The 67,124-nt window shown below is 35.6% G+C and overlaps 10 protein-coding genes and 3 long non-coding RNA genes across 17 annotated transcripts; 4 read left to right on the forward strand and 9 right to left on the reverse strand.

Annotated features, from left to right (window-relative positions):
• Positions 1-10,473: 10,473 nt before the first annotated feature.
• On the forward strand, positions 10,474-12,679 carry LOC108805590 (probable cysteine protease RD21C). 2 transcript variants are annotated; one of them, XM_018577511.2, is made up of 5 exons: positions 10,474-11,040; positions 11,363-11,601; positions 11,720-11,860; positions 11,951-12,346; positions 12,448-12,679. In XM_018577511.2, the coding sequence occupies exons 1-5, from the start codon at positions 10,596-10,598 to the stop codon at positions 12,538-12,540; spliced, it is 1,314 nt and encodes a 437-aa protein (XP_018433013.1). In that variant the 5' UTR covers positions 10,474-10,595; the 3' UTR covers positions 12,541-12,679. The 2 variants fall into 2 exon arrangements, with proteins under 2 accessions (XP_018433013.1, XP_018433014.1); XM_018577512.2 differs by having other exon boundaries at positions 12,451-12,679.
• Positions 12,680-13,439: 760 nt separating this feature from the next.
• LOC108813177 (phosphatidylinositol 3,4,5-trisphosphate 3-phosphatase and protein-tyrosine-phosphatase PTEN2A) lies at positions 13,440-17,436 on the forward strand. Its single transcript, XM_018585655.2, has 13 exons — positions 13,440-13,652; positions 13,994-14,488; positions 14,581-14,682; positions 14,782-14,838; positions 14,975-15,040; positions 15,452-15,628; positions 15,704-15,790; positions 15,887-15,951; positions 16,025-16,101; positions 16,176-16,222; positions 16,315-16,445; positions 16,557-16,626; positions 16,732-17,436. Exons 2-13 carry the CDS (start codon positions 14,054-14,056, stop codon positions 17,239-17,241), a joined length of 1,824 nt encoding a protein of 607 aa, XP_018441157.2. The 5' UTR covers positions 13,440-13,652; positions 13,994-14,053; the 3' UTR covers positions 17,242-17,436.
• Positions 17,437-19,141: 1,705 nt separating this feature from the next.
• Positions 19,142-21,742, reverse strand: LOC108807705 (extensin-like). The gene is made up of 3 exons (XM_018579957.2): positions 20,451-21,742; positions 19,955-20,349; positions 19,142-19,690 (listed from the first exon to the last, which is right to left on the reverse strand). Exons 1-3 carry the CDS (start codon positions 21,646-21,648, stop codon positions 19,301-19,303), a joined length of 1,983 nt encoding a protein of 660 aa, XP_018435459.2. The 5' UTR covers positions 21,649-21,742; the 3' UTR covers positions 19,142-19,300.
• A 3,444-nt stretch (positions 21,743-25,186) lies between these two features.
• On the reverse strand, positions 25,187-26,399 carry LOC108807706 (probable F-box protein At5g47300). The gene has a single exon (XM_018579958.2). The coding sequence runs from the start codon at positions 26,291-26,293 to the stop codon at positions 25,187-25,189; it is 1,107 nt and encodes a 368-aa protein (XP_018435460.2). The 5' UTR covers positions 26,294-26,399.
• A 2,031-nt stretch (positions 26,400-28,430) lies between these two features.
• On the reverse strand, positions 28,431-31,308 carry LOC108837922 (uncharacterized). 3 transcript variants are annotated; one of them, XR_001947410.2, is made up of 5 exons: positions 30,874-31,308; positions 30,637-30,744; positions 30,471-30,554; positions 29,606-29,670; positions 28,431-28,602 (listed from the first exon to the last, which is right to left on the reverse strand). It is a non-coding gene; the product is annotated as an uncharacterized LOC108837922 (long non-coding RNA). The 3 variants fall into 3 exon arrangements; XR_001947409.2 differs by having other exon boundaries at positions 30,637-30,736; positions 30,874-31,081; XR_001947408.2 differs by having other exon boundaries at positions 30,637-31,075.
• Positions 28,731-30,628, forward strand: LOC108837923 (uncharacterized). Its single transcript, XR_008934891.1, has 6 exons — positions 28,731-29,456; positions 29,568-29,832; positions 29,919-30,004; positions 30,093-30,161; positions 30,241-30,325; positions 30,412-30,628. It is a non-coding gene; the product is annotated as an uncharacterized LOC108837923 (long non-coding RNA).
• A 1,156-nt stretch (positions 31,309-32,464) lies between the features above and the next one.
• Positions 32,465-34,598, reverse strand: LOC130496052 (uncharacterized). Its single transcript, XM_056987800.1, has 5 exons — positions 33,967-34,598; positions 33,764-33,890; positions 33,347-33,658; positions 33,032-33,244; positions 32,465-32,953 (listed from the first exon to the last, which is right to left on the reverse strand). The coding sequence occupies exons 1-5, from the start codon at positions 34,305-34,307 to the stop codon at positions 32,573-32,575; spliced, it is 1,374 nt and encodes a 457-aa protein (XP_056843780.1). The 5' UTR covers positions 34,308-34,598; the 3' UTR covers positions 32,465-32,572.
• A 1,095-nt stretch (positions 34,599-35,693) lies between these two features.
• Positions 35,694-39,871, reverse strand: LOC130496336 (uncharacterized). Its single transcript, XM_056988332.1, has 4 exons — positions 37,328-39,871; positions 36,690-37,233; positions 36,501-36,600; positions 35,694-36,414 (listed from the first exon to the last, which is right to left on the reverse strand). Exons 1-4 carry the CDS (start codon positions 39,474-39,476, stop codon positions 35,743-35,745), a joined length of 3,465 nt encoding a protein of 1,154 aa, XP_056844312.1. The 5' UTR covers positions 39,477-39,871; the 3' UTR covers positions 35,694-35,742.
• A 1,654-nt stretch (positions 39,872-41,525) lies between these two features.
• LOC108835228 (uncharacterized) lies at positions 41,526-42,522 on the reverse strand. The gene is made up of 2 exons (XR_001946933.2): positions 41,891-42,522; positions 41,526-41,797 (listed from the first exon to the last, which is right to left on the reverse strand). It is a non-coding gene; the product is annotated as an uncharacterized LOC108835228 (long non-coding RNA).
• Positions 42,523-42,816: 294 nt separating this feature from the next.
• LOC108810191 (transcription factor bHLH113-like) lies at positions 42,817-46,113 on the reverse strand. Its single transcript, XM_056987862.1, has 5 exons — positions 45,650-46,113; positions 45,402-45,506; positions 45,207-45,272; positions 43,274-43,375; positions 42,817-43,190 (listed from the first exon to the last, which is right to left on the reverse strand). The coding sequence occupies exons 1-5, from the start codon at positions 45,974-45,976 to the stop codon at positions 43,020-43,022; spliced, it is 771 nt and encodes a 256-aa protein (XP_056843842.1). The 5' UTR covers positions 45,977-46,113; the 3' UTR covers positions 42,817-43,019.
• A 1,102-nt stretch (positions 46,114-47,215) lies between these two features.
• LOC108809569 (LYR motif-containing protein At3g19508) lies at positions 47,216-47,814 on the reverse strand. Its single transcript, XM_018581707.2, has 2 exons — positions 47,586-47,814; positions 47,216-47,509 (listed from the first exon to the last, which is right to left on the reverse strand). The coding sequence occupies exons 1-2, from the start codon at positions 47,775-47,777 to the stop codon at positions 47,456-47,458; spliced, it is 246 nt and encodes an 81-aa protein (XP_018437209.2). The 5' UTR covers positions 47,778-47,814; the 3' UTR covers positions 47,216-47,455.
• Positions 47,815-48,034: 220 nt separating this feature from the next.
• LOC108805682 (homeobox protein HAT3.1) lies at positions 48,035-53,932 on the reverse strand. Of its 2 annotated transcripts, none has more exons than XM_056989090.1 (12): positions 53,781-53,932; positions 52,890-53,511; positions 52,647-52,812; positions 52,400-52,523; positions 52,190-52,302; positions 51,565-52,107; positions 51,186-51,470; positions 51,003-51,092; positions 50,372-50,905; positions 49,993-50,277; positions 49,810-49,899; positions 48,035-49,714 (listed from the first exon to the last, which is right to left on the reverse strand). In XM_056989090.1, exons 2-12 carry the CDS (start codon positions 53,456-53,458, stop codon positions 49,505-49,507), a joined length of 3,009 nt encoding a protein of 1,002 aa, XP_056845070.1. In that variant the 5' UTR covers positions 53,459-53,511; positions 53,781-53,932; the 3' UTR covers positions 48,035-49,504. The 2 variants fall into 2 exon arrangements, with proteins under 2 accessions (XP_056845070.1, XP_056845071.1); XM_056989091.1 differs by having other exon boundaries at positions 52,890-53,507; positions 53,781-53,921.
• Positions 53,933-64,057: 10,125 nt separating this feature from the next.
• On the forward strand, positions 64,058-65,189 carry LOC130496282 (peamaclein-like). The gene is made up of 2 exons (XM_056988240.1): positions 64,058-64,244; positions 64,816-65,189. The coding sequence occupies exons 1-2, from the start codon at positions 64,157-64,159 to the stop codon at positions 65,019-65,021; spliced, it is 294 nt and encodes a 97-aa protein (XP_056844220.1). The 5' UTR covers positions 64,058-64,156; the 3' UTR covers positions 65,022-65,189.
• The last annotated feature ends 1,935 nt before the right edge of the window (positions 65,190-67,124 follow it).

Raw genomic sequence — 67,124 nt, forward strand, 5'->3', positions numbered from 1 at the left:
CCTTATTTGCAAATATCAACAAATCTTGATAAATTTAAATATATTTTTTTAGCTAAAAATATAAATGTTTGGTAAACTCCTTTATTTAATGGATAAATTCTATTTTAACCGGAGTGAAACATTTCACCAAATCTTTTTATCTTTCCATCAAGCAACAACATATCAACTCCAACAGCTTGCCTTTTTCTTAACATTTCAGGCTTGCCAAAATTGTTGTATCCTAGTCTTAACAACATCTCTATACCGACTTGTCTTTAACTCTGAACAATGAAACTGGGACTTCGACATGATCTGAAATGGAAAAAGTAAAGGGATTTCCACCCGAGCTCTCACACCTTCTATACATAGGCAATGAAGCTGAGAAAGCATGAATTAAATAAGTATTCAATATGAGAGAGTGGGATGAGTGGGATTTCTGGATTCATGAACGGTTACGTCGATTGTGTTAAAGAAGGAGAATCGTAGAGGTCCTATTCTCCATCGTCAACATCAAATTCGAAGAAACCCTATGAAGCAATGTTTTGAAATTTGATTCGGATACTGAACCAGACGATTTACCGGGTCGTTGGGTCAAATGATCAACCGCTGATTAATATGAATTAAATTTATTATATAATAATATATTAGGAATGAAAATAAATATATAAAAACTAAAGTTAATATTTTAAAATGTTTTTTAAACATCAAAATAATAGTTTTATAAAATACTACAATTCCATCAAATATTTTTTCTTTGGTTCTTAAATTTTGGATTTTTTACAAAACCTAAATCCAATTAATATGAATTAAATTTTGCTGTCGAAAAAAAAAACGATTTACATTGGGTCACCAAATCTACCGGTTCAACCGCGGATCCGGATCGGATTCAAAATACTGTTGTAAACTCATGGACATTTATGAAAGAAAGTTTAAAAATTCAATGTCTTTCACAATTAACACCAATTAAAACCTATTAAATATAAGTTGAGAAAATATTTTAATGGTTAAAAAGAAAATGCCACATGGCATTTTTTCCCCCCAAGGAGATAAAAAAACCTGCTTTATATATAAAGATTGTGAAATCCTGTCTAAATCTCCTCTGAGGTGCTCTAAAACGCATAACTTTTTCTAAAGTCACCACTATATACTGACTATGCAATATATGGCTGGTTCTATATGGTGTGAAAATCTGAACGAGTTGACAAAAAAAAAAGTGAAAATCTGAACGACGTCGTCCTTCAGTGGAGAGGAAGTGAGGTACACGCGTCTCCCCGACCCACACGGCCCTACTGTCTCCGGTCAACCCTGCACTGTCGTTGTGGCAAGTGCTTCTCTATCCTCTCATCACACGTGCTTCCCAGCTCATTCACTCTCTGTCTATATGTTTTTGTGTTATAACAAGGGTGAATTGGCGAAATAGCTAAGTTTGGAATGTTAATTAAGTGGATGACTATGATTTTGACAGTATTAAGTAACTATCATTTGTGCACCATTTTGTCCGGTTTTAGCCCTTTCTCTTACCGGTGGAAGGAAAAAAGCAAATCACAGGGAAAAAAGTGAGGCCAAGTCTAAAGGAAGAAAGAAAGCCACATCACATTAGTTAAATATGACTAATAATAAGGCCACATCACACACATACAAACCACATCACCCAAATTAAATGAGACCACATCACACACATACAGACCACTAAGGGAAGAAAGGAAGCCACATCGCCTTGGTTAAATATGGCTAATAATAAGACTATATTACACACGTACAAAACACATACAATTTACTGGAAATATTAACCCACATCCGAGATAATAATACTAAACCCTAACGTAGAAATGTCAACCCACATCTAAGATATAAACAGTTTCTCCCGTTTCCAAATAATAACATTCACCAAATTTATAATACTATACTACATGGTGGATATAGTATAGTACTTTTATGGTGGATATAGTATACTACATGGTTTGAAATTTCTACGAAACCATAAACATTTGCCCTTAAATACTAAACCATAAACATTGAACCCTAAATTCAAATATAAACCCTAAACCCAAATAAAGAAAGTATTTCATATCACCGAAATAGTATATAGCTATAACCCAACACACATCACTAAATGCTAAACCCAAACCCAACTTTTGAATACTAAACCCTAAACAACTATCACTAAACATAAACCCCAACCCCCTCCTTCCAAATACTATACCCAAACCTCTATTAGTAAATTTAAATCCTAGGCATGAACCTAAAAACCCAAATACAATCTATAATTAGGCACATTTATTTGGTTAGTAGGTTGCATATTTTCTATTCCATACAATTTAAGTAGTATAGTAAACGAATGTTCCAAATAATCAAATTTGTCCAACAATCGAAAGCATGAATTTCATATTACAATCAATTACACAAAATGACAAAGAAGAGAACTATCAAATTTAAAAATATGACAGATTATTAGGTTTTAAGGAATAATATAGAAATCTATCTCAAATAGTATGGTAACCTTAAATAAATAGCTACACTAAAAGAATATATACTATACTATTTCTTTCCTCGAATATAGTATAGACGACGAGTTCATCTTCTACAATTCTTCTTTTTTTCAAACATGCTGATAAAACTTCACTTTGTTCACCGTCGTTGTTTTTCACCACCATACAGAGATCATCTTCATCTCCTCTCTTTTTCTTCTGACACAAGGACGCTTTTACCGGTTCTCCGTCGTTATTCTTCACCATTGAATCACTAAAACAAACAAAACATAGTATGAAAACAAAACCAAAAACAAAAACAGAGTACTAAAATAAAAACAGAGGATTAAGGCAAAAACTTAATTGTAAGAATCAATGATTTAAGAGAAAGAGGTAAATAAATGAAAGAGTTGTATTGTTTGCTCACCGTAACCTTTCGCCGTGTAACCTTTCGCCGTAAACATAATGGAGTTCGTCGGAAGTTAGCATTGAACAAAATTGATTAATCTTCTCAATAATTACTAATAAAAAGTGTGACTAACAAAGGAACACACGTGTGATCATAAAAAATATGACTCACAAAAGAACACATGTGTGATTACAAAGTGTGAACAAAAAAAGAGACACAAAAACTTTGCCACATTAATTATTAATATAATTTTGTTTTCTTTGTTTGCAGGTTTCTCAGGTTATTCACGAGGACAATATGGCTATTATTTATAAAAGAGAAGCAATGTATAGATGAGTTAGGGATTTTAGCTATTAGCTGAATTATCTTTTGTTTGATTGCTGTACAATGCAATTTCCCTTATAACAAAAGAACAATATTCGAAACAGAACTTATAATATCTCTTTCCATTATAAAATTGAATTTGATTCCCACATTCCTAACAATTACTGCCACTCTTGGATAAGTTCATAGGTTCTTTTTCGATGTGGTACGTTTTCCAGCCTATTTTTTCCCCTTTGTTTGTACTTTTATTCCTTGTGCATGCATTGCTCTCTCGCTCTGTATGATATATACACAGAAAGAAACAAGAGGATGCATGCATGCGCATGTATATAATCTATCACGTCATATACGGTTTAATAATTAGTCGAATATCACGGAAAACAATTGGTTAATCGCTTTTTTCACCGAATAATACCATCTACATGTGATGTAAATCATATATAATATATAATACATATCAACAGTATAGAATAGGGTACCGCTAGTTGACAAAAAAAAAAGAATAGGGTACCGCTGAATATAATATACCATGCTTTGGTCGTCCAAAGGCAAAGGAACGATTTGTCAAAATAAATCTCGCTGCTAACTCTTTAAAATCTATTTATACGTCAATATATATACTTCGAGATGGATTAGCCAATAAACTTGAATTCTTCCATAGTCGACGAGGAATTTGCGTTAAAACTTGATGTCCGGTTGATGAAAGTACTAAAACTAATGGTGTATTCGACTTACAATTAAAAACACTAGTACGTATATGTAGATAAGAAACAACCAAACATACAAGAAACCGAAGCAATGAATACCCCTTATAGCCAAGAGGGCTGATCCTAGACGAAGTTCATTGAAAAGGATTTATCCTAGACAAAGCTTAATGAAGCATTCATCTTGACTTCCAAATCAAAAAAGCTAATATACATAAATCGTATGGTCTTTAGATTGTAAATGAATATTTAGAATTGCTTAAGAATTTATAGCCCAATAAATCTGAAGGACATGGCTCTAGTACATATACGATCATCATTAAAAGTCAGAACTTATAGAATCAAGGGAAGTGTTGACAGAAAAAGAAAAAAGAATCAAGGGAAGTATAAGAAAGAAGTATTGGCCCAGTATAGATAAAGGAGCCAATCATAGTGGGTGATTGGTTCAGCTTTATCTTCCTACTTTAGCTTTATTTATTTTTAAAGCACTAAACTTTACCAATCATGTTGTAGTTTTATTTTTGTTAGTCAAAGCCTACAACAAATTACTATTAATTTTTACCAATCATGCTTTAGATTTATTTTTAAAGCTACAGCAAAAAATCTAAAGCAAAATTTTTTTTTATGATTTTTAGGCAAAAAACCTACATCCTTGTTTTATAGGCTGTAGAAACATTAAAATGATAAAAACTATTTATGATATCAAATAAATTAGATAATCATAATAAAAACATTTATAAATATTTTACTTTAATTCTAGGTGTTTTCAAAACTTTTGAATTTTTTTAAATAACATAAAATATTATTTCTATATCATATTTTAAATAACAATAAACTTTGATAATTTATAAAAATCATTAATATAAATTATTTTATTTGATAAAAATAATTATTTTATATATACATCACATATTTTATTTTGAAATATCTACAACATATAACTTACAACTACAACAAATTTAACTACAGCAAAAGTCTCTGCAAAAAAATCTACAGCAACAACTTTACAGCTACAACAAACTTATCTACATCTAAACTATTACAACTAAATTTTCATAACCACAGTCGAACTAATCACCCCCATAGTCCTTGATAACCCAAACGTAAGTCACTGGGTCAGAAGTATTTATCTTGTAGTCGGGCTCATGGATTAATGTTCCTTAACGATGTTCCTTAGCAAAGCCTCTTTATGAGGGAAAATGTGAGAATCGAGGAGGAAAGAGAAGGGAAAAGCCTTTAAATAAAGTCTGGTCTTTATTTACTACTGAACAAAAAAAAAAAAAAAAAATTTGGTTAAAGGACAAAGTCCAATCCCTCTAATAATGATGCCCTAAGCTAGTATCTTAAAAGTCAAGTTCACTTCTCATGTTTAGTAGCGTTGATAATAAGAAAAAAACGTAGAAAATGACCTCTCCAATGTCTTACAAACAAGGGACCATTTTGAGATTTCAATAAATGACTCGATCACAACCGTGTGGATTTTAATTTTTATATTAAATCATTTTAGTTTATTAAATAAAATTTATCAGTAAATTAGTATAGTTTATTATTATGTATTATCTATCTCTATTATATCGTGTTTATGTGATTTATGATATCATTATTATAAAAAAATCAAATTTTGTATTTTTGTAACAATTTTTTTTGAAAACATAATTACGTAACAGTATTATTTTACATATTTTTATTTCTAAATTTGAAATATATATAAAATTTAAGAAAAAAATACATTGGAAAACACTTTATCAGTTTCTAATTACACAAAAAACACTTTTCATGGAAAACATTTTTGATGTGTGTATTGCCATGTTCGAAAACTCAGACAACTCGACCGAGTATACGGCGGATACACGCTCCGCGGCAAGCAACCGCGTCAAGTTGGTGTTATTCGGTTAAAAACCCGGTTCTCTGAAAAAACAATTTTTTTTTTACTTTTTGAGTTAGAAATGAATGTTTTGTTGATAGAATTACTATATTTCGGTTATTATATGTATATAAAACAAGAAAGACGAAGAGAAATGCGAAGAATACTTGTCGACGGCGAATTTAAAGTTGCAGGGAAAAAAATTGAGGGGAAGAAGACAGGGGTATTGTTGTCAATTCGCCAACATTAATGACAAAAAAATATAAAAAAATATCTGAACACTTATGCTGTTCAAACCCAAAACCTTCCTACAAACACAGATAGACCCAAACCACTGGACCGCTCTATGATTTCTCTTTTGATTCTGCAGAATAAATAAATATCTATATATATTTATTAAAACAACAAAAACTAATCCCTGATTAATCCACGATTAATCTCCGATTTTTATGCTACTCGCTAGGCGTTAGTCGACCGCCCGACTCACGCCTACCGCAATTTCGAACATGGGTGTATTGTCATTTTTATCATTTAACTAAATCAATAATCTTTGTCTTTCATTCTTTTTGTCATCGTATTCTTTATCATTTTTTTTCTCCTATACGAAAGAGAGAAAGATCATACAATACACAGAAATCAAAATTAATTAATTTTGGATGCCCACTTTGATAGATCTCTGTTACCAAAATTTATTAGTCCAAACCCTAAAGCTTCCTTTCCTAACTTTAATATTGGAGAAACTTGATCTTCCATGTTTCTGCTTCCTCTACCTCTTTCTTCTCCTCCTCTGGTTTCTCACACAAAATAAAGTTCATCGCTCCCAATGATCCAATTGTTTTCCATGGACTCAGAGCTGCACATACAAACGAACCCAGAAATAAATAACCAAACTTCGTAACACAAAATCGATTTGATTGATTTCATAACTTAACGATAACATTTAAAAGCAGAGTGTCGATTGTTTCCTTCATGAACCACTAACCGGATCGGACCGGCGCTATTGAGAAACACACGCTGACTAAGATCTGGTTTCCTTTAATAATCGTCTCTCTGTTCTTATTATGCTTGTCATATATCAACATCTTTTCACGGGTGAAGCGAAAGCAGCTCCAATGTACAATAGAGAAGATATGCTTTGGAGGCCGTGGTGGAGGTGGCCGTGGATATCGAAGTGGAGGGTGTGGTGGTTATGGATATGAAAAGAAGTAATAAGATATAAACGAGTTTATCAATATTGTTATTAATGAAATTTATTTTAAAATAATAGGAAAACATATTATATTGTATGATATAAAATCTAGTATTATTATTATTTTAAAATCTAGTCATAGAAGTTTATCAAAGTTTTATTTCGACGTTTAAAAGTTAACTAAAAATCTAAAGGTTAAACAAGATATACAAGAGAAACTCGTTGAATCAACCTCTTAATTATCCACTGTATTTAATCATTTTGAATATAAAAACAAATGACACGTCATAGCTATTAGGCCCAATACGAATGAACCCATGTATCCCCCTCTCGCTTCCCACTTCTCTCTCGAAGACAAAAGTTTCCCTATAAATACACTTCGACGCAAAAGTTCTCACAAATCTCATTGAAACGTATCAAAAATAAAACATGTCTACTGCAATTAGATTTACTCTCGTGATCCTCTCGGTGTTACTACTATCCTCGTACCTCGGCGGCGTCACGGCGAAATTTATTGAGCAGAACCTAGATGAACGAAATATATTGGAGCGGTGGCTTGTGGAGAATCACAAGAACTATAATGGTCTAATGGACACGGATCAACAGTTTCAGATCTTCATGGACAACGTGAGGTTCGCGCAAGAGCACAACTCGGTCCCTAATCAGAGTTACGAACTCGGGTTGTCCCAGTTCGCCGATCTGACCAACGAAGAGTTTCGAGCGATGTACTTGAGGAAGAAGATGAAGAGGACTGGGGTTTCGGTTAAGGCAGAGAGGTATCTTATTATGAAATAGTATATTTCCATATTACTAGAAGGATAATTATGTTAATGTTCGGATATATCCATATGTGTTTTAGGATATTTTCCAAATCTTTCTAGGTTTTACGTCGGTTGTCTTGACTATATATTTGATTTAACCTTGGTCGATATTCAATAACAAGAACATTCAAGTCTTCCGGTTCTTAGTTTACAGTTTATGTCAAAACTGAACAACTTCCTCATGGCTAAGATGAAGCAGAGTTAGTTAAAGAATAAGCCCGTGCATCTATGTTCGAGATGATTAACCAAAAAACTTGGACTTCCATAGTTGACAAGGTATTTGCGATAAAGCCTTATGTTTTTCGGATATGTCGGGTTGATAGAAGTACTAAAATTAATGGTGTATTCGACATACAATAAAACTCTAGTAACATATATCTATAAAACAAACAAACACACAAGAAACCGCAGCAATGGATGCCTCATGGCCATAGCTGATCCTAGACAAAGTTTAATGAAAGGGATTGATGCTAGTAGCATCATGCTAGACAAAGCTTAATGAAGCATTCATCTTTTTTAAAAAGCATTCATCTTGACTTCCAAATATTATACATAAATTGTATGGTTTTGAAATTGTAGAAGAAATAGTAAAAATTGTTTACGAATATTTATAGGCCAATAAATCTGAAGGACATGGCTCTAGAATCTATACCGCTATACGATCATCATTTTAGTTAGAACTTATAGAATCAAAAGGAAGTATAAGAACAAAAAAAAAAGAGGAAGTATAAGAAAGAAGTATTGGCCCAGTATAGATAAAAGGAGCCAATCATAGTCCATGATAACCCAACGTAAGTCATTGGGTCAAATCTATTTTTTTCTTGCAATTGAGCCAGAGATTATGCTAATATTCTAAAAGCCACATTCACTTCTCTCTCATGAGTAGCGTTGATGATAAAACGTCAAAAGATAGTAAATGATATTTGATTCTTTTCAATGTCTTATAAACAAGGGATCATTTTCAGACTTCAATAAATGATTTAAAAGTCTAGTTTGATTAACATTACTACATTTTCAATGATTATTTTTTCTTGCAACGACTATTACATAAGAGGAATCATGTTTATCTTAGCTAGGTTGAAAATTAATGAAATATGTATACTAGTTAAAATAAATTGTTTTTCTTTATTTTTTGAGAAAGGGCTTTAGTTAAAATAAAATTGTTGCACGTTGTCCGGCCATTTTTTCACGTTGCGTATGTTCTTATCTAACCAACCTTCGCTCTTCTTTACTTGTACAACATCAACAAACAAGAACGGTTCAACCTTATGACAATTACATTTTCTGCGAGACAAAAAAAATGTTTATAACTACTGTGGCTATTTAAACAAAAGACATAATAAGTTAATAACATAAGAAAAGCCAATGCTTTTGTGTTTGACTTCTTGAAAGATTAAAATGATCCACGTTGTTCTAAATGGCCCTTGATACAAGTATATAATACTCTCTCCGTTTCTAAAAAATCCACCTTTTGGAAAAAACCTTTAATTCAAAAAATACATTTTTTGTGTTTTCAATATATTGATTAATGATAAATTCTGCATTTCAAAAATATAATTGCATTTATTAAAAATTTATTGGTTAAAATTTATAGAAAATAGTTCATTAAGAAAAATAATGCATTAGTAACTACAATTTTATATTTTTTTTAATAATTGTGAAAAACTTGAAATATACATCTTTTAGAAACAAAGAGAGTATTGAACTAGGAAAAAACATTTTTTCAAAAAGAAAAAAACTAGGGAAAAACCTTAATGTAGAGATATTGTAGACTTATGAATTGTATTTTAAAATATTTTTTCATACTAGATGTGTTATCCTATTTTATAATTTTGTAACCCTTGGCGTGTACCATATGGGTCACCACTATTCACTAGGAAGAGTAGGCATGGGCGTTCGGGTATCCGTTGGCGTTTGGATCGGGTTTTTCAGATTTTCGGGTTTTCGGGTTTACGCCTCTAAATCCCATACTAAAATTTTATTAGTATGGGTCGGGTTCGGATAATAATAATTCGGGGTTCGGTTCAAAATTGTATTGCTTCCTAAAATCATAAAGTAACCATATATTATTCGGATTCAGGTTACATCGGTTCGGTTCGGATATAACCAAAGTAAAAAACAAAAACTTAAAGAAAAACATAAAGAAAAACATCTAAATTAAATAAAAATTAATCTCTCACACATAAATTTGATGTAATAATAATAAAATGTTAGATCAAGCATGAAAACAAACATCATTTGTAAACAATATGTATTACTTTATAGAGAGTAGACTTGTTATTTCAATGAACAAATTATAAAGTATCTATTTATAAGTACTGAAAGCAATTATAAATTTTTTGATATTTATTACTATATATCATATTATCATAAATATTGAATTCAATAATTGAAATACTTATATATATATATATATATATATATATATATATATTTCAAATATTTATATTAATTATTATTTTCGGATTTTTCGGGTTATCCGTTCGGGTTCGGTTAATAACACTTCGGGTTTGGATATTTTTTATACCACCCTACAAAATTCGTTCGGATATTTTTATATTTTGGGTCGGATAATGGATCGGATTTTTCGGTTCGGGTTCAGTTCGGATTTCGGGTTCCGAATTTTATGCCTAGGCGGCTAGGCCTAAGGAAGAGTCTTAAAGAAACTACCAGGTTAGATTTGAAATATTAAAAGGAGGATTGGCCGCATATCTCAATAGTAGCCACATGTGCTCTTTCTTGCACATTGTATATGAAGATCTGGTTCGCTTCTCACTTCTCTCTCGAAGTCAAAACTTTCCTTCCCTATTGAAACATAACTAAAAAAAAAAAACACAATGTCTATTCAAATCTCATTTACAATCCTATCTCTCGCGATCCTCTCGGTCTTACTAGCTTCCTGCGGCGTCACGGCGAAGGTGGTTGATCAGAACCTAGCGGAATGGAAGATGTTCGAGCGGTGGCTTGTGGAGAACCACAAGAACTACAACGGTCTAGGAGATGAGAAGGATAAGCGGTTCCAGATCTTCATGGACAACGCGAGGTTCGTGCAAGAGCACAACTCTGCCCCGAACCAGAGCTACCAACTCGGGTTGACCCGGTTCGCTGATCTGACCAACGAAGAGTTTCGAGCCGTTTACTTGAGGAAGAAGATGGAGAGGAGGACTAGGGTTCCGGTGGAGTCAGAGAGGTATCTACACAAGGTTGGAGATAGCTTGCCTGATGAAGTTGACTGGAGAGCCAAAGGTGCCGTTGTTCCCGTCAGAGATCAAGGAGAATGTGGTATGATATGAGAATGTGGTCCGGACCGGATCTGGAATTTTGGTAGAGTTAGACAACCAATTGGGTTCATTCAGATTTAGAATTTTCGAATTTATAAATTTTACCCCCGTTCAGATATTATAAAAGTTCAGCTTGGGTTATAAATATTATTTTAAGAATTCAATAAAAAGGGATTTTTTTTAATAATTGTGAAGTTTTTCCTATGTACATAATAATCTCAAAAAAAAAATTGGGAACTAAAACCAATAGAGCATGTGGTAGTTGCGTTTAACGTTTCGGGCTGATAGTGAAAATAATGATTTATTTATTGGCAAATAAATAGGAAGTAGTTGGGCGTTTTCGACGACTGGAGCGATTGAAGGAATGCACCAGATCAAGACAGGGGAGTTAGTACCTCTGTCGGCGCAAGAACTTATTGATTGTGACAAAAATTACAATGAGGGATGTGGTGGTGGTCTCATGGACGCGGCTTTTATCTTCATTATTGACAATGGTGGTCTTGACACAGAGGAAGATTACCCTTACACGGCCACTGATACTAACAGATGCAATTCCGACAAGGTACAAAAACCGTTAAATCATGTTTTATTATTTTTTATTTTTGTGAATGAAGGTCCGTATATTCCTTAGGGTGAAGCAATTAGTGGCTCATGGGTTATGCTCTATTTTGTTCATGCAGAAGAACACTCACGTTGTTACAATCGATGGTTATGAGGATGTTCCTTGGAACGACGAGAAGTCTTTGAAGAAAGCTGTTGCTCATCAACCTGTTAGTGTTGCAATTGAAGCCGGTGGACGAGAATTCCAGCTTTACAAATCAGTAATCTACTTAAAAACAAAAATATCTTCATTTATGATTTATTTTCTTTGGCATTACCAGTTTCATTAAATGTTATGTTCGTTTCTTCAGGGTGTGTTCACAGGAGCATGCGGAACAGCGTTGGACCATGCTGCGCTAGCTGTGGGATACGGAACCTCATCAGAAGGTCAAGACTACTGGATCATCCGCGACTCAGTGGGATCGAACTGGGGAGAGAGCGGATACATTAAGCTTCAACGTAACGTCAATGATTCGGCAGGGAAATGTGGTGTGGCGATGTTGGCTTCTTACCCTACCAGATCTGTTGTTTGTGACAAGTCTTACAGTTGTCCAGACAAGTCCACTTGTTGTTGTGTCAGTGAGAACAAAGGAAAATGTGATAGCTGGGGATGTTGTCCGTTTGAGTCAGCCATTTGCTGTGAGAACGGCTCTAGCTGCTGCCCTCAGTTATACCCTGTCTGTGCGAAGGATGGTACTTGTAGAATGGTTAGTTTATTCTTCTTCTCTCTTATGGCTTAAAGAGTTTAAAACATTTTATGTTTTTGTTTGTTACTTTTGACTGATTTAATTTATGAAATTTTGGACAGAAGGCAAACAGTCCGTTAAGTGTAAAAGCTTTAACCCGAAGCCCAGCGACTGCGACCAGTAAGGCTAGTAACGTGCTTGTGAGCAGCGCTTGAGGAGAGACAAACGAATAAAGTAACTGTTTAGTGTGTTGAGCTTTGTAGTCCAAGTGTCCTAGATCAAGTCTTTTGTTTTTGGAAACTTGAAGATTGGATCATAGTTTGATTTAATATTCAAATGTTATCTTGGATTTGATTTGATTCATCTTCCTCGAGTAATAAGATTTGACAGCCTTTTAACATAAGGCTCACAAGCTTCTGTTTATTTTGATAATTAGTTAATCTGAACCTATCCGCTGCTTATGTTGTGCGAAAGATAAATGAGAACTAAAACGCTTCCCTCATGGGTCATGGCTAAGACAAAGCAGAGTTTGATAAAGAATAAACCCTTGAATCTACATGCCTTACCTTAAAATGAACGATGATACCATGATTCTAGATGTTCCTAGTCTTTGAAGAAAGCTATATTACTCATCAAAAATGTTAATTAGTGTTTTCATTGAAATGTATAGCCCAAGTCTTGAATCCTTACAACACTGGTAGTAGTCTCTAGCTACACTGTCAGTAATAAAACCTTTGATTCTTTTTTCATTTGATCTTGGTTTTCTTGAAACCGAATTTTATGTTCTATATTTACAAGAATAATATTATATTCCCTCATTTTTTAAAGATGGATTTTTGTGATGTTTTTATACACTATTTCTAAGTTCATAATTTTTAAGTATGAATTTTTTTATTATGTGAAACCAATGATAAAACAATAATTTAATCAATTTCGAGGATTAGTAATTTTTATGAAATATTTTTTTAAAAAATATTTAAGAAACGGCCAGAATATAAAATTTGTTAGTTAAATTTTTTTTCTGTTAGTTTGATGTTGAAACGGAAAAATTGATGAGAAAAAAAAATGAAAATAAAGTCGAGAGATCACGTGCCACGTTCAGTCCACCATCAAAACGAGTGATTAAATTTACTGTTGACCGCAACTCTCACGTGAATTTGATCTCCGATCCGATCCCCAATCGAATATCTGAAATCCTCGCTCGAGCCCTAGCCCCCCCGTCGAATCTCTCTACTCGTTCGTTCCACCGAGCTTTCTTCCTTTGGATCTAATTCTCGATCTATGAGGCCTTTCCCCTAGCTCTTATCCTTTCAATCTCTTCAATTTGGTTATGCCTCTGTGATTTCTTGTGATCTCATTTCGAACGCTTCACATTCGATCTCTATGGTTTTAGGGCTCTAGCATTTGCCTTTCTGCTTATTGATGAGTTTCATGTAGTGGTGATCATCGCCCATTGATCAACTCGTCAAATATGCATCTTCTTGGGAGTAGTAGGCATATTACAATGGTCTTGTTTAACGGCTTAGAACAAGGATGTGATGATATTTATAACAATCTGCCAAGTCACGTTTTTTTTTGTTGCTTCTTGTTTACATTTTAGCTTGATTTTGATGTTGAAGTTTCTATGATTGTGTTTTAATGTATTGTTTTTGAATATGATGCCTGCAGAAAAAAGGACTTGCAACATTGATAAAATTCACATTTTGGATTCGGAGTTAGAAACAAACCATGTCGTCTGATTCACCTGCTACTACTGGAACACCAGATGCTCCTCCTCCTCCTCCTCCTGCTGCTGCTGTACAAGCTGGAACAACAGATGATTCACCTAAAGGAGTAGCTTCAAAGCTATCCGCCTCTGGGATCTCAACATGGGCCAAAAGCTTGAAAGTTCCTCAGCCTTTCTCTTCCGCAAGAACTGATTCTGATGACGTCGACAACGCTGAAAAGTCCGCCTTTGCTAAATTCACTAGTGGGTTAGGGCTTCGTTTGTCTCCGAAGTCTCCTCAACCAGATGAGACCAACGAAGGAACTTCGTCTGCGGAAGCGCAAACCAGTTTTATTGGGACGATTACGAAAGGTTTGGTGGATACATCGAAGAATGCTGTCAAGGCAGTACAGGTTAAGGCTCGCCATGCTGTGTCCCAGAACAAAAGAAGATACCAGGTGCAACTCTGACTTACACAATTACTTCCTTGCTAGCTTTCTTTATTTGTCTGAAATTAAATGTTTATTTTTTTGCTCGGCTTGTGGTTCAGGAAGGAGGGTTTGATTTGGATCTGACGTACATAACAGAGAACATTATTGCAATGGGGTTTCCTGCTGGTGATATGAGTTCTGGCTTTTTTGGATATGTCGAGGTTAGTCAATTACTAAGCTTGTAATCCTTACCCCTGGATCTGCTCTATTTTTGTTTTACGTTTAAAGTGGCCAATGAATTTTTCTAAACATTCATGCAGGGTTTCTACCGCAACCATATGGAAGAAGTTATCGACTTTCTTGAAACTCAACACAAGGTACTGCTAGTTTTTTTGTTAGCAAAGCTTGGTTTGCATTTTCGATGTTCATATTTCAGTAATAGCTAATGTGTCTCTAAAGTATTTATAAGTGTGTTAGTTACTTTGGTTTCTTATGATTTCTTTCTTTTTGTAGGGAAAATACAAGGTTTACAATCTTTGTTCAGAGAGGTTGTATGATGTATCGCTATTTGAAGGGAAGGTATGTAATAGCCAATTCATATTTCTTCCTATTTTTCCTTGCATTTGACCAACGTATGATTTCCTTGCGTATTATGTGCCTTAGTCAAAATTAAGGAAACTTGTTCCATAGACCACTGCACTACGTCTAGTTACTGGAACTCGGAGTTACTTATAGAATAGTTAGATATAAACAATGGTTCTGTACAATATTGTGATAGTTTACTCATTTTTTTTAAACCTGAAATGTTGGACGTATATGTAAAAAAGCCTCCTGCATTGAAGTTGTTCAATTGTCCGTTCCAAATGCTTTCTGTTTCTAAGGCTGATAGCTGTATTCACATTATGCAGGCACAATTGTAAACTAGTTTCCCTCCTTTTGTAGTTTAGTGTCCCTAAACATCCTTTTTCCACTAATAATTCTTGCGTCCAGGTGGCCAGTTTCCCATTTGACGATCATAATTGCCCACCGATCCATTTGATTACCTCATTTTGCCAAAGTGCATACTCGTGGTTAAAGGAGGACATAGAGAATGTTGTGGCTGTTCATTGTAAGGCGGGAATGGCGAGGACAGGGCTTATGATATGTAGTCTTCTGCTGTATCTGAAGGTAAATCATTATCATAACATTGTATAAACCTTAGTCAAACACATGGAACTAATCATGTTTCTTTTTCTTGTTTAGTTTTTTCCGACTGCCGAAGAGTGTATGGACTTCTACAATCAGAAACGATGTGTGGATGCAAAAGGGCTTGTGCTACCTAGCCAAATTGTAAGTCTAGTTTTGCAAATTTTATAACTAAATCGCTCATAGAAACGTTCTTCGCTCTTCTGCTTACTATTGAGTCTACTTAATTATTATTTGTAGAGATATGTTAAATACTTTGAACGCATTTTAACCTACTTCAACGGGGAAAATCAACCAGGCCGCAAGTAAGCTGATTTATCGTATACTTCAATGCTGCATACAGTTCTGTATTGTCATGGTAAAATTTCTTTTATTTAGGTGTATGGTTAGGGGATTCCGGCTCCATAGGTGTCCCTATTGGATTAGGCCATCCATCACCATTTCAGATCACAATGGTGAGTTGGTCGATCATTGTTTCGTGACAACTGGTATTATGCTGAGCTGATATCTTCTTGTAACTTATATGCAGGGGTTCTCTTTACCACGAAAAAGCATCCTCGAACCAAGGATTTATCGGTAGGCCACTGTCTATTGCTATCAAGTTTTCTGTTAAAGCCTTTGTGAATTTGCATTGTATGGTTAAGTGAAACCTTCATTTGCTTTTGCAGCCTGAAGACTTTTGGTTCAGTGCCCCAAAGAAAGGGGTTATGGTCTTTGCCCTACCTGGAGAGCCAGGTCTAACAGAGTTAGCTGGGGACTTTAAAATCCATTTTCACGCCAATCAAGGAGATTTTTACTGGTTGGGAAGCTAATTCCTCGTTATCCACAAATCCATTACCAAATACAGCTTTTTGCTTTTCTGCTTGTCTCACGGACTAGCTTTTCTGTTTTTTTTTTAATTTGTTCTCAGCTGGATGAACACAACAATGATGGAAAACAGAGTGATTCTGAAAACCAGTGAGCTCGATGGTTTTGATAAGGTAATAATATTACTCAGCTTGACTTTGTGTGTTTGGTCCTATCCATCAATTCCTCGGTTTGAAATGGTAACATACCTTTTGTGTGTGGCCTTTGTACTAATACAGAGGAAGCTACCTTCGCCTGGATTTATGGTGGAAGTTGTTCTTGCTGATATTGACACAACAATCCCTGCAAACCCTAGCTCTGAACCAGCATCAAAGGCACAGGAAGAATCTTCAGCAGCTAATTCTTCTCCTGCAGAGGGTGTCACACCGGTTCCTGAACCTAATAAAGAAACAGAGAACCCTGATAAGGACGATGTGTTCTCTGATAATGAAACAGAGTCAACGGGCCCGACCAAAACCACACCATCAGCTTCTTCTCAAACCACAGAAGCCAAACATAGCGCAGATGAAACTTCTGCTCTAGCTCGTGCGACCGAGAAAGTGTCTATATCTGGAAACAAGGGACCATCTCAGGCGGTGCAAGGAGCAGTTAGCAAGGCTGAAGCGACAGAGAAACCTACTGGGTCTGTGGTCAACGCGTCAAGCTCAGAGAGTAGTGAGTTCAAGGTTATGGCGGCTGATGCATCTGTGTTCTCGTTTGGAGATGAAGACGACTACGAAAGCGACTGAAGAATGATGAACAAAAGAGAAGGCAGGTAGGTGTGTGTGTGTACATAAAAACAGGGAATGTTAAACCAGTCAAGTCAGAAGATGGAATCCATTCAATGTGTTGTGGTTTCTTGTTGTTACGTTGAATATGGCCTTTTTGGCTTTATACATTATGGTTCTTTTTCCTCAAAATATTACTGCACGATTGCTTACGTCTTTAATTTTGTATTGCGAAACTATTGTTTGAAATAATAAAACTATGCATTATCCACCAAAAAAGAATCTAGAGGCTCATTTGATATGTTATTGAGTAATATAATCATTAATACAGACAGAAATTAAGGTTGTATTTTTTCTTGGTTTAGCCTTTATTGTTAAGAAAAGTTATTCAATTAAAACTAAAAACAGTAAAAGGTCTTCCTGGAAGAAAATAGTTTGATTCCATCTCTCTGGGAGAATCACTTCATTAAGCGAATCAGCAATTCGCATGCTACGTTTACGTGGTAGCACACTATGTGGGTGTGAATTAATTAAAAAAAAAATTAAAGCAAAACAATATTATTTTTTGAAATCTTAACAATGCCTTGCTAGTATAAAACAAAATTTATTTAAAATCAAATGATCTGAGAAATATGTAACTGTTTTCTGGACTGTTCATTTAGTATTGCATAAAAGTTAATGTATCAAGGTAAGCTAACGCATAGCCTAATGGAAGTAACTATTGCTTATTATATAATGCTTTAGGTTTGTATCTTCGGTCCATCTCATTTCCCTTTCTGATTTAACAAACTGCAGATTGTTTGGCTCCGCTACAAATGCGCTGACATGGATAGGGAGATATCAGCTTTGATGCGCTGACAAGTATCTAATTTTGTTTCACAACCTTTTTTTTGTTATCGTGATCATATTTTACAATTTTCTCAAATCATTTATAAAAGCACAAAGGAAGAAGATTAATATAAACTAGATTATGACCCGCGTTTTTGGAAACGCGGAATATTTTACGATGAAAATTTTTACTAATAACTTAACAAATATTTTGGTAACTTTTAAAGAGTGTATTTAAAATATTTTTGCATTTAAATCAGTGTTTCTAAATTCAACCCGATTGTGATTATAGCGGTTAATCTGGAGATCTGACAATTCAATTTAGGTTTTTAAAATATTCATATTAGCAAAAATCACTAAAATTCGAGACTAACCGATTGAATTGATGGATGACCAATATGTAATCTCATTTGATTTAAATTGTAATAGTTTCATAATTTGTAATCTTATAATCCAAATTTTAAAGTTCATTATTTTGCAATTTATGAAATTATGATGTTTCTACAAAATTTTAAAGAGAAAATGACAGATATAAAATATTAAGATTAATTATTGTATTGTTTGGAAACATTGATAGTAGTATAAAATATATTGTTTGGAAAAATTGATAGTAGTAAAAAATAAGTATATTGTTTGGAAATATGGATAGTAGTATAAAGAAAAAAACATTAATTATTTAATGTAGGTTTAACTATAAAGTATAAAGGTGTATTTAATTTAAAAACTTACAAAATAAATGTTAGGTCAAACATAATGTTTCTGTTTTAATAAGATAGATTCACATTTCATTCAGTTCAAGAATAATTAAAATACATTTATATCATTAAATAATTTCTATAGGGAAAGCTTTCTCAACGATATTATTGTTACAGAAAAGAAAAGAAAACCGTGTTACAAATTTTATTAAGTTATAATATTATAGTTACCACTTAGCATATTGGATAGTGGTAGTAATAAAGTTTAGAGCAAATAAACGTCTATCTCTTATCATGATCGGATTATACAATTTTCTCAAATCATTTGATTATTGAAGCACAAAAGAAAGAGATACATACAAATTCAAATTTAATTTAGTTCAAGAATAATTAAATTACATTTATATCATTACATATTTCTTTAAGGAAAGCTTTCTCAATGATATTATTATTACAGAAAAAATCATGTTGCAAATTTATAGTTATAAGATTATAGTTACCACTTAGCATATTGTATAGTGGTAGTACGTGTGATAAGGTTTAAAGCAAAGAAACGTCTATCTCTTGCAGACAACTCCCTTGCCACCTACGCCACTGGCACAACTCATCTCAGGGAGCTCCATTTTGCTCCAGCCACCGTTTCTGTCTCCGTTACCGGTAAACCTCGCGGCAGAGCAGTCAGGTGCAAAAAGTCCGGTAGTCTGGAATTCCCTGTCACCACCCATCACAGGCATGTGGACTCCAATCTTGACTCGGCTAACGTAGTTAGGCCTATAAGTCTGTCCTAAAACTCCGTCGACATTGTCGCTGAGATCTTGGAACTTGAAGCCTAAGTCGAGATGAGCTAGACAGTCATCTTCTTTTACGTCGTACCCATGGATTCTTGAATCTTCCATAGTTATTGACACCACTCTTGCTGTTATTTTAAGCAAGCCCTCTATTTCGACCTGAATATATAAATGTATATATGTACACCAAGTTATTAATGGATTACTATCAGGAATTTAAATTAGAACATATCTCTATTTTTTTATGTTTTTGATATTGTAATTTTTTAAAATGATCAACTATAATTAACAACTATTCACATAAATATACTTGAAACAACAAAATATTTGTTTTTCCTTGTTAATTAAGATATATAAATTTTTGTAGTTTGTTCCTTTTTAAGTTTAAGTGACTTGTCGCTAAAGTAATGTCTTAGGGCGTACCTCGATATTGTTAGTGTCAGCGTTGACTCGTTTAACCGAGACCTGAGGGTATACACCTGGAGAAGAAGTCCATGTGGCACCGTCTAGCTGAGGAAGCGAGATAACGTTTCCGTCGAATGAGGCGGAGATACGGTCAACTGAATCGTCCCACGTGGCGGTTTTGAGAGCTCCGACGTAGAAACGGTGAGTGCCAAAGAGGATAGCAATGGATTGGACCCATGTGAAGTCACGTGCCATACCAGGCCTACGTTTACCGATGAAATGTGCGTTGATGTGAAGGTTAGGATCGGAGATGAGGCAGAAGTTGGAGTCTTTCTTGCCGTGGAAATAAAAGGTGAGACCGTCTCCTCCGATGAAACGTGGGTCTTGGCAAACAGATCCTGGCTTGTCACAATCTGTATATATCACAAGGTATCATGATTTAGCATGTATTACGTTAGTACATAACTAAATAACAAATTAAGGAGTACAATTAAGGAGGATGGAGAGGACATACTGCAAAGAGGTTTGCAAGTGACGCAATCGACTTCACAAGAACGGGGACAAGCGGCGGGGCAACTGTATTCGACTCCATAACAAGGAGAGCCCTTCTTCTTACACCTCGCCCTTCTGACTCCTGCGCCTGCCTCCCCGTCTGATGGTGGGGTTGGAGTAGGAGAAGATGGAGGAACGTAAGGAGGAGAGTTTGGAGCACTTGGAACAGGGACGGAAGGAGAAGGAGTTGCGGGAGTAGACCCTGGAGGAGTTGGGGATGATGGAGGTGTGGGAGTGGGACTTGGAACGGAGGGAGTAGGGGTTGCTGGTGGGGAATATGGAGGGACTGGTGGGGTGGGAGTATCAGGGCTTGGGACGGATGGGGTAGGAGGAGTGGGAGTGACGTCGGGAGGACTTGGTACAGCCGGTGTAGGAGGAGTGGGAGTAACATCAGGAGGGGTTGGCACAGCTGGTGTGGGAGAAGGAGGTGGTGGTGAAGAAGGTGGAGTAGGACTTGGCACAGCTGGTGTGGGAGAAGGAGGTGGTGGTGAAGATGGTGGAGTAGGACTTGGCACTGCCGGTGTAGGAGACGGAGGTGGTGGTGAAACTGGTGGAGTAGGAATTGGAACAGACGGTGTAGGAGTAGGAGGTGGTGGTGAAACTGGCGGAACAGGAGCCGGAGGAGGTGGCGAAACTGGCGGAACAGGTGCTGGAGGCATAGGAGTGGGAGTAGGATAAGGAGTAGGCGTGACTGGAGGTGGTGGTGAAACTGGCGGAACAGGAGCCGGAGGTGGAGGTGAAACTGGCGGAACAGGAGCCGGAGGAGGTGGTGAAACTGGCGGAACAGGTGCCGGAGGCATAGGAGTGGGAGTAGGATAAGAAGGAGTAGGCGTGACTGGAGGTGGTGGTGAGACTGGTGGAACAGGAACCGGAGGTGGTGGTGAAACAGGTGGAACCGGAGCAGGAGGAGTGTCTCCGCCATCATCCCCGGGGGAAGAAGGACCACATATGGGCTTGCAAGAAACACATTCGACATGACAAGTGTCGGGGCAGAACTTGGGACAAACATGTTCTAAGTTGTAACAATGTTTGTACTTCTTGATCTTACAAGTTGCATGGCTTGGCTTAGTCAAGCCAGGGGGTTGAGCCATAGTTAGTACGAGGGATGCAAGGAGTATGCATCCCAACATTTGGAGTGTCGTGTGTTTGGCTAGATCCATTGCCAAACTTGACAGAAGATTTTAAAATACGTGTTTCTTTATTCACTCGTTGTGTGTGTTAGGATTTATTGTTTTGATGGTATGAAATTATGAATGATGGTGTAGTTCAATTGCTATGATTAGGTTTATATAGATAGAAATGTTGAATTTTTAAATACCAAGTTGAGGTCTTTTTTTATTACTTCTATCAAGGGTTCCTAAAACTATGGAGTATTGCTTACCTTTTGGGATAGCTACGCAATTTAACGAATATTAACACCTTTATACGGTGCACAAACAAGACTATATTCTACACATACGTGCTTCAGAATTTTTATTAATCGCAAAAATGTTTCTAAATGTGAATTAGTATGTTAAAACTTTCATAATATAATTGAGATTAAGTTGAATGTTTCTAATAAATCCAGCCAATGGAGGTGGATTTCAAAAAAGAGGACAAAATTTTAGCATAGTCTTTTTTGAACCTTCTTTTGTTCTATAGTTATACAGTATATTGGTAAGTCGAGGAGCTGTCATCGATGATGATCTAACTAAATTTCTAGAAAAATATCAAATATTATGTATCGTATAAATGATCATTAATTTAGTTAACAATTAAGGAATTAGAAAAGGGTTTGTTAAAAGTTAGAAACTATATGTACAGTGTCAGCGTCAACCATCAAGTTCCGCATACATCTATCTAAATTATTAAAACTAAAGTACATTTTGTACTTAATCCTAAGTTTTCCTCAATATTTACCATTCTATGCCACTAGAATTAAAACACAATCGTTTAACACATCTTAACCCATTATTTTGCTTTCTATAAATCGACAAAAGAAAAATGATTGCTTAGCCCAATATAATATCAGTTCCCTTTTTATTCGGCTTACTGTCTACGTTTACAATTACTGGACTTTAGGTAAATCTCTTTTAGTATTTGTTATAATGGGCCATTAAGTCAATTTGATTGAGCAAAAGTTAGACACACCAGACATACTTGATCGATTTTATTAAAATATACTGTTTTGGTGATAAAGAGATAATTTTGTGCTTTTCTGTCAATAAAGACTTATTTATGACTAAACCATTATTTAAAGTCAGATCCAGTAGAAGATTAATTTATAAATCATAAATACTAAAATTTTGATATTTAATTAATTCTGGTTCGGGTTTGATACTTCTTTTTGGATCGGAATCGATTCGATCTTTTGGATTCGGATTTTTTGTCCAACTCCAATACTAACATGAAAAATAACATAATTTATGTAAATATACGAAAACATACATCCGCACGGGCGTGCGAATCAAAATCTAGTATTAATTAAACTAGGCAATCGATGCAAACTGCAAAGTATATGGATATCTACCAAATGGTTAGAAAGAGTTTCGATTCCACTTTATGCAATTACTAAGTTATACATTATTGAGTATTATAAATGCGATACATATTAACTATACGTATCGGTACAGACAAGTTTATGGGGGAATCACTTACCTATGAAGTGATCTGCATGCTACTTTTGTGTGGTAGCACATTTTTGCTGATACTCATATAACGTTAAAATAAATAAAAAGATAAACTTAGTAGTAATTAAGTGAAGCAATTCTTTGCTAGTTGTAAAAAAATTCATATCGAATTTATATTATTGGCTTATTGGTTTATCCCTGCTAAATTTTTTTTGTCAGCAAATAAATTTATTAAAATGTAATTAACATTAATTAGTTTATCTGTATAAAGACGAGGACATTAGAGAGGAGAGCATTTGACTTTTGGGGGGATCACATGATGAAAACGACAATGATAAGTTAAGCCATAACAACACCTTTACAGCTATGTTTTCTTTTTCTACATTGTCTTCTATTTGAAGAAAACCTAGAAATAATGTAATTCTCTGTTAGCGTTAACATATCGTCAAAATTAATACTACTAGTAGTTTGTTTCTAAATAATGAAGCTTTTATATGTAATTCACTTGGCATGCTTTCGACTTTTTGTTTCAAGGAGGCACCGACTACAAGTCTAATTTAACTATATAGTATATATTTTTATTTGCCCTGCAATATACAATGCCCTGCAATATTTATTTGAATTTGAGATTTTAAGATCGAAAGAATAATCAAAGCTTAAAACCTATATTTTACTGTAAAACCCATACGAAACCTAGATTTTAAGATATTAGTTTCCATTGTATAGATCTAAGCCACTTACTCGAAGTATTTTTGTTTTGTTGTTGTTGACCCTTTTGGCTATGTTAGTTGCTACGACTACGAACTTGCTCAGCAGCTGTTTCAGTCGCAAAAGGTATGTACCAATGTACTTTAGTTTTTTTCCTCCTCAGTTTCCATGGCCCTTTGTTTTTTTAAAGGATGCATGCAATGCTTTTTGTGTCGGGGGATATGAAAACCCAATTACCAAGAAAATCTGGGAATTTAGTGACACATCTTAAAACTTACAATGTTGATTTAAACAGGGTATTGTGATTGAATTTGAAGAGAATATGCTTCAAGTGGATTGTTATTTGTGATCTCGAGTTTAGATTTCCGAAGGTTGCATAACTTGGTCATGTCAAGTAACAGCCAACACCTCTTTTTATGGCTTGCTATAAATTATTTGGTATGCCATCAACGTAAAGCTAAATATGGACTACCAACGAGTTGTTGATCTAGTAGAAAATAAGTGTTTAGTAGGCACTCCACAACTCGGATTCAATTCTCGTTAGAAAAAATCATTTACATTGTTTGGGTTCCTGTCAAAGAGATGAAACCATATTTTTTCGACAAAAAAAGAAGCTAAATATGGACTAGCGTTAACAGCATCATAGATCTCTAAATCACAGATTTGATATGATTGATCTTTCACTAGCTCCTTTTCTTCTGTTTTCTTATTCTTATGAAAAGAAATTTTCTTCACAAGTTACTTGTGTGTTCATCTTTGCAAATGACTTTAGAGTCCCATATGTGTATAATATCTGCCTAAAGCCGGATAGAACGGAAGATATCAGCGTTGCCTGTTGGGAAAGACCTAATTATAAGGTTTTTCCAGCGATCATACAATTTATCCTTCTAATTTATCTTACTTAGAAAGTCTTTTCCAAGAAGTAGTCTAGTTGGGAAAGACCTAATTAGAAGCTGAATCTATGGAAGATATGATCACTGGAAGACTGGTGATAGTAATGATTCAGAAGGAAGATGTGGGAAACTACTACTAAACTGCTATGATGAACAGGATATGAACACGTTGACTCATTATAGATGAATCCAACACTAATAAGTTTATGTTGTTTGGGGTAAGGTAAGGCACGACGGTAGAAAGGGATATACATCTCGTATATGTCACTGTTCTGAAGGAGACAACACCAGTTATTAGCTAACCCAGTACTCTGTAAGAGAGTATACATGGCAGTTCAAACTTCTGATGAAATACCACATCTAAAAGTTACCACTTGTTGACGATATACAGGAGATGATATATATATATATTAGATCAAAGAAATCCAAAGGACATGACAAAGATAAATTAAAAAAAACAAAAAAAAATTTGTATGTAGCTTAATTACCTAGTCACCTCTATTTTTTTTTTCTTTTGCAACCATGCTTTGAGGAATTTGAATCAAACTTGGAGCATAATCAAGAACAATTGGTCCGAATTGCACTTCTACATAGTCCATTAGTTTGACTATATTATCTTCCTCCCCAGCAACGTATACTAACTTTTTCATCGTGGTATTGAGGTCGAGTACACATGTCTCACAACATAGGGCGACTTTCTTTTCCTCGTTGAGCAGAAAACGAGTTCTAGTAACCCAAATATCACGTCTGGCGTTATTTACTGTTAAGATCTTTCTCCACGACAACTCATTAGTCCCATCAATTTTATTACTCACCCATATATCTTTCCCCCGTGTATTTTTGCGTTGTAGTAACACTGCAAGCTTCTCTTCACTAACAACTGATAGAGCCGCATCTCGAAAACAACCTAAAGGACAGTTAAAAGGTAGACTCAGACGTCCAAACCTCTCTGTTGTATAATCAAAACTAACTAAGAACATGTCGAGTTGTTCATCTTTACTATCCGAAGCAAACCAATAAGTCTTTCCCTTCAAAGACACGTATGTACTGGTATACAGTAATAGGAAGTCCTTAATCACATCAAGAATCCTCCATGAATTAGAATTAACCTCGTATATTGCAAATTCATGTACAGAATCCCCACGGCTCAATATTTTGTAGCTACTTTCTTGGTAGGATCCGAGAGCATATGTGTAGCTTCCATTAAATGGTTGGATCCACCTGGTCCCACCAGTACACGGGTTCCAAAGCATGATTCTAGCATCTTTATCGAAGGTACATAACAATAAACCGTCGCAGTGAAAGACTGTGCTGACTTGATTTGAGTAATCGAGTAGGCTACACGCACCTTTAAACTCTAAAGATGGGGTTCCATGGAGATTGAGGCTCATCAAACAGATTTTGAATTCCTTTGTCACCGTTAAAACAAAAGACTGTTTAGGTGCTTTATGGAAGTGCTTTCTTGCGAATTCCTTATCGTTGAATAAACCGTTCCACCGTTTGCAAGAAGATCGTAACCGTTTCAGAGATATGGCTGGAACTCTGCACAGTATCTCTTCGACCAAATCCCATGGAAGGTCCGACATCATCGTCATTGTGATCTCCCAAGAAAGAAAGTGGCGGTGGCTTTTTAAGTCTTTTCTTTTTGGTAAAGGGTTTTTAAGTCAAATCTAGGGTTTTGGCAAAACTTTAGTAGTACCGTTGGTATCATGATATTATGCTCAAGAAAGGTGAGAGGTTCGAATCCTTGTAGTAGTATTATTTAAGTTTTTTATTCATTGTAAATTTAATTTCTACTCTATTACTATTTCTTAATTAATAAAATTTCCAATCTAAAAGCATTATGAGTTTGACACCAAAAGAAACACAAAGAAGATAAGCATAAACCTAAGTAGCAGCGACCCACGAGCGATTGATGGCAGTTGTTCCGGTAAGAGTTGCCTAAAAACAGCTGTGACAATATCTGTCTTTGGCTGATAATTCGCTTCAAAGTAATTCGAGCTAGGTAGCTAGGTTCATCTGATTCTGGTTCGGTGTCCGGCCGAAACACTAGTATAAACTAAATTGAAACACGAGAACAAGTTGGCAGATTGTCAGGATAGAGAGAGAAAACAGAGAGAGAAAGGAGATCTGATTCTGGTTCGGTGTCCGGCCGGCGCGTGAGCGTCCGTGCCGGCGCCGGAACCTTTTTTCTTCGGTTAAGAGAAGTATTTGTGCTGTCCTTTTCGCCGTCTACCACCAAACGCCTTGTCGGAGCTCTGGTTTCGACTGGAGGGAGGACGCGTTGCGGTGGAGGCTCTTGGCATGAAAGGAGGGGCTTGCATGTGTAAAGGTTGGTTCCGGGGGATGGAGGCTATCGTAGCTCTGTCGACGCCGGCTTTCTTCCGGGAGATGGAGGCTCCCTTAGCTCTGTCGACGCCGGCTTCTGTTTCCGCGACGGGGAAGTTTCTCAGATCCGCCGTTGTCGGCTTTTGTCTCCGGGGTGTGAAGGTCTCCTCTGTTTTGCGCCGCCGGATCTCGGTTCCTAGAGTTTTAGGTTTTAGTTTGTTGCTTTTCTTTTATTAGCAGTCATGGTGGTTTGTTGGTTGTTTGTGGCCTCGGTGGAGGCGGATGAAGGTCTCTGGTGGTAAATTCGGGCATGCTTGTGATGCCTTCTCCTGGGTGTGTGCGGTCATCAGTGGTGGACGAGATCTCGCTGTGGCGATTGATGCTCTCCGATTATAACCACTCGGGAGAGTAAAAAGTATTTGCGGTGGTGATGCTTGGAGTCGGTGAACTCAGGTCTGGTTCCGGTGAACGTAGCTTTGGTTCTCCGGTGGTAGCGGGAAGCGGTAGAGATGTGGCGCCTGCGTGACGCGTGGCCCTCGTGTGTCGAGGATGAAACACGTGTCCTGCCTAATTTCAATCTTCGCGGCGGCTGCATCGTGAGCTGCTCTGGCGCTAGGGTTTGGGGTTCTTTGGGCTGTGGGCCGGTTTGTTTTAAGTTTGGGCCCGTTGTTAACGGGCTTCAAAGTTTGTAAGATTCTGGGCTTGGCCTTTTATATAATATATTCGACGGGAAAAAAAAAAAAGGTAGCTAGGTTCATCAACCGGTCAAGGTCACATGATCCTTCCTGATGACTACATCATATCCCGTGGATCATAGATAACTAAAAATATCAACTTGAAATGCAACTACTAATCTGGTCATTTACAATCCAATGCTTACAAAATAATTAAATTAAAAACTTAATGGCCAAAATATGATACTAGTAAAAAATTTAATCCCATTTGAAGTCTTTTAAGTTTGGATTAATTGTTTTGTATGTTTTGAATAACTTTTCTTGATAGTATTGCTTTGTGAAAATATGAATATAATTTTTTTAAAAGTTTAGCACTCTAAAATCAAGTGAATACTAGTTTGGTAGCAGCATTACTAGTTACTACACAATATCGAGGTGTGTGACAGTTTAATCAATCTAGCACTTTTTGTCAGAGTTTTTTTTTTTTTTGTCACAAATCAATCTAGCATTACTACGAGATATCTAGGTGTGTGACAGACAGTTAAATCAAATCTTAGCCTCTCAGTTACTCTCCTCAACGTAATTGAGGAGTGACTTACATAAAGAAACACTTTCCGTTTTCTCTTTTCATCTAAAGGCACAATGTATATTTAAGACACATTATATGGACACATGTCCTTTTTGAGACAAAAATAGCCTTGCTTTTATGTAAATAGAAAGATATCTATACTATTAAAGCAGAATCCCTAATAGGATTCTGCCATTGATTTTTCAAGTTAATTACATTGGAATGCCACTACATTTTTTTTGCTATTTTTTTTGAAAAAACGTCACCACTAATTACACTAAAGCACTATTTAATATACTTTGATCTTTCTCTCGATTATTTCCAAACCAATTACCTGCAAAAATTCAAACCAGTTACATTCAGCCATTATTATAAAAATATACAAACAATACAAAACAATACGGTTCCTGCCTCTTCAATCACTACAATATAACACCAGTCGAAACTCATCCAATCTACAAAATAATTACATTCAAGCATTATTTGAAAACATACAAACTATAAATTTTAACTTAAAAATGCTTTTCAATATAACTTATTGTAACACATTATTATATTTTCTGATATTTACTGCTAACTATTTTAAAAATCATTTTGATATTATTATGCTACATATCGAAAATTTATTTTGTATAAACTTATTAACCAAGCAAATCATAAAATACAAAAATCTTTAACAATCTATATAATAACTTCTAGAAATAAATATTAAGTTGCGATTCTCCATAAATATAGTAACTAAATGTCGAGCGTATCATTAAATTAGCCATAATATTAGGCATATATAGTCACTAACCAATATCAGTGCATAATAAATTCCTAAAAAATTTATATACATAAGATATTCCTTAAATATGGCAACCGAATTAAAACAAAGCATTAAAGCCAACGATTAGTTTAGGCATATGGCATATTCTTGATTTTGTTAGCTATGATTTCCACATTTTCACGGCGTAAATCGAAAATACTCACAATACCTCATACTTAATATAAATATAGAGCATGTTCCTATCGACAAGGTCACAAACCACAGACCTCACGAAAAAACCTATGGCATCTAATATGAAATTTGAGCTTATTAAGGATCTGAAGCCTTGGAAAACAATTTGGGCATTGCATGTTAAGGTCTTACACACATGGAAACAACAAACAGGCGACACCATGGAGATCATCTTAGCAGATGATAATGTAAGCTTTATATTTTGACATATTTGTCTAAAGTAATAAAAATCGCATCATTTCGAATTCATGTTTCCTGTTCGTTCTAACCAATTTCATTCTTATTTGTAACATGTAAAGAGGTCTAAAAAATCCATGCAACATGCAGAATGACTTACATTGAGAGTAAAAGGAGGCTACTTCCGGTGGGTGCATGGTGAAACACACAGGAATTTCCTGACTCCTGCAAGAGGATCAAACCTATCAACAGATCATGCATACAAGATGGTGTTTGTTCAAACCACAGCCATTAATCGGTCCAATCAAATTAATGATGATTTGTATCTTAGTTTTGTTGACTTCCAGACAGTTTTATCTGGATCGTTTGATGAAATTTTCTTAGTTGGTGATTACACAAATCTTTTAACATTTTAATTTTGTATTAGAAAAGTAAGAATATTAATCTATTATAATATTTGATTGGTTGTTCAGATTGCTAGGACAGGTTTTGGATTGTCAATTCAATGTACCGGTGGCAACGGAAGAAAGAAACTTGAGTTAACCCTTCGTGACATCAAGTAAGGATTCACATAATTCAATTTATATATATTCAGTCAACAAGTTTGTTATTTTAAGATTTGTTATTGATTATTGATCTGTTGATAGTGACGGAGGGTTACCATGTTGCCTATGGTGGTTTGTTGTTAAGCCGGGCTAAAATTTGAAGGTTTAGAGGTGACCATTTTCATCTATGATACTATCTATATTTATCAAATTTTGACTAAAGTGAACTGAACCCGTTACATAATTTCAGGACAAATTCAAATCTCTAATGCATTTGACCCTTCTCAAGCGTTGATCAATCCGGCAATACTAGAAGTATACAAATTTATAAAAATGTGAGTTCTAATGCTATATTCTGTTTTGAAGCGTTTCTATTTGTTGTTTAAAAAGTTAAAAGTAATATGTTATTTTTAAATTATAGGTACAGACGTACAGTGGGGATTGACCAAAAAAAAGGTACAGTGGGGATACAACACTTACAATGATTCAAGGTAAGGAGGTTATGCCAATGGAAAACAACAACAACAACTGGAGTTCAGCGTGATAAGTGGTTGACCTTCCCCACTAAAAACATTCAACAAATTCAAGTATCAAGTCAGGTAATGGCTTTAGAAATCGTGCCTGAAATTGATATTATAATGGTAACCTCCTATATGTTTCAGAGTATAGTATCATGAATCAAAATCGTGCATCAAAATATTTTCCTGTTCAACCAGATCGTCCTCTTGGTTTCTGCATGTACCGATCTGAAAAACTAAAAATATTAGGAGAAAAAGGAGACAAACTAAATATTAGGATTGTAATGGCTGGCTAACAGATTTCGATCTCTTGGTTTGAAATCGTTACTGTTTTTAGAAGGATATGAGATTATGACCCATCGCACCTAGGTTTCTCTTTTGAATGGAACCGTCAGGAGAGTTCCAGAAAAAAAATTCAAGAAATTAAAAAAAAAAGTTTCTTTCTGTTTTTTTTGCCGTGTTTCAATTTTCAAAGGAACGATCACAAAGTCAAATATTAGTTTATTGGGCCGTGTTTATTTAATTTATGCAAACCCAACTTTAACCCACAAGACCCATTTGTGTAGAATATATTTTTGTATTTTTCATAGGTTATATTTAAGAATTTAACAAAGTAATATATTAAAATTACTAATGACAAATATATTACATAACAAGTACTAAGAATAAAATTTTGTAAATTTTGAACGCGTAAACAATTTATATGAATACAAGGAAGTAAAATTTAAAACATAAAAATCATCAAAATTGTTAATAGATTAGATTATTTTATAAAATAAATGATCTTATAATAAAAATGACAAAAAATTAAAAAAGAAACAAATCCCGCGCTTTGAAAGCGCGGGTCAAAATCTAGTCTACTCTATTAAAATAGAGTCCTATTTGAAAATTACCTTGGCATAATTTTTTTGGGCCTATTGAAAATGTTGGGACTTATCTATTAATTAACATTTCTGTTATTTCCACTTATCCTTAATCTACTAATATTAAATATATACCTTAGTATTTACTAATAACAGTTATCAAATATTAAAACCATCGATGCTTTAAAGTATCTACTCTATTAAAATAGAGTCTTATTTGAAAATTACCTTGGCATAATTTTTTTGGGCCTATTGAAAATGTTAGGACTTATCTATTAATTAACACTAGATCTTGACCCGCGCTTTTGAAGCGCGGAATATTTTACGATGAAAAATTTCATTAATAACTTAACAAATATTTTGGTAACTTTTAAAGATTGTGTATTTAAAATATTTTTGCATTTAAATCAGTGTTTTTAAATTCAACCCGATTGTGATTATACCGGTTAATCCGGAGATCTAACAATTCAATTTAGGTTTTTAAAATATTCATATTAAAAAATCACTAAAATCCGAGACTAACCGATTGAACTGATGGATGACCGATATGTAATCTAATTTGATTTAAATTGTAACAGTTTCATAATTTGTAATCTTATAATCCAAATTTTAAAATTCATTATTTTGTAATTTATGAAATTATGACGTGTCTACAAAATTTTAAAGAGAAAATGATGGATATAAAATAACTAAGATTAATTATTGTATTGTTTGGAAACATTGATAGTAGTATATAAAATATATTGTTTGGAAACATTGATAGTAGTATAAAGAAATAAGTATATTGTTTGGAAACATGGATAGTAATATCACTACAAGAAAACACGATTTTAACGACGACCATTTTCCTCGCTAAATCGTCGTAAATACGTCTTTACGACGATTTAGCGAGGAAAGGCATATCGTCGTTAAAGTTTGGTCGTAACGGATATTTAATCGCCATTTCGTCGTAAAAGTACGAGGGACCCATTTCGTCGTAAAAGGAAGGTTAAAATTTCGTCGTAAAGAACACGTAGATTTCCACGTAAAGTAGACGCTATAGTTCCACGTAAAAGACACGTAATTTTCCTCGTAATTTCAAAAATATTAGAAATATAAATAATAACTAATGCGAAAATATTAAAAATTTGGAATAAATTAAAACCGAAAATATTATATAAATAAAAGTTTAGAATTTTAATATTACACAGAAAAAAAAAAACTAAGTCGGGCCGGGGCGGTGGATCGTTTCCCGGTAGAGGTCTTCACTCCTCCTCTGTAGTTCCTCCTCTTGCTGCTGAGTACGAGAAGGCTCGGGAACCGGGTTCCGTCGTCGCATATCCGCCAACAACTCCTCCCATTGGGGATTTCCAGAAGATATAACTTCCAGAAACCCCTCCACTCCACCCATACGAGCTTGGAATGATTGGCGCGTAGACTCCAACTCCGTCTGCGTCGACGCCAACTGAGTCCGCGTCGAGTGTAACTCCGAACGCAGCTCAGTGACTTCGTCGGCTCGTCTCTGACCATAAGACGATGTCGCTCTTGGGACATCGTTGACGGAACCGATTCCCAACGTACGTCCCTTTTTCTTAGGGACGACCTACAAAGAAAAAATAAAGTTTAATGTTAATAATTTAAAAAAATAGATTAAAAGTAGATTAAAAGGTAAAATTTTTACCTCCTCGTAAATCTGATCCACTTCTTGAGTGGATAATACGACCGGTATTCCATCGGAAGATTGCTGGGTCAGCTGGGTTTGGCGGTCTTCAATCCGAGCAACGACATCGTTGTAGATTTGCTCGGACCTCGGATCCACAAATACCCCCGCCTTGGTCTTGTGGGTCCTCTCGTAAAGCTCTTTAAGAGACGGGAGTTGTCCCGTCTCTTTGGCCTGAAAATATTTAAAATTTAAAATGTTAGAATCAATATACATATATAAGTACATATTAATTATTAAAATATTTAATATGAAAAAAAATTAGAAATTAATTACCATTTCCAAGCGGACACGGGCATGGGGTTTTTGACCCGTACAGTGAAGCATCGGGCCGTTGCCGTGCTCGTCTTTGCTGTTACGAGAGGCAGAGCAGGCGTTGGAGATCGCAATGGATGATGGCAGCTCCCAGTAACGGATGAGACCATCGTAGACATCCTTGGTCAGCTCAGCGGGTTGCCCGTCCTTGTAACCCTTGTAGATCCAGTCCTCCTTCCAGTTGCCTACGGTGTCCAACAACCGCTTCTTCGCCTTTGCGGTGAACTCCCGTTTCACGTCCTCGTGAACCCCGATGGACCACTGGTATCTTTGCTGCATTTTTAAACCCAAAAAAATTAATAATTAGTTAAAAAATATTAATGAAATAAAAGTTAATAATAAAAATTAAACATAAAATAATTATTTTAAAAAACTTACAGCAAACATCTTGAACCACGTGTTTCTAACGTGGTGCGGCGTCTTTTTCCAGTTTGGGTGAGCCTCTGAGAAGTATCCTTTGATGATATCGGATACGCTCGTAGCGACAGAATTGTCGACCCCAAACCTGAAAAAAACAAAGTTAAAGTATTAAAAAAAATATTAATAATTTTAAAAATATTTAAATAAAAAAAATTACGTACCACAGAGTCCCCTCTGGTCGGTCGGGGTCTAAAACCGGTAAACCGGCTCGGCCTGGTTGAGCGAGAAGATCCTCAACCGTGTACCGAGCAAAAGGAGCGGTCGGCGGCACCCGCAACTCCGGATGAATGTATCCGGGTGCAACCGGATCTGGAACCGCCTGAGGTGCAGCAGGTGGGGGTGGTGCACCAGATGGAGGAACCGGTGGTGGCTGTGACTGAGACTCCGGGACAATCTCCGGGTTGGAGGAACCGGGAGCGGAAGATGATGATCCAGCAGCAGGATCACCACAGAACATCTGACTGTAGTGGGGGGTTTTCTTCTGCTTGTTCTTTCTAACCATCTGAAAAAAATTCAGATTGTTAGAAAAAACAAGTAGAAGAAATCAAACTAATCAAAATTCTCTACACTAACCACCTAATCAACTATAAACCTATCTAAATTCACTAAACTAAACCACCTAATTCTAGAGAGAGATTAGAGAGAACCTTGGGAGGTGTAGGAGAGGAAATTGGGACGAAATGAAGTGGCTGGTTCTCGCGGGTATATATAAGATTACATAGGGACGTAAAGTCCTCGTAAATTTACGACGAAACAGCAAGGCCCGTGTAATTATTTACGACGATTTTGCAAGGCCCGTCTTTTAACTTTACGACGAAATTGCAAGGCCCGTGTTTTTTGGTCACGTGGATATTACGACGAAACCGTGGATTTAGCATTTGTTTTTTACATTCCCTAAACCCTAAACCCCAAATTCCTAATTTTTATTATTTTTTTAATCATGAAATTTTAATTATATAGGTTTAATTTATTTTTTAAGTGAATCGAAACCGTATATATATATATTGAGGTTTGGGGTTTAGGGTATAGGGATTTCATAAAAACATGTTAATTCTTCGTAAATAGGCGTGGTTATTACGACGAAAAAAGAAACAATCCTTGCTAATTCCACGTAAGCAAGTTTCGTCGTAAAGACCTCGCTTGCTTACGTGGAATTAGCAAGGATAATTTCTTTTTTCGTCGTAAAGGACACGTTGATTACGAGTTTTTAACGAGGTTATTTTGTAAATCCCTAAACCCCTAACCCTTTACCCTAAATCCCTAAATCCCTAAACCCCTATTCCATTACTAGTAACATCTATATGTGTTAAGTTAATTTAATCAAGAAATTTTAAATATGCATGTTTATTAAGTCTTCTTGAGTGAATTGAGTTTAGCAATGTAAACCTTATATATGATTCACTTATAAGTTAAGGAAGTTTTGGTTAATTTTGGGTTTGATGTTTTAAATTCTTAATTTTTTTAATCATACAATGTTAATTATACAGGTTTATTGTGTCTGCTAAGTGAAAACATATATAGATTTAGGTTTGGGGTTTGGGGTTTAGAGTTTTAGGGATTTAAACACGAAACTCGTTAAATCAACGTAAATTAACGAGGTCTTTACGACGAAACAGCTAAAAGCCTTGTTATTTCCACGTAAGCTGATTTCGTCGTAAACTCCACGCACGCTTACGTGGAATTTGCAAGGCCCTTGTTTATTTTTAACGTGTGCTTTACGACGAAATCAGCTTACGTGGATTTTGCAAGGCCCGTGTTTTTCTTTACGAGGAATTAACGTCGATAACCTTAAAATCCCTAAAAATGTAAACCACAAACACCAAACCTCAAACATCCTTTAACTTATAACTCAATCTCAAACACCAAACCCCATACTTTAAACCCCAAATGCATTAATCAAGTCTGAAAATAAATAATATTTTTTAAAAATTACATCATCATTCAGATACATCATCATTCTCTTCAACACTAGAAACATCATCACTTTCATTAAACTCGTCCTCAACAGCATCGTCAGTGGTATCGTCGGGAAGATCTTCATACTCATGATTATGCGGATCAATGAGTAGGATGTCTTCCATTTGTTGTTCAGGTTCTTCGACTTCATTGATGTGTTCTTCTTGCAAAGGTGGTTCTTCTCCACCGATTATTCGTCCACGGGGTGTAACTTTGATAACAGCTAACCAACTTATTCCAGATTCTCGCAACCTCGGGTATGGTAGGAAGCTAACTTGGTCTGCTTGCGAAGCTAATATGAAAGGCTCGAATTTGTTGTACCTCCTTCCACCATTGACAGCAACTACACCGAATTTGTTAAATCGAACACCTCTGTTGACCACGGGGTCGAACCAGTCACATTTGAATATGACGCATTTCAGCTTCAATAACCCAGGGAATTCCACTTCAATAATCTCCTGCAAGATCCCGTAGAAATCGGTTTCGCCTTTCACACAAATTCCATAATTGCTGGTCGCCCGGTGTTTACCATACTCGTACGTATGAAAAGTAAAGCCTCGTGAGAAATACATTGGTGATGTGGTGACCTTTGCAAGTGGACCCTGAACTAATTCGTGAAACCATATGGGATAATCTGGATCCTCATATTCAACCTGCAAAATTAAATTAAAGAGAACATTGAAACAAACGTCTTTCGTTACACCCCGTGGACGAAACAAATATCGGATGGAGTAAATACCTGACTCTTCAACCATTTAATAAAGTGTCGATCTTTCCTTTTATCTACCTCACTTGTGGATATGCCTGGGATAGCTTCTTGGACTTGACTAACAAATAGGCTGTAAAATGCACATATTTTATTAGTTATATCATCATTTGAAAAATATATTTTAATTACAATTAGTTTAGAACTTTCCATATATGTTACCTTTCAAAATAGCGCATAAATGGATCCTCACAATTAAGTAGAATGTAAGTGTGTGCACTATGGGCGTCTTCATCACTCGACCACCAAACCTCTTTCGTTTTCCCACCCATTCGCCCAATCTGGCTAAAGATATCCGGAACACCAGCAACTGCATATGTTGGGGCAACACCACCATCATCATATCTTCTTGGAGCTCTTTGTCGGGTCCGTACATTAGGTGCAAAGTAGTACGATGTGAAGTGAGATGTTTCTTCCGTCAAACTTCCAGCAATTATAGAACCTTCAACCTTTGCGAGGTTTTTTGCCTTTCCCTTCAAATATTTCATGGCCCGCTCATACTGATACATCCATCCATAATGTACTGGTCCTCGAAGCAATGCCTCATACGGGAGGTGGACAGCTAAATGCTCCATGACGTCAAATAATGAGGGAGGAAATATCATCTCCAAGTTGCACAATAAGATCGGAATGTTCTCGTGAAGTTGTTCTACGACATCCTCTTTAAGAGTGCGAGTGCTCAAGTCCCTGAAAAATGCTCCAATGGCTTTGTATATTCCAAAAACAATTAAGCAAATTATTAGTGCATATTTTTGAAAAATAAATTAAGAAATTAATTAGTGTGAGTAATAATATATTACCTGCAAGTGCTTCATGTACTTTTGTGGGAAGTAGCTCCGCAAATGCAAAGGGAAGTAGTCTTTGCATAAAGACATGACAATCATGACTCTTCATCCCGGAGAACTTTTGGCCCTTTTCAACACATCTAGAGAGGTTTGAAACATACCCATCAGGAAACTTCACTGCTGATGCAACCCAGTTGAACAAGACCGACTTTTGTTCTGAAGACAATCTGAATACCGGTACAGGAACTTGTCCATTGCTTTTTATATGTAACTCGGGTCTTGAGCAAATATCAGGCAAGTCCAACCTCGATTTTTGATTGTCTTTTGTCTTCCCTGGAACATTCAATATTGTATTCATGATGTTCTCAAAAAAATTCTTCTCAATATGCATCACATCTAGGTTGTGGCGCAAAAGAAGATCTTTCCAATACGGCAACTCCCAAAATATACTCTTCTTGTGCCAGTTGTGCTGAACTCCATAATAATCAGGCATATTACCGGGAACATGCCAATTACCACCACAACGAACTGTTTCTTGAGCTCCGTAGTAATCGATTTTCTGTTCAATTTGTTCTCCAGTTAAATACGGAGGAGGAGTGTCTCTCACAACCCTTTTCTGCCTAAACAATTTCCTGTTTCTTCGATAAGGATGATTAATGGGAAGAAATCGCCGGTGACAATCGAACCAACTTGTCTTCCTACCGTTCTTCAGCTGAAATGCATCTGTCGTTCCATTACAATATGGACAAGATAATCTCCCATGTGTAGTCCACCCAGACAACATCCCATAAGCAGGAAAGTCACTTATGGTCCACAAAAGCATCGCTCGCATCGTAAAATTTGTCTTCGTTGAGCAGTCGTACGTCCTCACCCCTGTTGCCCACAAATCTTTCAACTCTTTTATCAGTGGCTGTAGAAAGACATCCAGAGACCTTTTTGGATGGTTCGGACCAGGTATTAATATGGTCAAGAACAGAAACTCCCGTTGCATGCACATATCTGGAGGCAGGTTGTATGGCGTCATAAAGACTGGCCACAATGAATATTGTCTCCCTGACATACCGAAGGGACTAAATCCGTCCGTGCATAATCCCATATACACATTTCGGCTATTGCTAGCGAATTGTGGATATATTTTGTTAAAATGTTTCCAAGCTCTTGCATCTGATGGATGAGTCATCTCACCATCCGTCTGAGTATGCTCGGCATGCCATCTCATTTTTCCAGCAGTCTCCTCAGATTGGTACAATCTTTTCAATCTGTCGGTAATTGGTAGGTACCACATCCTTTGGTACGGTACCCTATTACGTCCTCGTCCTTGCGGTTTGAATCGTGGCTTCTTGCAGAATCGACACTCTTCTAACTTCTCATCATCTCCCCAGTAGAGCATGCAGTTGTCGATGCAAACGTCTATCATCTCAGAAGGCAACCCCAGACTATAAACTAGTTTCTGAATCTCATAATAAGAATCAGCAGAGACATTGTCTTCCGGCAAATACTCTTTAAACAAGTCTGTCCATGCATTCATGCAACTTTCAGGTAGATTATGATCAGTTTTAATACTCATCATTCTAGCAGCCAACGACAATTTAGAGAGACCTTCTCTACAACCACTGTAAAGTGGCTGATTCGCAGCATCTAACATTTCATAAAACTTTTTTGCATCTATGTTAGGTTCTTCAACTTCATCATCATCATGAGCAACAAATGCATCAGCTACCATATCATGAACCCTATCATAATTATCTACCATCTGCTCCTCCTGATGGTATCTATGTTGATTATGCAAATGATCAACCGGTTCATTCTGAAAATTGCTATTACTACTACTAGCTTCATTCTCATAATTATAACCTTCTCCATGTTGAAACCAGATATAGTAATTTGGCATGAAACCTCTATTTATTAAATGCTTCCAAACATTTTCACGAGTTGCCAGTTTTGAATTGTTGCATTTTCGACAAGGACAAAACATCTTACCGCTTTCTTGGGCGAGCGGTGTAGAATCTGCTTGATGCATAAATGTCTCTAGTCCTTCCAGATACTCTTTCGTCACTCTCCCGTTAGCATCTCTATGCGTGTACATCCATCTCCGCAACTCTAAATAATTTCCATCACCAGACATTTTTTTTTTCACGTTTTTAGATTTTTTTTTCTTTTGCATGTGGTGTGTTTCAAATGTTCCTCAAATGACATATTTATAGGAAAATTCGAAATTGGTAGGTGAGATTTTACTACGAATTAACGACGAAATATGGGTAGTTAGACAAGATAAAAAACGTGTGTCACCTAAAATTAGGTAACACTCGCAAAAACCACGTAAATATTTTCCTCGTTAATTACACGTTAATTATTACGTGTTTATTACGACGAAATGCTGTTTCCTCGTAAAAACGACGTTCCTTTACGTTTGGTTTACGACGAAACTCTTTCGTCGTTAATTAACGACGAAATAACGTGTTTATTGTCTTTTCACGTAACTTCCTCGTAAAGGCCTCGTAATTTTACGAGGAAATTATTTCGTCGCTAACTTTCGTCGCTAAGCCCGTGTTTTCTTGTAGTGTATAAAGAAAGGAACATTAGTGATTTAATGTAGGTTTAACTATAAAGTATAAAAGTGTATTTAATTTAAAAACTTACAAAATAAATATTAGGTCCAACAGAATGTTTCTGTTTTAATAAGATAGATTTCTGTTATTTCCACTTATCCTTAATCTACTAATATTAAATATATACCTTAGTATTTACTAATAACAGTTATCATATATTAAAACCATCGATGCTTTAAAGTAAGATTGATAATTTAGAACTATACTTGGCATATCTCATTTATTGGAGATATCAATACAATACTTCTTCTCGACATATGTTTCGCATTTGTCCTATGCGTTTCAAACTTTTTCCAACTACTGTTAATCATCTCAGCATCCATTGATAGACTTATACTTCTTCAACTAAGTCTTATTCAAAATCGACATAAGACTAACTTATTAATATTGATAGACATATTTCTTTAACTAATTGATGATGACACTATCAATAGACATATTTCTCTTTCCCATTTCTTTCCCCTTATGTTTATATGGTGATATACCTACATAAGATACCATGTTACTCGATCTATTTTTAAAAATAGAACATAAATCGATAGTAAAATTAAATCAAAATATAATAAATATTTCTAACTATATTCCATTGTAGTTCAAAATAAATACAGATTTAAAAAATAGAAACAGAATTAAGAATGATTATTATGGCTAATTGATCGTATTAAATCGTTAAAAAGATAAAATTTAAACAATTATAATTGATGTCACCGGAAATTATGAAAATGTAAACAATTATATTGATTGATAATTACAGTTCTGAATATACTTGGAATCTCAAAAATTATACTAATTTGTTGTTACCAAATCTAAAATATATTCGGTTATGAAATCGTAAATCTAAACAAAACAAATCCAATTCAAATTTTCATATGTTAGATATTTTAAGAAAAATCCAATTCAAATCTCTTATTAATCATTTAAGAAAAATATTGTACAAATAAAAATATAAATATGACTAAAAACAAAAAATAGAGAAATAAAATTTCTAAACAAATGTAAAACAAAAAACATATCCGCCCTTGAAAGAGCGGGTAATAATCTAGTAACCTTTTAAAAAGCAACCGTGAACTAACCAAGTTTGAAAATGTGTTGAACGAGAACTACAATTGTTATACTCTACTTCTTTTTCAACAAAAAATAATAATTTTATATTGCAATCAACTTTTTATTTCCTTGCCATATTTTAGTTGTCATTATTTTATATTTTAATGTATAAATAGATATAAAAATATAGATAACAAAATATAGTGTTTTTCTTTCTATTTTGACATCCACATATACATATGTGTTTTAATATTTTAAAATTATAGAATTTGAATCTATATTCTGCGTGCAATGTTTCGTGGATACATTCTTATGGATAACAGTTTGTTATCTGTGGATATGTGTTTTGTGGATACTTCTTCTAAGTTTTCATGGATGGACAATATTTGATTGTCCATCAATCCTTCAACAATTTTAATCAAACTCATACGATTGTGCCCATAAGACATGCAGCACAACACTAGTTGTTGTAACACAATCCATGACATCCTAGAACACCCTAATCTCAATGAATAAATTGTTGTAATTTATCCACAAAAATCCAACCCACCTCAAGCAAATACACTAAAACCACATTCAAAGATAAACAAAGATGTCGTGAAGGTACAATTTCAAAAAACAAGTTACGAAACTACTGTGTAGGCAAACAAATACACTAAAAATGATTTGTTTGTTAGACACAAAGAAGATATGAATATTTGCAAACAACAAACTGACAAACACTGCGTTGTAGATACTTAACATGTACTTATGGATAGATAGATATGTATGGACACAATGCTTGTGGTTATGGTGAACAGTTGAGATGGAGTAGACTATTCTTCTCCGTTATCTGCAAATTTTAGAACAAGGATACGAGAGTTGAGATTTATCCTTAGAAACAAAACAAAGCTAAAATGGTTTGATTTTGAAGTAGAAATTGCACCTTGCATGTCAAGTGTCTGTGGACGCGAAACGTTGTGGACGGATTAGATATGAACATACACACTGTGGGTGGCAAAATTGTGGACACGAGAAAATGTGGACACATGAATCACGGTTTTGTGGATGCAGATCTTGTGGACAAAGTTTTATATTCAAGGTTTTGTAGATGAAGAATCTGCAACCACCTCCACCAACCACCACCATTGTATCCATACTCACGTCTTCCACCATCGCCTCCATAACCACCACCGCCTCCACTGCGATATCTACCGCTTCTTCCACCACGTCCTCCACTGCCAACCGCCATCGTCTCCACGGGACTGAGCCTCGTTCATAGTGATGTTGCGACCGTCAAGCTATGTCTGTTCCTCCCTTCAATAGCATTCATGTAGAAGATTGTCTAGGAAACAACAAAAGAACAGTCAGCGGTAAGGGAGAAAAAGACTTCGGGTTCCGATACCGAGAAATCGAAATCGAGATTCCGAGATCGATATCTAGAGATCGAGAAAATATAATATCGAAGTATTAGGGATAATTTCTTATCGAGAAGACTAGGATTCAATCTCTCTAACTTTTCATGTCGGAGTTCTGGATTTAGAAAGGAAGAGATGTCGGGTATCGAAAGGGGTTAAATTTGATATATGTCTTTCACGATTTGGGATTTTAAAGAGATAAGGTTTGGTTATTATTTTGAGGAAAATAAATGTTTTATTTATGAAAATTAATTTGTTTAGTTAGAAAGATCTCTTAGGTAGGAAGGCTAACGAGAGATACAATCCTTTCAATTGGGGTTATGATAGTAACTTTGCTAGAAGAAAGTGTGCTAAGAACTCAATGTGTCTTTTAATGAAATTGTAAACTCATTATGTGTCTCCAAGAGTAAATTTCTCGTAATTGAGTCATCTAAAAATATTGAGATGAAATCACTTGGGAATATAAAATATATCTATTGTCGTGAACATACAAGATTTCAACTTTTCCTTTTTTATATCCACCCAAATAATCCCAAAAAAGGCAAGGGTGGATTTTCGTAAAAGACATTTTAGTAGTTCTTCAGCAAAGAAAAAAAGGCTATAACACCGGTGATCAGAAAACAAAGCTGCCTAGGATAGTAATTTAATATCCTTGATTCATTGAGAGAATGACGTACTGTGACCCATAGTAGCAGGTGACCAGAAATCAGCGCCGTTCGAACTTTCCACGAGTACGGTGGATGAGACAGGTGCAAGACATAATCCTCTGCTTCTCAAGTCTCTAACTTTCTTCCCCGCCCTAACATCTCCGGTTACAACTCCACCGTCCTGACCAAATGTCACCGGCAAGTCAGAAACATTATTATTATTTAAACTATATAATTAATAGAGAGAGAGAGAGAGGGACTGACAAGAGAATAGTTTATCAGGTAAGGAGAGCAGAGGACTTGAATCTGGTCTTGCAAGAATTTGATGTAACCCATCGCTTCATGCAGCACAGAAGCTGCATCTGTCTGTCAACATGACATAATGTTTTTTTTCATTTAATTATATCATCAGCCGGAAAAGTCAATTTAACTATTGCATCTATAGATAGGAAAGAGTGTTGTTGCTATATTCTCTTGCACTTCTCTCAAAAAAGTACACGTATCATTAATGTAAAACTAGATCATGACCCGCTCGACTGAGCGGGAGTCAATTTTTTTTTATCTTTATTTGTACTAAATGTTATACATGATTGCAATGTGTATTAATATAAAATTTTGTTAAATAACAATGTGTACTAATGTGTTTAAATAAGCAATGTGTTTAATTACTAAATTTGATTTTTAAATTTTATGATAACATAAAGTAGATTTTTTATATATATTATTTAAAATATATAATGTTATATATTTTTTATTTTCAATATTTTATCATACAAAATTTACATTGGGGTATTATATATATGAAAATATGTGCAACATAATATATTTATATATTATATAAACATATCTACGATTTTCGTAAAGACCATGCGCACCCGCACAGGTTTTATTTTTAAAATGTATTCTATATTTTTAGCTTTGTGTAGTATCGAGTTTGTATAATTCAATTTTGTGTTTAAAGAACAATATCAAAACTGTCTTTCGTATGTAAAAATAACACTTTGCAAGCACGAGTTATGTCTTTTTATTGTAATACAAAATTTGATATACAACTTATGTTTTTTTGTACGTTACGAAGTTTAATTTTTTAAATAATTATTACATAATTTCAATGTGAATTTTATCTCTGAGATCTAATACATTTTGTGTGTAATGGTTCAAAGCATTTTTGATATATATTATATTTTAGTTTGGTTTGTTTTTAGTATTATTGTATATGTATAATACTATACAATATTACTATATTCTATACAATATATAAAGTTATGTGTTATTTGTTTTAGAAAGTAGATTAGGCCCAACGTAGTTAAAGAGTAGTCATATCTTTATGTATTTATGTATGTGTCTATGACTTATCTACTTAATGTTATTCGTACTAATAAAATCAATATGGCTAATGAAAGTATACTGATCAATTTAAAATGAATTGTATAGGGTAATTTTAGTACTATTAATATTTTTAGTATTTTTAATATCTATTTTATTTAAATCGACATGTAATAAATGTGAAAACCATGTATGGAATATGGACAAATAGAGGAATTGTATTTAAGAAAATACATCAATGCAAAGTTAGACTATGATACATATTATATATAAGGAATAAGACATTTAATTTAAATATATGAGGTCCACCTTTAAAATCCACCTAGAAAAAGTTGTAATGTTTCTGATTTAATAAGATAGATGCAATGATGATTGTTAATTACCCACAATAAAAAAGTACTCCTTCTATTTCATATTATTTGTCGTTCTAAACTTATGCACACAGATTAAAAAAATATTTAATTTTACATATTTCCAAAATAAAAACACTATTACCAATACACCCAACCATATATCAACCAATAGAAAAATAGAATAAAAAATATTTTCAATAAATTTTGCATTGAAAATCGAAAACGACATTTATTTTGAAACAAAATTTTTCCTTTAGAACGACAAATAATTCGAAACGGAGGGAGTAAATACTTTAATTTATGGATCAAGTTTCATTGTCTTTGATGTCTTTTTGATTTTCACATTGGATGCCAATTTACACTATACCCCAAATCGCGACTTCTTAAGCTTCCTTTTGAAAAACTAAATATATAGATTCCAAATTTAAAAATATTATAAAAATTCTTTTCACTACTTAAAAAATAGGTAGAAAATATGAAAAAAAATCATTACTAAAAATGAGTAGAAATTAATTTACCTTTCCGTATGGAGAAACCAATTGCTGCAAGGCTGCAATTCTTTCCCCTAACCTTTCTTTCCTTACCTATTGTTAAAAGTATTGATTAGATATTAACAACAACACATACGATCAGAGATAAACTTAAAACATTATAAGTTCCAAAAAAATCATAACGATATAAACAATAAAGAAATGTAAACTATAATGACTCACCTTTGCAGTTCCAACTGATGATTTCTCCTGATTTTGCTTGCATTTTTTGCTAGGTTTTCGGTTATGATCCATAGTTTCCCCATTAACCGACCCGATTCTCTTCTTCTTCACAAGAGTAATGCACATGAGAATTCATCTTTAAACATTAGATACGGACAGAAAAATATTGTAATTATATCTTAACATTTTAGCCAAAAAAAAATATTGTAATTATTTGCATGCAAGTATGCAAGAAGTACTAGACTTACGGTTGATGATTTGGTAAATTGATTTTCCGCACACGCGTCGTTCGAGTTCTGGCAAATGTTAGTAGTGCATGAAGGGCAAGAAACCGAGACTCCGGAGGGAAGAAGAGAAGGTTGTAGGAAGAGCGATTTGTCGTCGTTTTGGCTTTCCCCACTGAAACAGAGCATTCTTGACCCATTAGGATCGGAGAATACAAAACCGAAGCTGTCTTCTCCACCATCGGCGCCAGCATTAATGAGATGGTGGTCTGAGGAGCTGGGAGGGCCGTCCGACAACATAAGAAGCTCCGAGAAGCTTCTGTCGTCTTGATACTCTGAGGTATCTCCCATTGTGATTTTTCTTGATTATTATTACTAGGAGTACCTTTGTGGAATAAGCTTAAGAGAAGGTGAGAGACAAGAACCAGAAGAAAAGTGTTGCTAAATGGTTCTCTCAGCCTTTTTAGGCCTTTATAACTGACTTATCTTGCCTGCTGGCTCGTGTATTTTATATATGCATAAATTATTATTTTTTGCTTTTATATAGACCTTGTGAAATTTCTAAAAAGGAAAAATTTCCCTGAAATCATATATAATTTACAATATTTCTCTTGGTAAGTATAACACAAATTAAGCCAGTTACAAAAAAAGTGTAACACGAATTGTGTTTTCTGAATAAAAATATGATTAAGGATTAAGCCAGTTACAAATTCAATTTATATGACATTTCGGTGGATTTCCAGTAAATATGTTAGTCTATATATGCAAGAATAAATAACCACTGAGTTATAAAACTTCAGATCCTAATCAATCGTTATAAAACAACTTAATTAAGGATTTGTTTTGATTATTCTATTGACGTGGGATTGAATTCTTTTAGAAATATGAAGAGCAATTTTGGTCAAAGCCACTTGGCCCGAGAAAACTGAAGTTTTTTATCTACTCGAAGCTGATGTTTCGGTTCTCACCTTTTTTGTCTTAGTAACTGCTGCTCTCTTTTTCCACTTTCTGGAAGTTAGACAAATAATTAATGTCACATCTCACATTTTAGTTATTCAATTTCACCATTACATTATTACCAACCATTAAATTTCAAAGAAATTCCCGTTATCATGTGTATCATTAGCATACTGACACTGTGGCTACACATAATACTACAGTTACTATATTAATCAAAAAGTAGAAGTTACATACTGACATGTTCCAGGTCTGACACGTGCAAAGACTGTAAACACGTGTTTGAAGGAGAAAACACAGCTCCGCAAGTTTTTGAAAGCGGGTTAACTCCACAAGTTGCCAACTAAATTCACGAGAAGAAGGTCCAACTTGATTTTTAGCTTTTCTTTTAACTCTTGAGAAGCAAAAACAATATTCAGACACACTTTGCTTGGTTAGGTTCGTTTCGTGAAACATTTTCTAGTTCCGACAAGAACCTAAAAGACTTAGGCGTGGACTAATAAGCGTCACTGTACATACATCATCACTTTACCCAAACAATCCTTACTATGCTTTTCATTATTACATCACTGCCACTGCTCTTTTGCAATGATAAGTTCCTTTCATTACTAAAGATGTTTTCGACTGTGAGAATGTAAAGTCATAACAATTTATTCAGGATCAAGCAAACAAACAAGACATGTTTAGCAGTCAACACATGCCTGCAAGCACAGAAAGTCAAGAGAACAAAAAGGAAAGAAAAAGACACATGAACAACCTCTGTTTCTCGATATAGCTATGACACTTTATATCAAAAGTAGAACACACGCGTTGAAAAAAAAAAACTTGTTCGAAACTCTCAGGGGAATAACGTCGAACAGGTGGTGCGCTTTATCATTCGAAACAAATCTCCTTCATCTTCTTCGCCGCGGATTCGTCAATCGAATACTGCAAAACGATTAAAGCGGCTAATGAGCACAAAGGGTATCCAGAACCGTTGATTGTAAGCTCATAATCTATGTACCTTTTTGAGTACCCAGAGAGAGTGATTGTAAGCTCGTTGATAGAGTTCGTCGAGGGGTGTTTCGCTTACGTCGACTTCACGGTAGTTAACGAAGTTCTCCCTTGCGTACTTGGCGTAGTAAGGCCTCGTGTCCGCCGGCAAAAGCCGGACCAGCCTCAAAACGCCGCCGTATACTCTCAGCACCTTCTTCATTTTTCCTCGTACCTTTTGCTACACGTTACAAAAAGTCCCGGATAATAAACATCCACAGGCTTTTATGGGCCCTTGTATTATCATTATGGGCCTTTAATCATAGACTTTTCCGTCCGGTTAGACTTATTCAATTCATGATTACAAACCGGTTATACTAGACCGCATCTATTAAAATTGTTGAACCGGCCTATCGATTACACAGAACACAACCGACACCTTTTTTTTTTTTTTTTTTTTTTTCCCAAATTGAAATTTGATTAAAAGGATTCCTGAACCAAATCTTACAAGCAGATCACAACATTCATACTTAGCAAACAAAGCCCGAATGATTTACGGGAACCAGCACCCAAGAGATTAATGGGGATCCAAGCCCAGACATCAGGCATCTAGAGGAACGCATAAAACAACACTGATACATTAAACATAGGAGGCTAATCTTAAGAGAGTCCAATTCCAAGAGACTCAAACATACCAAATGCACAACTTCTCCACAGCAACCACTCCAAAGGAACAATATCAGGGAAGCACGAGAAAGGAGCTGAAGACCAAGAGCTCAAGTCTAATCACACTGCTACAAAGCGAAGAGTGAACCTGACGAACTCCACCAGACTCCAAAAAGCTGAGATAGTTGCAAGAAAGAAGAGGTACAGCGGCAGAAACTTCACCTCAACCAATACCAATAGGAGCCAAACTGAAACTAATATCAAGCACAAGATGAAAACTTTGAACTCTGACCTGGGAAAACGCCTTCTAAGACCTCCAACTCTAACACACGGACACTCGCATCCCAAACTCAGCCATCTACCGACTGAAGAATGGCCACCTCCACGCAAGAGAAGACCTGAAGGACAGAACCACTGCGACGCTAATAACCCAACCAGAAACACACAGCTTCTAGGAAGAGAAAGTAGATGCTCCCGCAACAAGACCACATCCGAAAGACGAACCCCAAACCAGACTTGAATCAACATTCAGAAGAGCAACCTTGGAACTGATAGGAAGAAAAGCCGAGAACAGGAACAAGACCAGGTCAAAACCAACAGGCAATCTGTTGTAGAAACTGAAGCCGGAGTATCTGGCCCCGCCATATACACACCCGTTGCTAAAGACACGACAAACGCCAACCGGAATGACCAACACTATCAATAAGCCCTAACACCACCTAATCACGAGATCTATCAAACACAACGAAAGCGAGGCTAACGGTACCGGCGGTGGCGCTAAGGGAGCCGCCACGCGCCGGTCACCGGAGTTGCAGCTGAGACTTTTGGTTGAAGGAGGAAGGGAGAGATGAGAGGATAATGGAGAGAGAGAGTTAACCAACCGACACCTTCTCTCTGTTTAATTAATTACAATTCAAAACTTATTCAATTCATGATTTCAAAACGGTTAAACTAAACCAAATCTATTATTAACTTTAAACCGATCAACCAAAACCAAAAAATGCTCTGTCAAAATCTCTGTTAATAAAATGAAACAGTTATGAACTTATATCCAACCTTTTGAAAAAATGTTTATTTCTTTTGCCTTACTATAGCTTCACTGATTCTTCCAATGCTACAGGTTGAGGTCTTCAGATCCATAAGCACACCCCAAAAATGTATAACAAGTTAATAACATAACCAACCTGATGACTGGTGAGGTTTGATCCTTCATTTCTCTAGTTTGTGTGTTCAACTATATTCGTCTATGTCTTCACTATAGATCTAAAACCATCATGAATATTCCTAAATCAACCTTCGCCTTCTTTTCCTTGATCCAGTATTGGTTAAATCCGATGCCCCAATCTTATTCTCTATGACTGAGTTAGTTTCCATTGTTTGTTCGCTACTTCCAGCAACAGATGTCTCCCCTTCACCTCTCAACTTTTCAACACCTTCCTTTGAAGCCATCCTTTTGCTTGTCGAAAAACGTGTATTATTAAACCAGCTACTAACCTGTAAAGTACATAAACAGCTTATCTCACCAGATAGGAAACAGGATCGACTAACAGTTAAGTCGAAATAAAATAAAAAAGAAGATGGCTCCTTACTTGTTTAACTGTCATCTCCAACTCTTTAGCTAAGTTCTCCCTCGTGTTAATGTCTGGATATCGATTCTCTTCAAAAGATTTGAACAGTCTCTGCATTAAAAGAGGAGACTTTAAACCGAAATCTCTCTCATAATGCTTTAGGATAAACATCTTAGGCGCAAAGACAAGTTTATTTTTTTAAACCTGGGTTCTGGGGTTTGTCTGTTTATTATATACTGCAGAGCTGCTTTTTTCGCCAGAGCAACTATTTTCTCTACGTACTTCTTGTGGCGCTTCCAGAGCATCTTTTTTGCTTTCTCTTTTTGATATCTGTCTAGGTTTCTCGGTAGAAGTATGCTCCTCTGCTTCTGAGTGCTGTTTCAGAGGTACGGTGTCCCCTTCTTCTGCAGACTCCAAGTCTTCTTTTCCCGCAGTTTTATCCCAATCCTCATCATCACTTGAAGACGTTGAAACATTCTCATATTCCTCCTGTACATACCACGCAATAAAAGATTGAAATTAGCCTTGGTTTTTCCACAACCAAGTAGCAGATTAATTATCTAAAATGCTATAGAACACTCACATCATAGAGCTTTTTGTAGTCCAGCCTTTCAACCTTTCTCCTCCCAGGAACATCTACGAGACCATCATCATCGATCCCAGTATCTGACTCTGAAATGGGAACATCTGGGAGCTGAGAATTCTTCCTGCCGGGCTTACCACGTTGTGTAACTTCATCTTGGTGATTAGACTCAACATCCTCAGAGTCTGATGTATTATCTGAATCAGAACATTCTTGCATTTTATCTTCATCATGAATCGGAGCATCAGGATCATAGTCATCATCCTCAGAATCGTCAGATGGAAGGTCCATTATATCTTTTGCTTCTTTAAACGATTCAAGCATTTCATCATATTGTTTTCTTTTCCTTGATCCAGTATTGGTTATATTCAATGCTCCAATCTTATTCACTATGACTGAGTTGGTTTCCATGGTTTGTTCGCTACTTCCAGCAACAGATGTCTCCCCTTCACCTGTTCTTAACTTTTCAACATCTTCCTTTGAAGCCATTCTTTTGTTTGTCGAAAAACGCGTATTATTAAACCAGCTACTAACCTGTAAAGTAAAGTACACAAACAGCTTTTCTCACCAGATAGGAAACACGATCGACTAACAGTAAGTCGATATAAAATTTAAAAAAATGTCTCCTTACTTGTTTAACTGTCATCTCCAACTCTTTAGCTAAGTTCTCTCTCGTGGTAATGTCTGGATATCGATTCTCTTCAAAAGATTTGAACAGTCTCTGCATTAAAAGAGGAAACTTCAAACCGAAATCTCTCTCATAGTGCTTTAGGGATTAACATCTTAGGCGCAAAGACAAGTATATTTTATTTACCTGGGTTCTGGGGTTTGTCTGTTTATTATATACTGCAGAGCTGCTTTTTCCGCCAGAGCAACCATTTTCTCTAGGTACTTCTTGTGGCGCTTTCAAAGTATCCTTTTTGCTTTCTCTTTTAGATATCTGTCTAGGTTTCTTGGTAGAAGTATGTTCTTCTGCTTCTGTGTGCTGTTTCAGAGGCACGTTGTCCCCTTCTTCTGCAGACTCGAAATCTTCTTTTCCTGCAGTTTTATCCCAATCCTCATCATCACTTGAAGACGTTGGAACGTTCTCATATTCATCCTGCACATACCACGCAATAGAAGATTGAAATCAGCATTGGTTTTTCCACAACCAAATAGAAGATTAAATATCTAAAATGTTATAGAACACTCACATCATAGAGCTTTTTGTAGTCCAGCCTTTCAACCTTCCTCCTCCCAGGAACATCTACGAGACCATCATCATCAATCCCAGTATCTGACTCTGAAATGGGAACATCTGGGAGCTGAGATTTCTTTCCGCCGGGTTTCCCTTCATCTTGCTGATTAGACTCGTCGCCTTTGAAGGAAGCCTCAAGATCCTCAGAGTCTGATGTATTATCTGAATCAGAACATTCTTGCATTTTATCTTCATCAGGAACCGGAGCATCAGGATCATAGTCATCATCCTCAGAATCGTCAGATGGAAGGTCCATTATATCTTTCGCTTCTTTAAACGTTTCGACCATTTCATCAGATGCAGATGTGCAATCAGATTCATCACAACTCCCATCTTCGTTCTCAGACTCATCGCTGTCATCACTGCCATCTTCATCGTCTGCTTTATCATTCAAACCATCTGGATCATACTCTTCGTCCTCGAAATCATCTGAAGGAAGATCACAGTCCAGAGATTGACCTCCACCAGCCATTGCTGCTGCTGCCTCAGGAAAAACTTTCTGCACCATAAACTAGAGTCAGGTGTCTTTTAAAAAATTTCTTCTCCTTTTTTTAACAATAAAAAAACATCGTCAAGTCTACCTCCCAACTGTCGCTGACCGAAAGTTTTGTCCCTAAAGACTCATTAAGCAAGTCCAAGCTGTAATCTTTGCAATTACATCCAGGGCATAACCAACTCTCATCATCCGGAGGAACTGCAAAAATCAAAACCAAAATAAGTCATTTATAAAATATTACAAGCAAGAAGTGCTTAAACCACTACTACCAAGTACGTAGGGCAGAAGTTATTACTATCTTCTTTTCGCAAAGGTGGTTCAACACAGTATTGGTGAAAGCCACGGTCACAAAACCCGTCGCATAGTATGATATCATTATCAATAGGCAACTCCTTAGAACCACATTTAGCGCAGAAGATCTGCACTTAAAAAAACGGCTCGTGTTAGCAACACTTCTAGAGACGTAAACTGCTTTTATCAGGTCAAAAAAAAAAGAACAGGGGAACAAAGCATGAGTTTGGGGGAATAGAGTTCTTTCTTACATCCTCACTAGAAATCTCTCCACCAGAATCAAATAAAGACTCTGGAATGCTTCCTTGGGCACAGAGTGTGTCCAGGTGCTGAAAAAGCTCTCTGATTTTAACCTTGCGTTTTAGAATCTCCTTCTTGGCTCGTTCAAGCTCTTTCTCTGGCCTTAGCTTCTCCGCACTACACCACAGAAACACATGATCCTGAGTGAAATTTAGAAAGAAAATCTAAAAATAAAACGAATTTGAGAGACGAACCTTGAACCTTTCCAGCCTTCTAAAGAATAAGCGTCAATTAGGCTTTGCTCGTATCTAATCCTGTTAAGAAAATACCGAAGCTTCTTTTTGATTCTTGTGTACTCATCATCTTCTCTAACTTCGCTTTTCCTCACAATAGATTCCTTCCTCTTCTTTGATCCATCTACAGGCGTGGGTGCGGCATTAACATCAACGGAAGATGATCCAGCAGCTTCTTCACATCTCTTGTGAGCTGAAACCACCACATTCCTTTCACCACCACCTCCTCCGAGCTTCTTAGAACTCCGGTGGATTTCGAATTGTCCACGGCAAGGAAGACCAAGGACAACCTCACGACGATGGGGAACTGAGCTCTTCTTTCCGGTTACAGGAGTTGTTGACTTATGTTCTTCACCAGAAACCCCATTGGAGATACCCTTTCCCTCATTCCTCGTCGGTTCCTCTGCATGTTTCATGTGAATCTCTGCCTCTGGTGTTTGTAGAACAGGAGGAACTTTGTCAACTTCTGGATTTGTCTGGTCCAAACCAGATCCACTACTCCTCGTTCTCCGTCTATTAGCACTATGCATTTTCTTATACTTTCCACGAGACTACACAACACACACGAGTTTCTCAAACCTACCTACCAGAGATGCAAAAACACGTGAATCAGAATCGACACAAGCAAACGCAGAGAGAACAAACAGCGATTTTCTAGTTGATACAAAGCCTAAAAGCGATTCCAAGAACCCTAATCCTAAGCTGCGAAATCAATCCATCGAAAACAATTTGTTTTTTTTTTTTTTAACGAATTTGAGAAACGAAGCCAGAAAGTTAATGTTTAATTTTATATATCCCTTTGAACTTCTGCGAATAATCGTAAAGGAGGGGGCAAGCTGCGAAAACTCTTACCTTACTTTCGCCGCGCCCGCGAGATTTCAATAACCGCGAAACAAGAAGAAACTCGTGTGGGTGGGTGGGGTGAGAGAGCCAGGGGGAGGAAGGAAGGAGACGAATAAACGGTGTGGAGCTTTGGTTATCTGGGCTCGTTATTGTTTTTACTATTAATGGGCCTTTTGATGCTCCTCGTTTACATTCATCTCGTGGCACAACGTACTATTAATGGGCCTGTTATTATTATTTTTTTTGTCACTTTGGGCCTGTTATTCAGCGAACCATATAGAATTTGGTAATTAATTCTAGCCTAAAATCATGTAGACCATTTTTGTTTGTTTGTTTGTTTATTTTTCTTGTTTTCGCTAAATTTACGATTAGATAAATATCAATACTATTAAAAACATAATTTTTTATCGACTTAAAAATAGTCTAAATTTGGACCATTGCATTTATTTAACTTTCTTTTATAACTAACTTAATTATTATTAAATATATACTATATTTTAGTATTTTCAGAACACTATCTATAAAAAGGTATTCTTAATTATATTTTCTAATATTACATTTTAATAATATATTTTAATATATTTTATTTAAAATGTAAATATACATTTTAATTTACTTTTAAATAATCAAAATCATAATTAATAATTAAATATAGTTAAAAACGAATATTAATTCATTTTCATTTATATAATAAGAAATAAAATTTCTATAATATTTATATATAGATAATTTATATTCGTAATTAAACTACTACAACAACTAATAAATATAAAGTAATTTAATCCATTTATTAACTATTTTCTAAATTATAAAATAACATAATAAAATATATACATGAATTTTATAACATACTTCAACTTATTAAAACAAATATAATAGTATGATATAAACTAATAAATAATTTCATTATTTAATATATATAAAATAATTTTACCAATATAAAAGATTAAAATATATTTTTACTATAATTTAAAGTTTAAAAATGTAAGTAAAATTGATATGAGGCGGATTATATAAATGAATTATCTTATTTCATAAAATTATACTCATGTTAATTTTGATTTATATAAGTTCTAAAATTTAATAATAAAATAAATTTTAACCAATATAAAAAGGTAAAATACTTTTGTACTATAATTTAAAGTTTTAAAATATAGGTAAATTTTTAATTTATTATATATACTTTAAAAACAAATTTTTATAATATATATATATAAGATTTCTAATTTTCAGTAAATAAGTTTTTGAATAAAAATAATCTTGTGCTTTAAGCACATATCAAATCTAATAAATATTATTATTATATATATAATAAAATCTATAACAAAATGAAAATTAATAAATATTAAAATTTCCAAAATTAAATTAAATTAAAATTAAAAATAAATCAAAAACAAAACATCAAAAATTCTAATAACATGTGAACAATAAAAGTAAACTAAATAAATAAATAAGCAATATATTTATTTCAAACTTAAAACATTAAATTGTAATAACCGTATACGAATCGTTGATGGTCAAATCTATTTCTACTTTACTATGCATATTTCGAGATATTGATCCATTATGCTTATAACAAAATGATAAATTAGTTTGACTAATATTTGTTAAGGCTAATTTTTGTAAAATTGGATTCATGAATCCGCCCTAACTATATTGGATACGGATACTATATTTACTATGCATCTAAACATTCATGAATCCGAATACTTTGACTAAAATTATATTACATAATGGGTTGTCTACATGTTTAATCGATAGCCATATCTTAAGTTTTAGTGGTGTTTTACGGGTTTTATAGAATTTTTAAATAACGAGTTTAACCGGATTACATATAGAGTCATGATTTTATCGGTTTAACAGCGAACCTAAGCTGGATTACAGAATAATGAATATAACATACCATATTTAACATTTAAATGTAGATACACAATCAAAAATACAAATATATATCACTCGAAAATATTTCTGCGTTTTGAAAACACGGATCAAAAACTAGTTTTTATTTTAAAATAGACTACTGTTGGTCTTAACTCTTAACACTATAAGCATATGCTTCCAGTCACAGAAAATAATATTTTATAGGGCTAATAATAATAATTAATGTTATGTCTACGGGTTAGTTAATCTGTGTGTTTGAAATATTCTTTTTTTAACTTCGGGGCCAACATATATCAAATCTGATTATGTGCTTCATCATAGACACTAATTAACTTAAATACAGCTAGGTGCAATTGGATTACAAATTTAATTTGTAAAATAAAACTGTATAGAATGATTTATTCTTTTAGATTCTAAAAATATACAATTTAAATAGAATAAACTTAATAAATCTTATTTCAATAATTCTTTGTGGAATATATGGAAGAAAATAGAATATAGTTATATTATATTCATGATTAAAAAGCTCGTAAATGAGATGGAATAAATTCATGATTACAAAATTTCATGAATAAAATGGTATGGAATTGTACTTTTTATTCTAAAGTTTACATTTGTTATTCTTTTTTTGTCAACATTCATTTTGCATTTTACTTTTTAATTTCATTCCTTCATAATATTCATAAAATTGATTATCAATCACAGCCGCTATACTAGATCCCTATTATTTTATTTGAGCAGTTAGAGCATAATTATTGGGGGGTTTCTCCTTCTTAGTTTCTCTAAATACATATATGTGTATGTATCTATTATATAAGTGTATGTAATTGTGGAGTTCTTTGATTTAAGAGAAACTCAACCAAAAGTTATGTATTTGGAGAAACTAAGAGGGAGAAATCTCCAATAATTATGCTCTTAATATGACGTCCATTTAGACGATATTTGCTTGATTTTAGGTTAGAGAGTAATAATAGATATATAATATAGTAAGTGTAGAAGCTGGAAAAACGGAGTCGATACAAACGATATATATTTACAAAACGACGTTAAGGAAAGTAACGAAATGAACATGGAGGCGAGATATGATCTCTTTCCTTAACTCTAAATATTCGCTCCGTAGTGAGACGGGCACTGGCGAAATATCGAGTCCCAGAATACAACCATGGCAGACGATTCACGCTTCACTCGTGAACGCCCTATCGAACTATAATCTACGAAACACTCTCGGAAATAAACTTACGCTAAGGGAGTTTCTTTGTTGGTTTTGCGAAAAGTAAAAGTAGTGAAAATGAATGAAGAAGAGAGACGATATTTAAAGAGAAGGAGACGAGCCACTTCCCGCAACAGCAGCTGCACGTGGACGGAAATCTCGCGGAGATCGAGGGAAGTTGAGTTGCGAACTTCCTCCGCAAGACTCTCTCTCTTATCTCTTATCTCGTTTAAATATCTGACAAAACAAACTGCATGCCGTTTTTATTTTCTAGACAAACTACATGTCGTTTCAAAATAAAATGCATGTTGTTTTTTGATAATTAAATGGGTCAAACGTTGGGCTTAACTTGGTCCAAAAAGAATATTCTTATCGGGCCGGAGACCCAAGACCCAAGACCCAAGACCCAAGACCCAAGACCCACGACCCACGACCCACGACCCACGACCCACGACCGCGCCCGCGCCCGCGCCCGCGCCGAGCCGAGCCGGACGGACGGCGGCGGCGGCGCGCGCGTGGGGAGCCTTCTCCTCTCTCAAGCTGGTTAACCCATGGTGTCATGGGATCATATATAATCAGCTCTCTTCCTCTTGTCACACCCGATGTGGGACAAATAAAATGTCATTTTGACATTCCAATTGGGTTATAATCATAGAGCCCATAACATTTCTTTTCATCTTTCAATAAAAGCCATTGGGCCTTTTAATTGATCCAACAATCCCCCACATGAATAGAAATGACTCTAAACAGATGCAGACTAAATGCAGACTCGATAGACTCCAAAACTTAAAACTTTACTGACTAGACTTAAACTAAAGACTAGACAGACTGACTTATCGAGAGTGTTTGCGAAAAATTCACTGTGTTTGAGTAGGTGGCATTTTTAAGCCTTGAACCACTCATAGTTAATATCTGTCGGGTTTACTTTACCAGAAGGTGAACATGATGTCTTGAACCAACCGGTGTTTTATGTAGACCGAGACAACAGGCACAACGCAGCTTCATTTTCTCGTAGAACTTAGTTCTCTATTGTGTTCATTGTGGCCCTGAACTATTCCTGGTTTTCATGAGTGAACTTAGAGAATATAGCCTAGCATTCATTCTCCTAGAAACGGCCCCATTTCACACCCATTAGGTGATTGACCATGAAAAGTATTGAGTAATACTTCGCTTTCGAAGCTATGGAATCATTAAAAGCATATGCTTATCCTTCTCTCATTCGTTAGCACTTATCATCTTTAGGAGCTGGGATGAGACTACTTTGTCTCAAAGTGCTTTGGTTAGATTCTGTTTGATTTTGTTTTCCCTTTGAACCTACGTCTTGGGATCTCCAGTCATGATAGGTAGGGTTGCAGTCAAGCATCCTCATTAGTTATAGGCTTTAAACCCATTCCTTTTGATGATTTAGCAACAACATCTCGTGGCAAACCTTTAGTAAATGGATCCGCTAGGTTGTCAGCCGATTTGATGTAATCTATTGTGATTACACCAGTTGAGATAAGTTGTCTAATGGTTTTATGTCGTCTTCTAATATGACGAGATTTACCATTGTAGAGATTATTCTGAGCCCGAGCTATAGCTGATTGACTATCACAATGTATTCTTATAGCTGGTACAGGTTTCTCCCACATAGGAACATCTTCCAAAAAATTTCTAAGCCATTCAGCTTCTTCTGCTGCTTTGTCTAATGCTATGAACTCAGATTCCATAGTTGACCTGGCTAGCACTGTTTGTTTGGTAGATTTCCAAGATATTGCCGCTCCTCCTAGTGTAAAAACATATCCACTTGTGGATTTTGAGTTTTTAGAATCTGATATCCAGTTAGCGTCACTGTATCCTTCTAAAACTGCTGGTTCTTTACCATAGTGAAGCCCAAAATCTTTGGTGTAGCGCAAGTAATTGAGTACTCTCGTTATAGCTTTCCAGTGTGTATGACCTGGATTACTTGTATATCGACTAAGTACGTTTACTGCATGCGCTAGATCTGGTCTTGTACAATTGGTCAAGTACATGAGACTTTCGATCACACGTGCATACTCATTTTGTGAAACCGCTTCACCTGAATTCTTTGTCAAGTGCATTTGGGGATCTAACGGAGTTTTTGCAGTACTATTAGAGTAGTTTTTAAATCTCTCTAATATTGTTTCAGCATAATGAGATTGAGTTAAAGTAATTCCATTTGAATTTCTTATGATTTTAACCCCGAGAATAACATCTGCTAATCCCAAATCTTTCATCTCAAATTTTCCTTTGAGCATGTTTTTTGTTTGATTGATAATGTCTTTATTGCTTCCAATAATGAGCATATCATCTACATATAAACATAACAAAACATACGCATTTTTGGTAATTTTGTAGTATATGCATTTATCACATTCATTAATTTTGAAACCATTTGACATCATTGTGTTGTCAAATTTTTCGTGCCATTGTTTAGGAGCTTGTTTAAGCCCATAAAGTGACTTTACAAGTCGGCATACTTTGTCTTCCTGTCCAGGAATGACATGGCCCTCAGGTTGTTTCATGTAAATTTCTTCTTCTAAATCACCATTTAGAAAAGCTGTTTTTACATCCATTTGATGGATTTCTAAGTCTCTTAAAGCTGCGATAGCTATCATCGACCTTATAGATGTTATTCTGGTTACTGGAGAATATGTATCAAAATAGTCAAAGCCTTCCCTTTGTCGGAACCCTTGAACTACAAGCCTAGCTTTATATTTTCCACCAGGTTTTCGTGTCATTATCCATCTATTACCTAATGCTTTGCAGCCAGGTGGTAAATCCGTTACGTACCATGTGTAATTTTGCATGATAGAATCGAATTCACTTTTGACAGCTTCATTCCAAAACGGAGCTTCGGGTGAAGCCATAGCTTCTGCCAAAGTTTTTGGAACATTTTCTACTAGAAATGCCATTAGGAAATCATCACCAAAAGATTTCTCCTTTCGAGCTCTTTTGCTTCTCCGAGGTTCATCTTTTTCTTCATTTTCTGAGATATCATTTATAGAAACTTCAACGTTTGTCTCAATTTCTGAGTCCTTGTCGTTGTCTCTTTCTTCTCGAGTTCGTTTTGAACCATGTTTTTCCTTGTATGGAAAAATATTTTCGAAGAAAGATGCATTTCTAGACTCCATGACTGAATTTTTATGGATGTCTGATATTTCAGATTCATGTACCAGAAACCGATACGCAGTACTATTATGTGCATATCCGATGAAAATGCAATCCACTGTTTTAGGTCCAATAGTGACCTTCTTTGGTGGCGGTACTGCAACTTTTGCCAAGCACCCCCACACTTTGAGGTATTTATACGAAGGTAAATTACCTTTCCATAATTCATATGGAGTTTTGCCAGTTATTTTGTGTGGAATCTTGTTGAGGATATAATTAGTGGTAAGTAACGCTTCCCCCCACATGTTCTGGGGTGACCCAGATTCCTGCAACATTGCATTCATCATCTCTTTAAGAGTTCGATTTTTTCGTTCAGCAACTCCATTAGATTCTGGTGAATAAGGGGCTGTAGTTTGATGTATTATTCCATGTTCCTTACAAAATGAATTGAATGGACCATCATACTCGCCTCCTCTGTCGCTTCTAACTACCTTAATAGTTGTTTTAAGCTGATTTTCGACCTCGAGTTTAAATTCTTTGAATTTATCTAAGGTTTCATCTTTGCTATGTAAAAGATAAACATAACAATATTTTGTGCAGTCATCTATGAAAGTCACAAAGTACTTTTTCCCTCCTCTAGTTGGCATATATTTTAAATCACATAAATCAGTGTGAATTAAATCTAGAGGTTTATTAGTTCTTTCAACACGAGGTGAGGGCGTTTTTGTGAGCTTAGCCTGTACGCAAACTTCACATTTTTGTTTACTTGTTTTAAATTTGGGAATTAAATTTAAATTCATCAATCTTTGTATAGATTTATTATTTACATGGCCTAATCTTTCATGCCATATATTAAAAGACTCAACCAAATAAGCAACTGGCTCTTTCTTATTCATTGAAACTTTTGGAGCTACAATTTTCGGAGGGACGGTCATTACATTCAACTTGACCAGTCCATCCTTAACATACCCCTTTCCCAAATACATTCCATTCTTCCTAATCACGAGCTTATCTGCCTCAAAGCTTGTGGCGAATCCATTCTTGCTGAGCAAGGTTCCCGAGACCAGGTTTTTCCTCATGTCAGGCACATGTTTCACATTTGTCAGAGTGACCTCACGTCCAGATGTCATCTTCAAAATCACATTGCCGCGTCCTTCAATCTTGGAGACTGCAGTGTTTCCCATCCTGAGCTTCTCCTGAGTCTTGCTTTTCTGATAGGTGTGAACATCGCCCTATCAGTGCAAATGTGGGTGGTTGCACCAGTGTCATACCACCATTCCCTGGGGTTGTTGCTTTCAACCATGTTGGCTTCAGTCACCACAGCAACAAGATCCTCCTCAGTGAGATTTGCCTGAGCCTTCTCATCTTTGATCTTCTTGCGACACTCAGCAGTCTTGTGTCCCACTTTGTTGCAGTAGTGACATTTCCCCTTGAATCTCTCCACATTCGCATTGATTTCAATGCCTTTGTTCTTGAAGTTTTTTCCAGTAGCTTTCAGTGCTGCAGCAGTTTTCGAAGGCTTTGCTGGAGAATGGGCGTGTGCCTTTCCTTTGCCTTTGTGCTCAGCCATGTTGACACTATGCTCCTTAGCATTGATCTTGTCAGCAATTCGGTTCCTGGATTCCATCTGAAGCCTCATGATAAGCTCCTCAAGGCCCATCTTCTTCTTCTTGTGCTTCAGGTAGTTCTTGAAATCCGCATAGCTTGGAGGAAGCTTTTCAATGAAGCTGAGAGTTGTGAATGTCTCGCAGATGGACATCCCTTCAGCTTTGATTTCATGGCAAATGAGCTGGAACGCTTCCACCTGATCCATGATGGGTTTTGAATCCACCATTTTGAAGTCATGAAATTTTGCAACCACATACTTCTGGCAGCCAGCGTCCTCACCTCTGTACTTCTTGTCAAGTGATCTCCATAGCTCCTTCGCCGTTGGAATGTCACAGTAGACACGGTACAATGGGTCAATGAGGCGACCCAAAATGTAGCCTTTGCAGACGAAGTCAGAATGCACCCAAATGTCAACACTTGCGAGAGTGTGTACATCATCAATCCCGTAAGGGACAAGGGGCTTGTCCTCCTGGATGAACTTGTCCAGCTTCAACGTTGTTAGGAAGAACATCATCTTCTTCTGCCACGTTTTAAAGTTTTTGCCATCAAACTGGTCTGGCATCAGTCCTTGAGTGAACAGGCTGGGCACAGACGGAGGAGTTGGTACTGCAACCGGACCACTTGAGGTTCCTAGACCTGAACCCGTTTGATAAAGGCCAGCACCGAACAAGCTACGGCGCGTGGTTTCATCAGCACTGTTTCCCGCAGGAAGGGTAGTGGTTGTTGTTGCTGCAACGGTTGAGGAAGTAGGGATGTTTCCAGCGGTTGTCACACCAGATACATCAGTTGCAGCAACGTTGATTGGGGTTTGCACGATGGTAGTGTCAATGGGGGTGTTGTTTGCATCCGTCATTTTTCTGTTGAGAAAACATGAAAACGGATTAATACTCCATTCAACAATAACAAATTATTATTAATATTAAAAATAAAAATAATAATCTAAATCGATTTTCATTTTTGGTGTTTGAACCAAATCATATCGATTTAAGTCTGAATAAATGTTTTGCAAATTCGCTTGAAGCGTTCGCAGAAACCGTTTATGTAGACTTTTAGATCGTTTCACAAACTCACTTAAGAAAGTGTTCGTGGAAACGATTCTCATATACCACGTTTGATAATTCGCAAAATACGCTTCGCGGAAGTGCTAGAGAGCAAATCGCAAACACGTTGCAGAAATGTACGAAACGTTTCGCGGAAGTGCTATAAAGCAAATCGCAAACACCGTTCTACAAACCGTTTACAGATCCTTTAATAGACCGTTTTATAAACCATAAGATCGACCCGAAACAGCTTTAGAAAACGATTTAGAGTTAAGATTGTAGAAGCTGGAAAAACGGAGTCGATACAAACGATATATATTTACAAAACGACGTTAAGGAAAGTAACGAAATGAACATGGAGGCGAGATATGATCTCTTTCCTTAACTCTAAATATTCGCTCCGTAGTGAGACGGGCACTGGCGAAATATCGAGTCCCAGGATACAACCATGGCAGACGATTCACGCTTCACTCGTGAACGCCCTATCGAACTATAATCTACGAAACACTCTCGGAAATAAACTTACGCTAAGGGAGTTTCTTTGTTGGTTTTGCGAAAAGTAAAAGTAGTGAAAATGAATGAAGAAGAGAGACGATATTTAAAGAGAAGGAGACGAGCCACTTCCCGCAACAGCAGCTGCACGTGGACGGAAATCTCGCGGAGATCGAGGGAAGTTGAGTTGCGAACTTCCTCCGCAAGACTCTCTCTCTTATCTCTTATCTCGTTTAAATATCTGACAAAACAAACTGCATGCCGTTTTTATTTTCTAGACAAACTACATGTCGTTTCAAAATAAAATGCATGTTGTTTTTTGATAATTAAATGGGTCAAACGTTGGGCTTAACAAGACCCACGACCGCGACCGCGACCGCGACCGCGCCCGCGCCCGCGCCCGCGCCCGCGCCCGCGCCCGCGCCGGACGGACGGCGGCGGCGGCGGCGCGCGCGTGGGGAGCCTTCTCCTCTCTCAAGCTGGTTAACCCATGGTGTCATGGGATCATATATAATCAGCTCTCTTCCTCTTGTCACACCCGATGTGGGACAAATAAAATGTCATTTTGACATTCCAATTGGGTTATAATCATAGAGCCCATAACATTTCTTTTCATCTTTCAATAAAAGCCATTGGACCTTTTAATTGATCCAACAGTAAGAAGTATAGATGTCATGACTCTAACGCTTATGGCTTGTTATGAAGCCGTGTGTCGTGTTGTTGAATAATGAAGCGTTAGGTCGAAATAATTTGAGTAAAGAGAGACATCATCGAGCATATCGACGTATGAAGATTGCAGCCAATTCAAGAATCGCAGTGACCGAACAATTTGATTGCCACGTACAGCACCTCTAGACAATAACAATCAATACACTTATTTCAACATAGAAATTAAGGCGGTGGTACTGATAAACTCTAGGATTTCTATAAATGAATCTCATCGTTTCTTAAAAGGTACCACCAAGAGAGAAAGAAAGGATAAAAGATTACTTTTATATACAAGCTTTAGGGTATTATAAGTTTTTCTAACGCAGAAAGCAAGGATGGATTATAAGAAACTTGTTACATACTTCTTCTTCCTCGTTCTTATCATCCTTCCCTTCATGCTTCTACCTGCCACAGCGGCTCCTGGTATGTACACGCATGCAGCTCTTGATCTCTCCTTGTATATATTTTATGGTATAGACATGCATATGTTTTAAGTGAGTCTTAGTTAGAACTTAGAACTATATTAGTTTTTTTCCTGAGAGGGTCAAAGTCTTTTGATGATCTAGTTACACATTAATTAACCACATAATTAGAAGTGCAGCAATTCAAAAGAAATGACATTTTAGTTATTTAAAATATACTCCCTCTTAAAATAGCACAAGTGATAATTTATATAATATAGTAAATTGGAGACAAAATCAACACAGGTAACGTACAAATTTGAGCGAGAAGCGAGTAGACTAGTGTGTAATGGACACGAAGGTATGATACATTCATACATTCATACATTCAATGTCAATTAGTTTCTTTTTGAGGAGAAATTCACTGTCAATTAGTTGTGAATGGAAAAAAATGTATATGATTTCTGACACCAGATGGTACTAGAGTAATAAACCCAAACATGATGTTTGAATATTTGATCATTTTAAAGGCCTCGATGCAAAGGTTATCTTAATTTGTATCTAATACGAATGTTGAAATGAGACAAATTCAGGAAGAGTAGGAGGCATGGAGGTATACTGTGGGAGTAGATGCAGAGGAAGGTGTGCTAAAGCAGGGTTTCAAGACAGATGTATCAAGTATTGTGGCATTTGTTGCAGACAATGTAAGTGTGTTCCTTCTGGTACCTTTGGCAACAAGCATCAATGCCCTTGCTATCGAGACAAGCTTAGTTCCAAGGGAAAACCCAAGTGCCCTTAATCCAATTTTGTTTCCTTATTAAGCACTTTCACAAATAATGCAATAACATGCATTTGCATGCATGCACTGTCTTAGTTATAGTTATAGTAACGTTGGTTACGTTTTTGAATGCTTCTTAAATTCCTTTCTTGTACCAAGCTTTGAAGTATATCTATATATGATATGAGTTAATTTTGTCCCAAAGGAGTTATATACTATGAAAATTTTGAAAGTTATATATGGATTAGATTCCATAAATGAAAGGCAATAAAGAAAATATTGGTCTGACGAATGAGTTAGTTGGTTCAGCTAATCACAAAAAAAAATGTTTTGGTTTAGTTGAACCTCAGTTCGATTAATTCAAATAATATGCTTAGAACAATTACTTTTTCTGTGAAAGTATTATCTTTTTTTATAGAAGTTCGATACTGGACTTTTAACTCCTGAATACATACTTGTAATTGTTTGGATACCAACTTGAATTAGTTGCTGACTTGATGGGTTCCTTATCAGAATCTAAATCCACTATATGTTTGGTTGACCAATATGCTCATTCATACTCATAACTTTTACATTACAAAGTTTGGTGGCTAATAGAATTTGATTAGTAAAATGAATTAAATAAAAAGGTTGTTTATTTGATTACAAGGACAAGCATTTATTCTTTTATAACGACCTAGTACTAGAGAGTTACACGTGGTACTTATTAATGTCCCTACTATCGAATTTTTAGTACACAAATGCGTCAATATTAATTTTACAAGACAATTTTAATGTTTTTGATCGACCCTACCTTAGCTGTAACCACTATCGCACTGAAAAAAGTTAACGCGTATGCGATTTTTTTTCTCTCCTCTTCGTTGCTCTTTTGACCATTCCAAACGAATTTCAAAGACATTCACGTGCTACTTGTCCTTCTATTTCTCACGCTTCGAACGTTAATAAGATACTCCCTCCGTTTTTTTATTTTTCACAGAGATAAGTTGTTGAAATATATGTAAGTTGTAATTAATTATATCCCTTTAACCAATAGTATTTTAGATAAATAAAATTATTTATAAAATCAATGTAGTTTGCAATTAATTTTCAGCTGAAATTTAGTATAATTTACATTGGAATTGTAAAGTGACACTCTTTGTGTAACAAGAAAATGAGTTCAGAGTGACACTTATTATGAAACAGAGGGATTATTATGAAACAGAGGGAGTATGACATAACTCATTATGTTCAGATTACTTGTATTTATTAATTGTTGATTACAACTTTGTTTTCACGACCTTAAGTGAAAGGGTATGGTTTTTTTTAATGACCTTAAGTGAAGGGTATGGGTTTGTTAAATCTTTCATAAACCATTCCAACATAACTAGCCGATCGGAGAACCAGCCAGTGAGATCTTGATTGGGGCACGACATCTCGACCGTCTCAAATTATTTATGGATTCTATTCAAAAAATATCAACAATATGTTTAACGATCTAATTAAAATAGTTTAAAATTTAATACTTCATTTTTTATTTTTTAAGAAATTCATTTTTAATACTTCATTTTTATATATTTAAAGTTTCTTTTAAATGTATAAGTTCAATTTAACAATTTATCTATTTTAAAAAAAAGACTTACCATAATTTATGTATATATTAAAAATAATATTTTATTTTACTTGTATTATAGTATTGCTCCATTTGCACATGCTATTAAATGGTTTTGAAATCAGTTAAACATTGGCCTATAAATAGTATAATCCAATATAGTTAGGGCTGGTTTAAGACTTAACCGGTCCAGGACATATGAACAGTATATTCTTATATGGTTAGGGACTGGTTTAAGACTTAACCAGTGATATCATCCATCGGTTCAGATCTAGTTGGTCGAGGTGAAGAGCGATCGTGGAGTGGATATGCATGCCTCAGGAGTTTTGTTTATTAAAAAATTATATAACTATCAGATTAATTATTAATAGTAAAAAGTGAAATTAATTAACCAAAGTGAGTGTTACGTTACGTCCGCTTAACCTTAAAGACTACAAAGTTGTCGTCACATGGGATATTGGGATGAGATAGAGAGAGACATATAAGCTCCATTTTCCTTTAGTAAAAATGAGATACAGACATACATGTTTTTTTTT

The sequence above is a fragment of the Raphanus sativus genome, chromosome 6, assembly GCF_000801105.2.
Source record: "Raphanus sativus cultivar WK10039 chromosome 6, ASM80110v3, whole genome shotgun sequence".
Lineage (NCBI taxonomy): Eukaryota > Viridiplantae > Streptophyta > Magnoliopsida > Brassicales > Brassicaceae > Raphanus > Raphanus sativus.

What these genes read in the sequence shown, in the direction of transcription:
- LOC108805590 (XM_018577511.2), top strand. Translation starts at nt 10,596, where the DNA reads ATGTCTATTCAAATCTCATTTACAATCCTATCTCTCGCGATCCTCTCG. An exon ending in CAGAGATCAAGGAGAATGTG is followed by an intron (nt 11,041 to 11,362) that starts GTATGATATGAG and finishes GCAAATAAATAG; the next exon opens with GAAGTAGTTGGGCGTTTTCG. An exon ending in AGGATGGTACTTGTAGAATG is followed by an intron (nt 12,347 to 12,447) that starts GTTAGTTTATTC and finishes AATTTTGGACAG; the next exon opens with AAGGCAAACAGTCCGTTAAG.
- LOC108813177 (XM_018585655.2), top strand. Translation starts at nt 14,054, where the DNA reads ATGTCGTCTGATTCACCTGCTACTACTGGAACACCAGATGCTCCTCCT. An exon ending in TATCGCTATTTGAAGGGAAG is followed by an intron (nt 15,041 to 15,451) that starts GTATGTAATAGC and finishes TCTTGCGTCCAG; the next exon opens with GTGGCCAGTTTCCCATTTGA. An exon ending in CACCATTTCAGATCACAATG is followed by an intron (nt 16,102 to 16,175) that starts GTGAGTTGGTCG and finishes ACTTATATGCAG; the next exon opens with GGGTTCTCTTTACCACGAAA.
- LOC108807705 (XM_018579957.2), bottom strand. Translation starts at nt 21,648, where the DNA reads ATGGATCTAGCCAAACACACGACACTCCAAATGTTGGGATGCATACTC. An exon ending in CACTTGCAAACCTCTTTGCA is followed by an intron (nt 20,350 to 20,450) that starts GTATGTCCTCTC and finishes TGATATATACAG; the next exon opens with ATTGTGACAAGCCAGGATCT. An exon ending in CTGACACTAACAATATCGAG is followed by an intron (nt 19,691 to 19,954) that starts GTACGCCCTAAG and finishes TTATATATTCAG; the next exon opens with GTCGAAATAGAGGGCTTGCT.
- LOC108807706 (XM_018579958.2), bottom strand. Translation starts at nt 26,293, where the DNA reads ATGACGATGATGTCGGACCTTCCATGGGATTTGGTCGAAGAGATACTG.
- LOC130496052 (XM_056987800.1), bottom strand. Translation starts at nt 34,307, where the DNA reads ATGGTTAGAAAGAACAAGCAGAAGAAAACCCCCCACTACAGTCAGATG. An exon ending in CGTGGTTCAAGATGTTTGCT is followed by an intron (nt 33,659 to 33,763) that starts GTAAGTTTTTTA and finishes TTAAAAATGCAG; the next exon opens with CAAAGATACCAGTGGTCCAT. An exon ending in CCCGTGTCCGCTTGGAAATG is followed by an intron (nt 33,245 to 33,346) that starts GTAATTAATTTC and finishes AAATATTTTCAG; the next exon opens with GCCAAAGAGACGGGACAACT.
- LOC130496336 (XM_056988332.1), bottom strand. Translation starts at nt 39,476, where the DNA reads ATGCAAAAGAAAAAAAAATCTAAAAACGTGAAAAAAAAAATGTCTGGT. An exon ending in AGTACATGAAGCACTTGCAG is followed by an intron (nt 37,234 to 37,327) that starts GTAATATATTAT and finishes GAATATACAAAG; the next exon opens with CCATTGGAGCATTTTTCAGG. An exon ending in TTTATGCGCTATTTTGAAAG is followed by an intron (nt 36,601 to 36,689) that starts GTAACATATATG and finishes TGCATTTTACAG; the next exon opens with CCTATTTGTTAGTCAAGTCC.
- LOC108810191 (XM_056987862.1), bottom strand. Translation starts at nt 45,976, where the DNA reads ATGGGAGATACCTCAGAGTATCAAGACGACAGAAGCTTCTCGGAGCTT. An exon ending in AATTTACCAAATCATCAACC is followed by an intron (nt 45,507 to 45,649) that starts GTAAGTCTAGTA and finishes ACTCTTGTGAAG; the next exon opens with AAGAAGAGAATCGGGTCGGT. An exon ending in ACCTGATAAACTATTCTCTT is followed by an intron (nt 43,191 to 43,273) that starts GTCAGTCCCTCT and finishes ACATTTGGTCAG; the next exon opens with GACGGTGGAGTTGTAACCGG.
- LOC108809569 (XM_018581707.2), bottom strand. Translation starts at nt 47,777, where the DNA reads ATGAAGAAGGTGCTGAGAGTATACGGCGGCGTTTTGAGGCTGGTCCGG. An exon ending in CTCTCTGGGTACTCAAAAAG is followed by an intron (nt 47,510 to 47,585) that starts GTACATAGATTA and finishes ATCGTTTTGCAG; the next exon opens with TATTCGATTGACGAATCCGC.
- LOC108805682 (XM_056989090.1), bottom strand. Translation starts at nt 53,458, where the DNA reads ATGCATAGTGCTAATAGACGGAGAACGAGGAGTAGTGGATCTGGTTTG. An exon ending in TGGAGATGACAGTTAAACAA is followed by an intron (nt 50,906 to 51,002) that starts GTAAGGAGACAT and finishes TTTACTTTACAG; the next exon opens with GTTAGTAGCTGGTTTAATAA. An exon ending in ACTACAAAAAGCTCTATGAT is followed by an intron (nt 50,278 to 50,371) that starts GTGAGTGTTCTA and finishes TGGTATGTACAG; the next exon opens with GAGGAATATGAGAATGTTTC.
- LOC130496282 (XM_056988240.1), top strand. Translation starts at nt 64,157, where the DNA reads ATGGATTATAAGAAACTTGTTACATACTTCTTCTTCCTCGTTCTTATC. An exon ending in ACCTGCCACAGCGGCTCCTG is followed by an intron (nt 64,245 to 64,815) that starts GTATGTACACGC and finishes AGACAAATTCAG; the next exon opens with GAAGAGTAGGAGGCATGGAG.